The sequence below is a fragment of the Synchiropus splendidus genome, chromosome 13 (assembly GCF_027744825.2).
Source record: "Synchiropus splendidus isolate RoL2022-P1 chromosome 13, RoL_Sspl_1.0, whole genome shotgun sequence".
In the NCBI taxonomy this organism is placed as follows: Eukaryota; Metazoa; Chordata; class Actinopteri; order Syngnathiformes; family Callionymidae; genus Synchiropus; species Synchiropus splendidus.
In genome coordinates, this window is record NC_071346.1 from 18,933 (window position 1) to 91,021 (window position 72,089).

The window sequence follows — 72,089 nt, forward strand, 5'->3', positions numbered from 1 at the left end:
CAAATAGATTTTCTCGATACAACAGTTTTTTTCAATAACAACCATTCCAGTCCTGTTAAACGACCTCTCACCAAAGTTTACTTCAAGAACACAGACACCCACTCTCTCCTCCACAAATCCAGCTATCACCCCAAACACACATTTAAGGGCATCATCAAATCACAAATCATCCGTTTCCACAGAATATGTTCCACCACCACCGACAGAAACCAGGCAATAAAAACACTCTTCCACTCACTCCAAACCAAAAGACACTACAGTAAACGATACCTCCGGTCCATCAAAAACAGCACCTTAGCGGCCCTCTCTCCCCCTCACTCACCCACACCCTCTGGCTCCCAGGTGGGTCCCGTGGATCCCACCACCACCCCAATAACATCACCCACCCCCCCGCAACAAACACAAAACAAACCAACCTCCATAATCCCCTTGATCTCCACCTTCTCCCTTCAAAACGCATCCGTCTTACACCAAATCAAAACCAATTTTCACAATACCCAACAACAATACAATACATTACAAAATTCCCGTTTACTTTTAGCCTATAGAAAAAATACAAACCTACATAAACTGCTCATAAGATCCAAATTTTCAGAAAACAAACCCCCAACCAAAACACCACAACACAACAAATACAAACACCTCAAAACAATCCATAATATACATACCAAAAAATCTGCAGTCATCACACACCAATACAACATCCACTCCACCAACATGATTTATGCAATAACCTGTTCCACATGCAAACATATCTACATTGGCGAAACACAACACTCCATACTCACCCGCTTAAAACAACACATATACAGAGCTAGGGAAGGTGGACTGACCACCACCCTCTACACCCACCTCCGCAGCCACCAGACTCCAGACTTCACTATTACAGGCCTGGAGGGAAACAAAAACTGGACCAACAAAACAAGGAAATACCAAGAGATAAAATGGATAAACAGGCTACAATCAAGAACACCAGGGGGTCTCAACGAAAAATAAACTCTAAAAACCTTTGAGCACTGCTTTTTTCCAGCACCACCCCACATGGACAGCAGCCGATCCACCAGCGTCTCATCCTCCACCCCGCCATCCCTGCTCCATCACCGCCACCTGGACCTGGCCACTCCATATGTCTTCATCCATCTCTCTCTCTCCTCTCGCTCCATCATCCACCAGCTGCAATAAAACAAATATTTCTTAGGTGCTCGGGGACCAGTAGGCCCGTGCAACAAACGGAACCCCCGGAACCGAAACCCTAATCCTCACACTAACACTAACCCTAACCCTAACCCTAACCCTAACCCCTAACCCTAACCCTACCCTAACCCTAACCCTAACCCTTACCCTAACCCTAACCCTAACCCTACCCTAACCCTAACCCCTAACACTAACCCTAACCGTAACCCAAACCCTAACCCTTACCCTCTAACCCTAACCCTAACCCTAACCCCTAACACTAACCCTAACCCTAACCCTCTAACCCTAACCCTAAGCTAACCCTAACCCTAATCCTAACCCTCTAACCCTAACCCTAACCCAAACCTAACCTAACCCTAACCCCTAACCCTAACCCACTAACGTAACCCTAACCCTAACCCTAACCCCTAACCCTAACCCTAACCCTAACCCAAACCTAACCTAACCCTAACCCCTAACCCTAACCCACTAACGTAACCCTAACCCTAACCCCTAACCCTAACCCTAACCCTAACCCTAACCCTCTAACCCTAACCCCTAACCCACCTACCTCGCACGTTGGACCCACTGTCATGGTGGAAGAGATGTTCCCCAGTTTACAAACGGCTTTCTGTGGTGATGAAGGCCAGGTTGTGCATCATGGCCACATCTGTACCATCAGAAAGGATCTTTTCCAAGACTGGGCAGATCATCTGTGACCGGAGGAACAGGCTGAGTCCATCATGGGTCAGCCAACTTCTTTTTGTAAATGCCAGCCTGCCTTAAAGACGGATTTGTAAGTTCACATTTCAAGTTTATGACCCAATAAAACAGTTTTGCATTCACACAACTGTATGCTCTACTTGTATCAAATTTTAAAAATGCCATAGAAATACAAATGTGTATAATCATACTGTGATAAGTGTCAGTAACAATTGTGTCAATCTACATATCTACGTAGATAGATACGATTGTTACTCCATATATATATATATATATATATATATATATATATATATATATATATATAAAACTTTGTGTTCCATGCGTTACTTACAGTCTTCAGCCGCCACAATTGTTGGAGAAGCACAGCTCAACACCCGGAGTTGCTCGAGATGCCTTCCCGCAGAAAGTGCATCTTCCCCGGGCGGCTCACACAGCCACAGCACCGGGCCACCTCCAGGCAGACCACTTCAGTGACATAGTTCACTAAATGAGCTAAAACTCAGCCACCGAGCAAGTAAACTGAATGCAGCTGCTTTGATGATGTTCACAATGAAGACGGAGGACGGAGTGCAGTGAATGAAGTACGACACAAGTAGATCTGAGCGAAGAAATTATCGCTCCCTGTTTCGTTCAATACTGTTTCAAAGAACTGCGAACTACAAGCGATTAGTTCTTTGAACGGGAAACAGAACTGAACAAAACTCTACACCAGAAAGGGGAGGCAAAGAGAGAAGCAAACAATACAGCGCCTGTTACCTGGAAGATCTTCTTGCTCATGATTCATGCACTCATATTTAGGAACTATTCATCCAACAACAAAGCAGAGGAATCCAGCACTTCCTTTGGAGCTACAGCAGACGATTTGTTCAAAGAATATCTTGATGACATTTGGGGCACCTGGGCGGACACACAAGGGGAGTATGAGAAGTTCTTAGCTCTGTTAAATAGTCACAACCCCTCAATAAAAGTTAAGTCAGTTTCCAACATGGAGTCCATTGATTTTTTTTTAGACACAACAGTTTATAAAGGTAAACACTTTGCACATATGTTTGTTTTTTTCAAACGTACACACATAGTTTACTTCCTAAAAATAATTTCCACCCACTTATTTTGGAATAGTGAAGGCCCAATTATTGAGATTCCATCGGATTTGCACACAGAAAGATTTCCTCTCTGCGACAAGGGTGTTGTTCCGCGCATTGGTCACTAGAGGATGCTCTCGGTCTTTTTGAAGAAACAGTCTGAAGACCTTCCTCCAGGAAAAGACGCCTGCTGACGTCTCCCTTTTGTTTGCACCTTCTCAGCGTCATCATACATACTCATAAAAAGATTAGGAAATTGTTTTACAAAATTACAAAACAAAGAACAAATATTGAATAACCCAAACCTGCAAGATCTATTGGTCAGAGTCAAATTGGAAACAAAGAAACATTGGAATAGAAAAGATGACTTCTTTAAACAGATGAAATGGATTCGCAGCACAACTCACGGACAGGTCTTTGAGACACATGGGGGAAGTCATGTTACAATAACCAAGGTAGTCTACTTGATCACATGCAAAACATGTGGGAGAAACAAAAAATGACTTATTAACACCATTCACACAACACAGGTATATTATTAAACATAAGAAAAATAGGGGGAAACCAGTTAATGCACACTTCATACAACATGGGTGGTCAGCAATCACGACAGTTATTTAGCAACATGCGCTATAAGTAAAAATTGATTAAAAACAGATAAAGCATAAATATATAATAAATACACACACACACACACATATATGTATATATATATATAGAGAGAGAGAGATAATATAAATACATGAATGAATAAATACACATGATCATGAAAGATCTTATCAGACAACCATCCCAAACTTTTATCCTTGGGCTGAGGGTGGGAGCCAGCCACTACCTTTTCTTGATCCTAACCCAAACCCTAACCTTACCCCTGTTCTGGCTCTCAACCTAACCGGTCCCTTGCCCCGGCCCTAAACCTAAGCTGGGGCTTTAGTGTGGGCTCCTAAGGCAGCACCTCTTTTAAATCCCAACAAAACACATACTAATGTGTTCAACAGGTGGCCATGATAAACTCAAGATCAAACAAGGCTCAGAGGAGCATATTAGTTGCTGTTTCAGTGGTTTCCTGTCGGGACAGTCAATCATGAGATAATTTAGTACAAGAAATATGAAACGTGTTCCACAGTTGTATTACATTCAGAGTCAACAGAAAAACAGAATTGTCACAGATTTGCTCATTTTATTTTCCACCTTGCCAACAAAAATGAATGTTGTCATTTTACAAATGTAATTATCGAGCCAACATGTTGAAACATGCTATTTTTTAATAAAAGAGACAGGGAAGTGAATATAAGAGATGTATAATATAAGGTTCGGTGAGATTGTATGTTCTCTTATATTTATTGCTGAGGTTTATTAAAAACTAGTGGACAAAAGAACAACATCTCTGTGAGACCCTGCACAGTCCTTTCAGCATTAATACTCTGTACTAATACTGTATCACGAATAGTGCTCACAAAGAAAACACACAATGCTCTTTATTGCTATACGATGCCTCTTGGCTTCATAAAAAATGAATGGGAAAACCTTTATTTACACTGTGTACTGTATTTTTGTTAGTGTACGGGAAAATACTCACGTAATCTACATCACCAAGACAGTGGCAGTAGAAATGTATATTTTTTACTCCTGCATCATTTGATTCCTTTGACTCTCACAATCCCTCCTGCCTTTGTTGGTAACCAGGAAAAACATTATTTGGCATTTTATTTGACCTGAAATCTGACTTTGATGACTGTCAAGACTCTTACAATATTCACTGCACATTGGCAATGGTGTGGCCCAAAGGCAGCAGCATCTAGAGGCAGGTTAGTCCTCGTAACTTGGCAGTGTTATCACAAACACTTCCAATAGCTCTTGGCCAGCATGAGATTTACAATTAACGAAATAACACCTTGACATGTATACTAAAGACACATCAATAGGAATACACTTTTATGGACACTTCTTTCTAATGGCAATTGATCAGGATGTGTTGAATTACCTCTACGTTCACAAGATCTTCGAGGGCGTAACAAAGCCTTCCCATCGTACATCCTACCCGTCCCTCCCTCATCTCCCACCGCTTGAACATCTGGTGCACCAGCTCCTCAAGCCTATCATGTCGGTTGTCGTACTCAATTTTTTCAATATCCACTTTTGAGAAGCCCAAGCGCCGAGCGCAGCGTTTCCAGCTGTTCCCCATGTGTTCCACCAGATAATCAAAATGTTTGTCATACACGGGACAGTCCTCTGCAAAACACAGAACACACTACTTTGTCATTTCAAAACCATCGCAAATGCTATTGTGATCTACCTGGTGATCTCCCTTGCCAGAACAATTACAGTACATCATATATGCAAACCGATTCTGTCCTTGACAATCGTTATTTACAAGTAAAACAAGTTAAAGAATTTGGAACAACAATGACAATTCACCACAATTCAAGATACCCAGACGCCAGACCAATTGCAAATATATTCTAATAAAGTACATCTTTCATTCACCCCGAGTGTCCACTTAACCTAGTGAGCATGTCTTTAGGCTGTGGGAGTAAACCAGAGTATCCAGAGAAAACCCACAAAGGCACAGGGAGGACATGCAAACCCCACCCAGGAAAGCCCAGAGCTGGATTTGAACCTTAAACCTTCTTGCTGAAAGGCAGCGGCGCACGCACGCACGCACACACACACATATGTTTGAATACGCAGACACATTATAGATGAAACTACAGACTGATGAAGTCCATTACATATACAAACAGACGTCTCACCATGAATCTTGATGTCATCCTTGATGAGAGTGAAAGCCATACTGCTTGAGGGTCCACATGCTGAACTGAAGGGGGATCCAGAAGAATTCAAATGGAGGGTGTTGTTACTACCAATCTGGACTCCTCTGGCATGTTTAATGTACAGAGAGGGAACAGCTGAAGAGAAGTCAAACAAATAATTATCATTACTTCACAGATTGCTGCAAAATGCCAAGCTGACAGCTTACTAGACTCCTGCAGTGAGATGGACCTGGAGGACGATAACAGACGGCCGCAAGTGCCTTCTGGAGCTGCCGTTTCATTCACCGGGTGAGCTGTCCAAGACTTCTGACGATGGAACTGGGACTGTGGAAGTGGAGTTTGAGAGATGCTGCTGGCCGACATGGACACTTGGGACGGTGTACTGGAAGACGATGCAAATAAGTCATAATCGTCCTCCGCCTGAGGACACTTCATGCCCTCCTGACTCGACAGTCCCAGTGGCACTTTGCTCCATGTTTGGACAGACGACATTGAGCACGCTGTGTCTTGTTCTGTAGGCCTCACAGCATTGTTTGGAGTACTCATTTGTCTCTGCAGGGAATGATTGGAGCTGCTTCGTTGGAGACCATTAGCACATTCAAACTGATTCTCAGCCATGTAGCTGCCATGTCTGTGGTACTGCAGCTCCCGATTCAGCTTCTCCTCCAAGTCGTTTGTCGATCTAGTTGCACGAGCATCCGTCTGTATGCTGGACTCCAAGTCGTCAACACTCATCTCAGTCGGCATGGACACTGGTCTCTGAGTGCTCAACAATGGAGATGGAGAATCTGTCAAGTTTCAAATGATCATCAGACAGAAGAACCTTTTGTCAAAGTCATGCTTAATGTGCTGTGTACCTTGTGTGAGATATTCATTGCCAATGTGGAGAGACCTCAACTTCTGTACAAGTTCTTCAGGTCCTTCGTACAATTGCTGAAGAAACATCAAAACCCTTAATACAGATCAGACTTCTCTGAAGGCCTGAATTCACGTATAGCTACCTTGAGCAACTGGACATCCTTCTCTACACATGGTTCTAGGTTTACAGTGTAGTATGTGAAGAAGTCATCATAACTCTCTGTAGCGAGCAGATAAACATACAGGATTAACATGATAATAGTGAATTTTCAGTCTAACAAAAATGTATCTGCTAAATGTCTTGTATAACAAACCCTACTCTGAAATGTTGGTCTGTTCTCTGGCTTTGGGTCCCAACACTTCACCATCAGCTCCACAATCGCCTTGGGCGTGTCATATGGAACGGAGTCCTGGAGCGGACGGTCTCCATTCCGAACACACTGGACAATTTGATCTTCATTCCGCGCATCTGTAGAAACATGCTTTTGTAAAAGAAGTAGTGATATGTTGGGCACGATAAAGCACAATGAGTTCTATTCAGAGAGCGACAGCCAGAGGACAAGCGCGTCACGTTTGCTACTTTCATGTTCATCAGAAGAGAAGTACAGGGAGGAGATGGGCAGCTCACTCAGACCGCCATGTGCTGAAGAAGATAGCTGGCAGGTACACGGCAGGTGTTACAGTGTGTTACTTTTGGGTCACCACCTGCGATAGCTAAAAACAACAAAGTAGCATCCGCATGCCCCCATTTGCGTCAATACAGATGTTTCTGCAACGTTTCAGTGTTCCTCCCGGAGCAGGCGCCACAACACATTAACTGGGTTTGCCTATTTATTGCAATAAACATTGTGACGTCAAGTGTTGCAGTACTCCAGACATTTCCAATGTCGTGGCGAATGTGGCCATTCTGGACTGAATTCTCCTTTGACTCCGGACCCTAACCCACAAAGGATTTGCACAAAACGTCTGGAAAGCAAAAGCATTTTGCTGAGAATACCACCACTGAAGCTAAAGCTTTTACCATCAGCTAAAAATAAGTGTCGCGCTACCACAAATTTCACCAATAATGTCATAAACAATTAGTCCTCGTTCTTGGCGTTTGGCATCAAGCTCAAGCTTTTCAAGACTATATGAAGTTCAGTTTGTCAAAGACCTCAAACATCATCAACTCACTTGCATATGGTTCTTGGCCTGTCAGGATGACCCAAATCACAATGGCAAAGCTATACACATCAGACTTCTCAGTGGAGCGGTTGTGGATGCTCTCCAGATGCTCAGGGGCCATGTAGCTCAGCGTGCCAGCCCCTCTCACGCCAGCCGTCTTCCCCAGACGACTCCTCCGATGCGATTCCTCCTTGGTGAGTTTAGTCCATGTCTGACAGGTGGCAAGGCCCAGGTCTGCAATCTGGACACACACAGGAGATTGGGGTGAAATTCCAGGCTGATACACATTCACTGCATCACATAGACACCATTGCCACCACAGAGTTCCTGTGACATGACTTATCGTGGCGTGCCACCGCAGCTTAGATGAAAGCCGCTACGCCTTCAGAACAATGATCTCTTTTTAAAGATGAAATCTCACGTGATAAAACGTTTTAAAACAAATTACACGACATCGAAACAAGCTGCTCACACCTAACGCATCATGGAGATGTACATTCCAATCGCGTGTTTTTAATAGAAAAATCCCGAAAGAAACATCGCACTGCCTGAAGTTTGTTGCTCGCTGAACTCAAGACGCACATTCCAGCCGGACAAATGAAAAAACAGTTTTTTTAATTGCTGCAAACCCTGTACCATACCTTTATGTGGAAATCTTTGTCCACCAAAATGTTGTCTGGTTTGATGTCTTTATGCAGCACAAATTTCTGCGTGAGGTAAACCAAGCCCTCCAAAAGCTCGAGGATGATTCTTCCTTTAACTGACAATGGAACCCGCACCTGAAAAAGAGAATGTGATACACACACACACATATATATATATGTGTGTGTGTGTGGCATGCGTATTTCATTACACCACGATGGACTACCATTGACTGGCACCTCAGTGTCACTTCTGTGTTCAGCAGAGATTAAAGAAAAAAAGAAGCAGTTGCAAACAATCCAAGAAACACAATCCTTCACTTACTCGCTCCAGCATTACCCACAGGTTTCCCCTGGGCATTAGTTCCATGACCAGTGAGCAATTGTGGTCCTCTATGATGATTCCCAGCAACTTGACCACACGCTCATGGTTCAATTTGGCCATAATGTTGCCCTCCTCCATCAGCAACCGTGTTTTCTCACTGGGAAAAGAAATATGAAAATGAGCACAGAATCTTGGGGTATCAAGGTCATTTTACCTGAAATTCACATGCAGCATTTCCCTTTTTAGAGGTCTTGGTGAGTCCACTTCAAAGTTTGTTTTATCTCTGCAGTTCATCTGAACTAAAAAGGATGGTATGTGCTTTTACGGAATAATCACTGTCAAATCATTCATCCTACTGCTGCATTCATCACCATTTGCACTTAAAGCCCTCCAAAATAAATACACGCATTCCTGCCGTCAGCCAGCAGAGGGACATATTTCTACATGTTAATGAGTAATGCAGCCTTATATGTACAGGTACGTTGTTTCTATAACATGCAGAGCATGCAGTCTAACCATTCACCTAAAATCAGAAGAGACTTGCACAAAATACAGATAGATGCACATTAAAAATCTCCATAATGGATATATATATATATATAACGTTATCAAGAACATTTTTCACAACAACAATGACAAAACATCAGGAAATATACATAGAAAAAAAACGTGGTGGTTGATTGATTGACAAACTACATCACTATCGAAACACGTCAAAAAACGACAATATGCGTCACTGAGTAGTGAAGACGGGACAAACTCGGCCCTCAGAATGCAGTTTAGGTCTCATCACTTGCTTGTGCAACTTATTACGAGGGTCGTGTTTGACGTGATCTGGTCCCTCCTACTGTCCGTCTGTTTAAAATACAGTAAGTGTACGTCTGTTCAGCTCCAGTAACGCATTATGTGGTGAATGACAGTCAAAGCTTTCGGTGGCGAGCCTGACACGCGCCTTGCGTCTACATCGGGAGGAGGTTCCGTTTCGGGGAAGTCCAGCGAAGGTCCGAGCAGGGGGCTCAAATGAACCTACCTACTGCCGAGGTAGCCCGTGTACAGGGTCTTCATCACCACTTGGCCGAGGGTGACGTGGTAACACAGGTAGACGTCTCCGAACGCTCCACTACCCAAATGGTCCTTTTTGATCAGATCCGAGGGTCGCATACGAAGCGAGGACTCCGTCGCCACGGCCATCCCCTATATGAACAAGCGAGCACGATAGTATGTGATGACGTTGAAAGAAAATGAGCACAAGAGGAACTGATCGAGTTTGAGTAGTCGCCCTGCCCCCCACAAAACTTCTGACCACCGTGTTTACAAGGCGTCAAGCCTCTCTGAAGTTCACTTGAAAATGCTAAACATCACACTGTCTTCACAAAAGAAAAGAATGGTACAAAAAGAAGAATACGCGAAAGATATTCGACAACAAACCCCGCACTTCCTCGACGCGTCGAGTCCCAAACCGAAACAGGAAGACGAAAAGCAACTGTGAAATCAGACAATGCAGGCAGTTTCGTCACATGACACCTCCTTGTTCGAAAGCGTGTATGCCTGTATATACTGATTATAAAATGCAATTTTAGATTCTAAACACGACTTAACTATTTTTACGTGACATAAAATACCAATTTGGTCGTATTTTCTGACCGGATAAGTGATGCGTTTTCAAAATAAGTGTATCAGCGAGCCATCTTGCCGAGAAATTAAGGAGTGGTCGTTGTCATATCACTCAATCGTATCACCAATGTTTTCTTGATCGAGTGACTGAATTCACCCCACAGGTAAAACCCAACGACTGGGTTGTGTCATCATTTTTGCTCCCAAACTGTGGTGGCGCCATCTGCTGGTAATTTGTTGAATCGCATCGTAGTGACAAGGAGGAGATCCAATCGAACGCACGCAACAATAATCTACATATCTAAAAGTTGTTGCTTTGCGAATGTAAATATAGAAGTCCTAATACAAGAAGGGCTTAGAGCCCGTGAACCGTTTATATGTCGCTCTTCTATCCATGTCACTGGGAAGTCAGTGCCAAATAAAAATTCCTATGGTTCATCAAGGCAGTCTGGCTGTGAATGTGGCCAAATGCTCATTGACACAACAGCAATTTATCTACAACTTGACTGGGACACCACCAAATGCATCATTATCATATTATCATCATTAAGGTTAGAGGCGAGGGGGCACGCAATACATGGCTTCTTAACAACTTCACTTGGGTTGTATTTTATAACTAAATATAGACGAATAAATAAAAGAAACCTGAACTACAATGCCGAGATGGCGACGAGGTAGGAAATCGAACGCTTTACAGTTTATTTAGTCGCCAAGTGACGAATACAGTCGTTGGTGTCGCTACATGACCGGTGACAGCCACCATATGGGTTCTGCGCATGTGCGGGAGTGACGAGCTTGACGACGTCACTACAGTTACTCCACAGGGACAAAACACGCCTGGAGTTTCCGAAGCTGTATTAACGGTACGTGTTTTGAAGGTACAACTTTATTGACAATCCGTAGATCTTCAAAATAATCAATGTGGTGACTTAATCCACATGATTACATTTAATATTACAGTTAACACGTTACAAACAACACACTTGTGATTCATTTGTTAGTACTGTTATTTTATTGTGTATCGTAATTGAATTTTTCATTTTCATTTTGTGGAACATAACCGACTTCTAGTACTGATATATATATATAAATGAAATATATATATATATATATATATATATATATATATATATATATATATATATATATATATATATATATATATATATATATATATATATATATATATATATATATTCTTTTTTTTTTTTTTTTCCAAAACACATTTGATTATTTGTTTTAGAATGTGCATGTATTAAGTGTACTTCTTCAAACCAGACCCAAACCAGTGGAAATTACATCATCAAGTTTGCATTTGTGATTTTGTCGGCAGAGACAGCGCAGCTGGCCAGAAACATCATCGCACACATCCTGCCGGTCTATAACAGTGCCATTCCAATCTCAGATGCTGGTCTCAGACCAGTCGGGCAGGTTGTGCAAGATGAGGCTGCCTGTTAAGCGAACAGAGCTAGCTGAGTCAGCACAGTGTAATCTTCAGGTTGACATCCTAATAACTGTGCCACAATGCCTTGGGTTCTCAGAATATCCGTGCCATAGGCATGCAATCACTCATGTCACTGCTGAGTCTGGTACATTGTGCCCCATCACGAAATGACATATTTCTGCCCAGACAAAACCAGCGAGGACCCAAAAGTGTGGCAGTTAAATAACACTCATTCTTTTGTCCAAATAATGTTCTGTTACATATGCTGGCATTATAAAACACACGACACCCTCATTTTTGATATGTTCATAGACTAGTTGATGTCTGTCAAATGGTTTGACCAGTGGAACATTTTTGTCCTTGTTTTGATAAGAATCAGTCTGGGTGGCACAGAAAAGGACTGTGCATGTGGAGGCATAGAAATAGAATTTTGCTGATGGCTGAGGACTCCCACACCCACCCGTTTATCACAGTATTCTCAAATGATCTGAACCTCTGAAATACAGATGAGTTTGGATATTAACATTTTAACTTAAAAGGTGCGCTCAAATTTAACCTCCATAGGTGTTACTCCAGCTTTAACAATACGAGTGATCGATTAGTCTTCCTTTCACTTGGGGACTCTACAATGATTTGCCATGTGTTTGTTGTGATCTATGGTGATCTACGGTGTCAGCAACGTGAAATCTTAGCGCATACATTTCTTCATATTTTTACGAATCTTTGGTGACGGAAGATGTCCTGACAGAGGGATAAGAGACAAACCAGCTGAGAGCAGTATCTTCGATTCCCACTCAGGACTCGGGTGTAGAAAGCCTCACTGAGACAGGCAGCATCAGTGATGATGAAAAGAGAGTTGATAGCAAAGAGCGTAAGTTTGAGCTTGGTCTGACATTACTCAGACCACTAGAGTCGAGATTTGGTATCCACAGAGAGGTTGGATCAATACATCCTCAGAAGGTAAAGGAATGCACTTCAGAGTGAAACTGATTCTTGAATTGCTAAAATAGTGGACGCAACAATATCAAAAGCAGGGGAAACAATACTATTTTAGAAAGTGCCATAGTGGATGTAGTGTCTCAGTAACTCAGTGTAGTGTCAAAGAAACTCAGCGCACACAGACACACACAACACACATCTGGCGTGGTCTTAAACATGCAGCACCTGACTGAAAATCAAATCATTTCAATATTCAGACACCTAATTGGTGAAGTTGCGCTGGATGGGCTGGAACCAAATCACACACCCATCATGTCTGGTCATTTCTGTAACAGTTTGGTTACCCCTGATACAAAAACCTCTGCCACCAGCCTAAGAGAGAGAGTAGAACTGCAGCTTTCAAATCATAGATTTGCCTGGAATCGGCTGGTCAAGTTCATGGTGGAAAGACCAATAGTGCCGACTGAATTAGATAAAAATAACTCAATAAAAGATGGAATATAAATGACCGAAAAGTGGATGGTGATTATTAAATTGGTTTAAAATGGTTTGAATCCTACAGCTCGTAGACCATTAAGCATAACATTTGCTTTTGGTCTTATGCAATAAGAGCAATGTGCTTTTATTCAATAAGTCTATACAGGAGAATTATTTTACTGATCCAAACGGAATGAAAAGTATGTTCATGGAAACAGTTGGACATATACGTCTGCGTATCTGCGCGTTCCTGCCGTCATTTGCACGGCAGCTAGAGGGCGTTAAAAGCGAAATTAACCGCTGCATTGTGGACTGGGACTTTCACAAAAACAAGCCAGTTAACATCTTTACTGGAAATGACTCACTCCGTATGAGAAAATCAAGATTTGGCAGAAATGTACATGCGGATGGTTTCCACTCAAAGCTTTACCATTTTTTCCCTCTACCATCACTGGAGGGTTTCCCCACTTCGCGAGGTTTCAGTGAAACATTTAGGTCCCCTCCTACCTGTCAAAAGTCAAGGTCTAATCGAGTTCTCTGAGGAGAAGTTACCACAGGGGAAACTGGCCGGGTAAAAGGTAAGACTGCTCTTGACTTAAACTGAGCCTTTATATTGAGAGTAAGATGACAAAGAGAGAGTTATACTATACGTCTATTCATGAATGACAGAATAGTTAATGCAATCGCCTCTAATCACCATTTCTATCAATTTCAATATTTTTATGATTTCAACACCAGGCTCATTTTAAAAAGTCAGCATTTTACATTTTGCTGTACTGTGCGTCTTAGACACATTTATACAAGATAAGATATGTATTGTAACTATTAGCAGATGCTCCACTGATAGAACTTTAGAAGCCTAGTCCATGCGTGTCTACATAGTTGGGTAAGTCAATTCACAGTGTGGTATTTTATCCGTCCATGTTTTGTTGATAAAATTGTTTTCCTAAATAAAGACGACACCTATTTCCTGATAGATACACAAACAATCGCATATGGTCAACTCATGGCCAGGTGGCCAAATCCTTCCCGCCAAGTCAAGTGGCTTGTTCTTTGTTTTTTTGTCTAGAGTTAGTCAATCATCAATTCATCCTCAAATATCGGAGTGATTCAGAAATGTAATAAAATCATAGACTTGCATTTTCCTCAAGAAGTCATATCTCCTTGATAAAACTGATCAATGGATACTAGTTCAATATGGCTTCCTACTCAGCTTACACGTGTGATTGAGAGTGAAAACCCACCCAACAAGAAGAATAAGACAGTTATTCAACATTCAGAAAATAATATTCACTAATGAACGTAATTCATCAATATGTTGTATACAACACAAACTACCAACAAATTTTCACATAAAAAATGTGATCATCATCATTGTCATTATAGGTGGTTTCCTAATTATTTGGCCGCAGTTTATTGTATTTATTTTAAGTGTATTGGGTGAAACATGAATTCATTCAGAATAACAGACAGTGGAGATGGAGAGGAGTCGGGCAGTTTGTGACGGACAGTGAAAACTGTGTTGGACGGAGCCGTCGCAAATATTATGGCTGAAGTGGCTGAAGTCAATGAGGATCTGATTAGATTTCCATCTTTAATTCAATCTCTAAATAGATGAAATGCTTCTTGTTTTGCTTTTCAAAATCCTGATGATCAGATGAACTTGGACGAGGACAGCAGTCTGTCTGTCAGCTGTGGAAACGGAAAACTGAGACAGTGGCTGATTGAGCAGATTGACAGCGGCAGATATCCTGGCCTCGTGTGGGAGAATGAAGAAAAAAGTATCTTCCGGATCCCATGGAAACACGCAGGCAAGCAGGACTACAACAGAGAAGACGACGCTGCCCTCTTCAAGGTCAGGTCGAGGATAAAAAGGAAGTGTTGTATAGCCTACTCATAGTCTGTTTCAGGCCTGGGCCATGTTTAAAGGGAAGTACAAGGAAGGTGTGGACAAACCAGATCCTCCCACGTGGAAGACAAGACTTCGCTGTGCTCTGAACAAAAGTAATGACTTCGATGAGTTGGTGGAGAGAAGTCAGCTGGACATCTCAGAACCGTACAAGGTGTACAGAATCATCCCAGAAGGATCCAAGCGAGGTAAAGACCATCTGTACACCAATCATCAACCCGTCGTTTTCTCCAAACTGTTGTCCATACTTTTGTTCTCCGCACCAGCCTATCAAAACGACCTCCCTTCCATCCAGCCAATCTTTTCCACCATGTCTCCGCTCACCATTTCATCTGCTTGCCTCCCACGTGTTGAGATCAACAAATCTCTTCTTTCCCTCCATCACGTCATCTCTCCATTTCTCAATCTTGGGTGGACAGCCTCAAAATCCAGACAGCCATCCATTTGTTTTCTATTACAATCTAATAAGACAGTGTTTTGGGTCTTTTTCACATGCATCTGTTCCTCTGCACACAATTCAGCCCACCCATCACAGCATTCCACGGTTCATCCATCAGTTATAGGGTTAGGGGTGTACTGTCACCCATCATCCATCCATCCGTCTCCCTCCAATAAATGTGTCCTCTCACAAATGATTTTTTTTCTGTGTCCATATTAGTCAGTCTCTCATTCTCATTCAGTCACACTCCCTACGTCAGATGCTATGTTCCTCTCCTTACTGTACTTTTGACCATGCTGTACATCCATGACAATTTCGTCAGAATCTTCTATGATAAATCATTCAATTCAATGCGCAGCTCAAAAGTTTCTACATGGACACTCTGATTTCCTCTCAGTCCAAAACATATTTGAATACTTCCGTCAGCCGTAACTGGATTGCAACTTTAAGACTAGAGACGAATAGAGACACAGATTTTTTTTTTCCACAGTTTATTTTATATTTAACTTCCAGGTTTTTTTCTTTTAATTCACAGTAACCTCTCTCATCTGGTAGGACTTTGTAATAAACAACTAATTTTTCACAGATGCAAGACTGCAGTTGGTTGTCAACGCAGGAAATACAAAGGAAGCCAGCGCATATACCAAAAACACTGTTGTGCTTTTTTTAGCGGGCTTCGGTTGAGTGCAGGGTGCATTCGCTGTGAGCAGGCGACCGTCATCTGAGCACGATTGATATTCAGCGGCCTGTGTGATGCTTTGTTTTGTTTTACCTCAAGACCTGTGTATATCAGTCATTTCAGTTCATCCCACAATGTCTTAAGTGATGCAGTTGGGCAAATATGTAATTTAAATAATATGATAGAATTGCATCTTTTGTTTCATACTTCTTGATAAAACTGATCAATAGATATTAGTTAAATATTCACTGAAGTTAAACATGTGGGATTAACCCAAGGATAATTTAGCATTTAACAGTATATGAAAATCCTCTTTATGCAGCTATTGTTATTGTGGCCACAGTTAAGTTTCACAGAAACCCACAGACAATCAGACAATGCAGCTATTGATACTAACCATAGTAAGGCACATATCCTCATTTAAAAAAAAAGGTCAACCTTCCCAGCTTCACGTGTAATAATGTATTCCCTGTGTCATTGTGAAACATTTTCGACCAGGCGAGCGCTCAACCAATTAAATGTGATCTTTTTCAGCCAGTAGTTTCAGTAATATGGAAAAATTATTTGTTTTTTTTTAGGAATGAAGATGAACAGTTTGGAGGAGACAGCATCAGACAGTATGGGCTACGTCCCGTCTTCACTGCATGGGCAGGTCAGCAACAAAAAACAAACAAAAATGATAAACAATCAAAAGGGAATCAGCTCAATGCATTGCAGGATTTGATAAAAAAAACAAACATTCCCTCCCTCTGATCTAAGGTTCACAGCTACATGCTTTCTCAGGACAGACGAGAGTGGCGGGATTATAAACCACCAGAGCAAGCAAGCCTTCCACCTCCACACCATGCAGACCTGCATTATGGCCAGGGCCACTACCCTTCGCCATATGGCAGGGCCTGGCCTGGGCCTGAGAATGGTAGGTATGCACACCAAGCAGCTTCACTTTAGTCTTTCTTTTAACATTCACCGATCTGACCCAAACGTTCTGTTAAACATGTTACACATCAAGACTGACTCACATACATTTTCATGTAAGAAAGTACCTGTTAAAAGAAAATACAAAAATACAAAAATCAGTATTAGAATGTTTGTGTTCGAAAGCGTGCACATGGATGAATATAGACTGACATACAGGAAAATGCATTCCCACTGAGTTATACAAGAGAAAAATGAAAGGGATTGCAGCATATACCTCCAAATGTTATAATCATTTTATGCCTGGGTCCACACGTGGGCGATTAAAAGATGCAGAGACTGATGTAGAACATTGGCTTGCTTCTTTTTCTTTTGCAGGATTTCAACTCTCCTTCCACAGCTATTTTTCAGAGGCTCAACCTTTATATGCCATGGAGCACAACAATGCCATCACAGGTAAAGCATTTTCTTCTTGATCTCCTAACACTCTTTTCAACATCTCTTCTTGTCTATTCCGCAGATTTCAGCCTGCACGTCTCTCTCTTCTACAGAGAGTCTTTGGTCAAGGAGGTAACAACCACCAGCTTCGAAGGCTGTCGCATTACCTCCTCTTCGCACTCAGCCTCCTCACCGTCGTCCCCCGCCACTCACCCAGAAAACAAGTTCCACAGCGGGCCCGAGGTCATTCTTTTCCCATTCCCGTACCCTGAGTCTCAAAGACAGGGTGTGGATCTGCTTCCTAATGTGCTGGAGCGTGGGGTTTTGCTGTGGATGACTCCTGATGGGATGTATGCAAAGCGTCTCTGTCAAACCAGAGTTTACTGGGAGGGTCCTCTGGCCCCGCACACCGATAAACCAAACAAGCTGGAGAAGGAGCAGGCGTGCAAACTGTTTGACACACACCAGTTTCTTCTTGGTAAGCTTTTGTGTGTGTGTGTGTGTGTGTGCGTGTGTGAGTGCATATGTAACCAGGGGATTATATGATTGGTCGTACATTGGCAACATGTACATTTAGCTAGAAGATATGACTGCGACATATCAGCCTAACACTTGCATTATGAATGGGGTTACGGTCAGTATTTGAAGTCCATTATGGTTAGGCACTTTATGATTTCACTTACATTTCGTATAGCTGTTAATGCTGTTATTTTGCTGTCACCACTGGACTTGAGGGATACATTTCACTGCATTCATACTGAACTCAAATGAAAGGAGCGAATTCTTAGGTAACTAGGTGCCGGTGGTTCATTTGACTGAATAATGGCATTTCAGCTGGTTTTTACAAAACATTTGTATTTTATACCATAACTTCCTTTGAGTAGCACAAAAGAACAATGCGTTCGATTTTTGCCATCTGCTCCTGATAGATAAAAGTGACACGGAGCAGGAGCTTGTTGCACTCTTATGGTCTTGTAATAACACACCTGCAAATTAAAATCACTCACATCCAAAGTCTCACTCTCTCATCAGTCCAAACAGGAGCATTGTTTCTGTATGCTTTGCCCACTCACGGTTTATGATGATGTGGACCTAAGTGGAGCTTCTGATTTTCTGCCGCATGTGCAGTGTCTTGTGCTGTAAGTGAATGTTCTGCTGTCCTTAGGGCCTGCATTTACACGGTTTTGCTGCTATTTTCAGGGCTGTTGTCAATATTTTATGAAATATTGACATATATACACCTTATATGTCGTCAATTTATATATATTTAATGGGCATCAGTTTATGAAATGAGTGACAACAAAAACTGACATTTTTTTCTTTTTGATTCTTGGATGTCCCAGCATGGCTCTGGTGAGGAAAACCTAACTAATAGCAGTTCTGGAATGTAACACCCAGTCATCTGGGAATTAGTGTTAATTACTGTTAATTGTTGTAGGAGAAAGAATTGTTGTGACAGCAGGTAGGGTGAAACGGGTGCACACGAAGGACAGGGGTGATCTGTGACAGGAAGGGAAGCTGTATGAGATGGTAGCAGTCACACCCATGAAGTGTCAGAGATGAAGGTACGGAGGTTGTCGATGGGAATGAATACAAAGGACGAGATCAGAATCAAAGGGTCAGCGACGTTTGTATTAATATGTGTCTGTTCTGGAGGTGCTTTGTTGTTTTGTTTAGTTTCGTTGTGGTTGTTTTGATGTTGGCGTGGCGCATGACGCAGGGAACGATGAGAGCGCCTCAGCAGGTGCTACATTTGGGTAAATCCCAGGCCTTTGTAGCTGCAGGTCTCACTCTTATCAGGGGCTTACGGCGTGTGGAGTCCCCACCTACTTTTTGAGGTCAACCACATATCAAGATAAGAGAGTGTTTGTGTGCGTTTTTTCTCACCAACATTTCCATCATCATTGTAATTTCCAGAAACATGAATGTCATGATCTGAACTGTGACATTTGACAAAATCGTGCTCTCACGCAGAAATCCAAGAGTATGTCCACAATGGTCGCCATCTACCGAGATGCCAGGTAATCCTTTGTTTCGGGGAGGAGTACCCCGACCTCCACCGCCAGAGAAAGATGATCACTGCTCAGGTATGAAACATAATTTATAAATTTAGGTGTGTGTTGCTAAAATGGGCTCAAACTGTCTGTCTCTGTATCTTGACCTATCTTGCCTATCCATGATGCTCTGCAGTCCAGCCAAACAACCACACTGGTTGATAACTACAATGCAGGTTTTTATATGCAAACAAGGTTCACGCCGCAAAGATATTGAGCCGCGTCACATCGGACCAAAGAAGTAACAGGCCTTTTCTCATTTATAAAGCACTGAATGCACTGTTTGAAAATAAATGAAGAATACTCGGTATATTTATAATTCATTCATATGGCAGGTAGGTCATTGTAGCTTGTTCATTTATAAGTTGCTCGCAAGCTGAACAAGTGTGGGCACCCTTGATATAAAACATCTGAACCAAGCTGAACCAAGGAAGATGGTGTTCGTTGTTTCAGACGAATGTGTTATGATTGTGATTCAATCACGTGTCACACAAAATTGTTTCATGTCCGAAATAATCATGTGAATCCCGACTGCCACAGCAAAGCTCAGTGGTGTCTTCTGAAAAGTTCTTCCTCATGAAACGACTGGGTGGTTTCTGCTGTTGGCATTTCCTTGATATTTTTTTTTTTTTACCTACTTAGGTATAGTCAAACACACTGAAACTGGGGTCAACCTAGATCCAGTCCCTGGTGTGGGAGGTCTTTGTTTTTCCCAGTACTGAATGTATGATTCAATTTCACTTTAGGTGGAGCCAATGTTTGCCAGAAAATTGGTCTACTTCTACCAGCAGAACAACAGTCACTACCTACGTGCCTACGATCACATTCAAGAGCAAAACTCCTCCCCAACCATTGACTGTTCATCTCAGAGAGCCCTTCAGCAAATACAGGAGTGAGACACCAATTTACTGTTTGCATCAACAATTTTACTGTTAGTTTCAGTGCACTGAACGCTTTTTCACTCTGTAGTTTTTATTTACAAGTCGTGTGACAGTGTAAAGGATGCGGTTTGAGGGTGGGGGCTCGGTGGGGCGCCGCGGGGGGGGGGGGTTGACTGACTCAGGAAGCACAATCACAGGTGCACAGGAAGAATGGCCCCTCTGAAAAACACCGAGGGACAAAGTAGAGAATGAATGAATTCAGATTTACCAGGTTTCTATATACTGACTGAAGCACCAATGTACCTTCGTCTTTCAAACGCCACATGTTGGATTTTATTTGTATGTGCGCTTGTAACTGGTCCGCAACAATAAAGCAAGTTTGAAAAATGATTCTTCAGTGCAGTTCTTCCACGTAGCTTTTAGACAAACTCTATAAATGCATTCGGCATAACAGGCTGTTGGGTGACTGATATGATATTAACCTATTAACCTAACGTTCATTCATTATTGAGATAATGAATGTTCAAGCACCTGTGAAAACAAGTCAAACTTTGATCTATGACAACTATATGACTCATAACTGCAACATCGGTGCCAGTACTGGCACTCATTATTCTTAGTTTTTCAGAGCAGCAGCACAAAACCTAACTTGTCAAGGTTCTAGGAAAGTTTGGGTTTGACAAATAGGTAAACAGATAAACACAGACATTTTAATTGGATATGGGACAATGGCCATTGAAAAATTCATTAAGAAGGAGAGATGTAAAATCGAAAAAATTAAATAATATTGCAAACCAAAAATATGCAACTCATATTCCAGCAGCATAGGAACGGAATTGATCAATTTATTCAAAAAAAACATTTGCTCCAGCAGGATGAACAAAAGTCATATGAAATCATATATAAAAAAATCAGGCGTACATCATGTAAATTTACAAGGTGGAAGCTTGCATTTTAATAGGTGTCAAGAGGGAGAGAGTCTATGGAGTTCCTGCACGTGGTGCATGGAAATAGGATAGGTGTGACTAAATACAGATGTATTTAGTAGAATGTGATGGACACGTGCACCACAAAGTGGATACGATGACTATTTTTCAGTTGATGTGGACTCAGGTAGGAGCATGCTTGGGCTTAAAAAAATGAATGACTTAGACTTAGACTCAGTGTGAAAATACCCTGAACTTGTCCAAACTCAGGTTAGGAGCTCAGCCTATTTAACCCCAGGAGAGTTGGAACACAAGGGTCTGCATGCAGCCCCTGATTACTGAACACCAGAATCTGAGGTTTGACACCTGTTCCTCTGCAGCATCTCCTTGACTTTGCATATGAGGCTGAATACGTTAACGCTTCGGTGACTAGAACAAGACATATCATCCCCTTTTAGAAGAGGGGAACCACCATCCTGGTCAGCAACCTCATATATGACTGTGACAAGCTTTGATGGCCAGATCATCATCATCATTCCATCAGGCTTCGCTCACTGTCATTTATCTATGGACAATCATGTTGGACAACTTCTACATCCCATCGTGTGCTGGGACATGAGCATGACTTCAATTCCGACTTGGTGGTCGCCGGTGGATCGCGTCACGTCATCTGCTTACATATATGCTGAAATTCCACGTGGATATCACGCGCTCTTCTTCACTCACTTTCACCTGCCCGGCAATATCAGTTGAAAAGTGTAGTTTTCTACCAGTGAAGTCACAATGCTTGATGCTTTTGTGGGCTGTTTAAGGGAGTTTTGTTATGTGCAGATGCTGAGCACTTTGCTAGTTTTAGAATGGAGACTTGATATGACCTCTGGTCCCACTCCTCAGATGTTGTGGGGAACTCACCTGTTCCTGAGGATCTGAAAGTAGCACTCTCAATAAGGGAAGAAAAACCTTTGTGGTTTGTGTTTGTTGGGACTCTTGGTTTCCCCTGAGACTTAGAGAAATGCGTCTTCCATCTTCAACTAGATATGATCACGTTATTGCATTTCAAGTCTTTTCTGGAAACCCATGCAAAAAGAGAAAATGGAAGCCCCAAAACTCTGCTGGATGGATGATGGATGGATTGGATGATCAGAGAAGAAACATTCCTGTTGTTTGAGTCACCATGGAATCTTCAATTTGGGGTTAAACGTGTCCGATTTCTTTTGTGACTCTGCTGGATGATTCATGTGGGTGTTGGCGTGTTGGCATGGGTGCATGTTGCAGTTTTGACATGAGTGGCTCCTTGTGGATACGAGACACAGGTGCAACATCAGATCGCTCTTCAGAGCTAAATGAGAATGAAAATGAGGGAAACATTTGGAACAGAACCAAAATGTGTCAAAAATGGTGTCCTGTTGGGTGAACCTTGTTTATAAACCTGTCAGTTTACCACGGCTACATCCCCACACCACTGCCGGTGACCTCCGACCTCTAATGAAGAGAACAACAGTTACATTTTAAATGGGGGAACATCACCCCAAATAAACCACTTATTCACCTGTATTAGTCAGTCTAGTTAACCCTGGCATGATCACCAAAAGATCCCTCTAAATAACGCTAAAGCTGATCATTAACATGAAAGAGTTACTCTAACCCAGGTAACTAGTAAATTAATCATTCATATTTGTTCCCAAATCAAAAGTGTAACCAAAACAACACTAGACTTCAATTTGAAATGTCAAAGATTGAAAACCATCACCATGCACAGTGAGAGTGAGTACAAGTCATGTGCCGGAGCGCCGGGTCTCATCTAGAGTCACGAACTTGGGCCATGACTGGAAGAATCAAATCTGCATTAGAGTGTCTGGACTCTGCCTCCCAGACACAGTCAGCAACATCAGCCTGGGTAGCTCTGGGTGCTCTCCTGACCTGACCTCGGATAAGTAGCAGAGGGAGGGACGGACGAGGGAACTGGTCTGGAGCAGCACAACATCAGGAAACTTCTTTGCATGACAGATTTAGAATACTTGCTGCAATGCTGCATTTCAGTGGCGTTAAGCTAAAAATTCTACAATTCATGACACAAGCTGTGGATCTCTGAACATTTAGTCACGGGTGACAAATGACCACCGAGCCAAACTTTGTTTTTGAATGTTATAGTGAGAGGCAATGACCAACACATTTGGCTGGTGATTATTATAGTACACCAGACATTTTTCGTCTAACGGCACTAATGCAAAAACACGACGTGGGTCAGGATTTGGTGCCATGACATATGAAAGCGCCAAATGTATTCAGGCATGAGAGATCAATGACATCAATCACACAAAACTTTGAGGTGTTTCCCCACTCCCTCTCAGCAGGAAGCCACAAGTTGGGTCGTCTGGCCTCAGTTTTCCGCCCATATGACTCTTTACTTCAACTGTTATCGACACATTTGCTTCTGCCATCGGCAGTTTCCACCTGAAAGCTTCAGAGAAATGAAACACATTCCAAAACTTCAACCGCAAACAACAAACATCGGATGTGTTGTGATACATTGCATTGGAGTGGTTTTATTATGACAGGAAGAATCATAGAAACTGCAAATGGTTCATGTTTATGGTCATAAATGAAACTTGTTTTCATCCCCTGGGGGTCACCGCTCCTACAGCTCCTATTCCTCTGGACCTGCAGAGACCCAGCAGTACCATTACATGTTAAGCACCAGAAACACACTCAAGAAGACAGTAATGTCCACATTTTGGAAAAAGAAGACAGATGATTTGGAAGAAGCGGAAAAAAAACCTTTGACCAGGGGAAGCAGGGCTTAGACACCACCTTCAGGTGACCTTCCTTGTTACCCGTACAGTGCGACGCTGACATCTGAGTCGCCCCAGCTACTACCTGGACTACAGTCAGCAGCTTTGATAGCCCACTGAGACCATCTACAGTGGCCGAGGATCCGTAACACACCTCATTTGCATCATGCTGACCTGTCATTCACCACACTTGCAGATACTGGGTCATTGCCATCCTTGCCAATCCAAGTTGTCAGATATAAACCTGGACACGCAACAGAACAACCAAAGCCTTCTGGAGGACAGAAGGCAAAGCGAGCCTTCTGCTGACATCTGCTGCCCAAAAGTAGTACTTCAGTTGGCTATTTTTATCATAATAATGACGGCAATAATTCGCAGTCGTCACTGCTGATGTTTTACTCACCATCTCAGACAACAAATAAGTTTGAGGACAAAGAACAAAGTATTCAATTTTAAGAGTGATCCAGACACATTTTTTTAGCAGTCAATTCAGGCGTAAAGTACACAAGATATGCACTCTTTTAAAGTATCCATGCTCCCCAGGGGCCTCCGGATTAGGACTCGGCCACACCAAACTGAACGAGAGACAAGACATGTCCCGTGTCACGGGAGACAACTAAACCTCGCCATGATGTTTATTCATAAAACCTGTACAGTTGGGGGGGTGGAAGATTTAATCGTTTTATTGGGAGTGGAAGAAGAGGCTGAAATCATGGATTTACTGAAGATGGTTGGAAAAGAAGCAAGACAGGCGAGGAAAAGAAGCTGCTGCATACCTGGGAGCTAAGAAACCATCTTGTTCCCGTCCATGCCAGCGTACTGGAGGTCTGGGGCAAGTTCGTCGTAGATTGGTCACGAGGTCCAGATGTGTCGCCAGTGTCTGCTGTCATGTCTCGCAGGCCTGGAAGCATTTGCAGACACTGTCCAGAGCTGCTGTGCAAGGAGAAAACTTCCCGACGGTGCAAGGCGATGACCTGGAGAGAGGATACTGCTAGAAGAGAGAGCAGAGGAGAGAGCAGCGGGAGTAGGAGCACATGGAAGGGAAGAAGGAGAGGCACACCAGGATCTGAAAAAGAGCACCGAGAAGGAATTTTGAAAAGTTGGAGTCGATGATAAAGAAAGGATGGAGACGGGAGAAACAAAGAGAGAACTCGATGGAAAGCAGAGGCAGGCTGAGCAAAGGAGGAACGGCGGTGAAGGAGGATGCACCTTTAGAAGAATTAGAAGGAGATATTAGTCATATTAGAAGGAGTTGTCAGAATAGTGGTGAGAGAAATGAAGAAAGGGGAGGAGAAAGAAAAGAGAGCATTGGGTACAGAGTAATTGTTTTTTGTTGGTTTTATATGATGTATTTTTATTGATATGGCATCTATTATTTGATCTGAAGTTAATGTAGCGCAGCGTTTCGTACCTCCAAGAAACTCATATCCAGAAAAAAATTCTATTTTCAAAAAATAGGGAGGTGTTTTATGTTATGATAATGAGGGAGAAGACTCCAGAGAGGTAGCAATGTCACTTAGAAGGGAGCTGAAAAGGAATGTTAAAAGTGTCTTGTGTCTTGAATGTGATGATCTGAAAGATTTTTGTGACCCTCGAGGAATGTATATTAAAGAGCTGGACTGACGGAGAAATGGCAAATTTAAAAGAATGTGGTTCATATGACGTAAAAAGAGGAGGGAGGTTGAAGCAGTGAACATGATGACGAGCTATGCATGATATGCTGCAACGTTATGTTCACCATGAAGACAAGAAATCAATGTGTGGATTTTATTTAAGAGGTTATTCCGAGGCCATATCAGCGTTTTCTTTAATTTATTGGAGGGAAAGGAGTTTAATTTTATCTTTAGAGGTGGCGAGGAAAATGAATAGAAAACTCAACTTAAAAATTGATAGTCAGGATGATAGTTCAGTTTCCACTGACCGATGACAAATGAAACAAATGTTGAAGAAGGAAGTAAGATTTAGGATTAGGCTTCTTTAAAGAGATTTCTTATGGGTAGAGGTGAGTTCAATGAATAGTTTTCATTGAAACCGTTGAATAAAATATCAGTGACTCACTTTTGGGATTTGGGTTAGGGTTAGAACACACACTTTGTTTGGTATTTGAAACAACAACCACGTGTGAGTGACTGGCAGTTCTGGGACTCTGGGTGTGTGGTCTCCAACTGACCGGGCTGGAGGACCCTGAATATCTTTGTGTGTGTGTGTGGGTGTGTGGAGATGTGTGTGTGTGTGTGTGTGTGTGTGTGTGTGTGTGTGTGTGTGTGTGTGTGTGTGTGTGTGTGTGTGTGTTTGTGTGTGTTTACTTTGTGGAGTTAGATCCTCGCACCCTCAACTTCAGCTTTATTAGAAAGCCCTGTCATCCGCTCCTTAGCATTTATACACCATCTCACATAAATTTACATCATGTCCAGTTCTACAAATCCAATGACTATTCAATGTTGGTTTCATGTTTAAATGAACAAATGTCACTGATAGCAAATGTAGGACAATTCTGAGTCAAAACTAACATGCTCAGAGAGATCAAGCAGGTTTGAAGAGAACCTTCAACCCCACAAAGAAAAAAAACCCAGGTCCTCTCCGAATTGACCCAAGCCAGAACCAACCCTCTGTGAGGCTGAAGCACCGACCACTGCAACATCAACTAATGTCCTGATGATCAAGAGCCTGGGGGATCTTTTCAGAAGCCTTTCACAATTCTGCTAAAACCAGGTAAAGCTGGTCTTTGGACCCATCCTGAAATGATACCGGCGCGGCGGTCTGAAAAGGCCAGTAGGAAATTAGATTTGTCTTCTGTCCTTCTATTGAAATTGTTATTGCAAACTGTCGAGCATGAATATGACTTTCAACGTAACATCGCTCAGCCATGGTTGTCACACAGATTTCTGTCGCTTTCTTTTTGAGAGCTTACCAGAAGACTCTGACATTTGACATCAGCCACAGCCTCCTTCGTGCCCTTGTGCCGACATTGCGTGCCTGATGAGAGTCACCTGTGTCAACACCCATTCTTTCGACGCCATTTCTCTTCCATTGACGCATTAGTCATGGTTGTTTACTAGAGCTGATCTTTGTGTCATGACTTTGTGTCTTACTCATCACTTGCCTTATTAAGTAAGCTTTACAAATCCTTCACGTGGAATTCAGTGTGCTTTGTTTATGTACATCAGTGCTTTAGCATGGTCGCTCACGACATGCCTCACCCCAACGATTCAAGGGATGATGAGCTTTTGGAAAACGTGGCTGTCTTACGCTTAACGGTTACAAGTTTAATTCAAGTTTGGACAGATACATCTTTTATTAAGCCTATTGTTTTGCCTAAAAATATCAAAGTGATGCACATATGTAGTTGCTGTGAAAGTGTGTATTGTTTTCACCACAGAGGCTGATGCCCAAGACAAGACAGATCCTCTGCTTATAATAATAATAATAATAATAACAATATTAACAATACTAATATGGATGCAGAAATGATGTGATTTTTTAAAAACTTTATCTATTTATTTTTTGCTGGGCTATGTTTTTGGATGTTGTTGGTTGGTGAAGGAAAGACTAATATTTCTGTTCTTGGCTCGTTCAGCAGAAGGGCATTTTTTGATCTATTTAGTGACATCATTAAGACATTCTGGGACTGAAGCCACAACTCGAGAATTCTTTCGCATAGCAGTGGAAAGACACCTGGTGATGCTGGATGATTTGCCCAAGAGGTAGCATGATGGTAACATGTCGGTAACATGTCGGTAGCATGACGGAAGCATGCCAGGTGAAAATGGAATGGGACCTAAAATGGAACCTTGCAACACACCAGTGAATTTGGCTGTTGAAGAAGAGAAGATGTCCTGTCAGAGAGATATGTCTAGAACCAGCTCAGACCACTGTCTTTGAAATGAGGCAAATAAATTCTAATTTCAGTGAGGTGAGCAACAACTTCAAACTGTATGAAAATTAAACTTGTTTAAATTGTTTAACCTTGCCTCTTTTTTTTTTCCTCGCATACATCTCTAGTTACTAGGAAAACAAATACTGGCAACGTACCAAACACTTAAAATCCGCAGATTCACATTGCATTAAATCTTCATGACAAGATGGCATTTGCCCTCCTATTGACTTGAATCTGAGTAGGTGTAAATAAGGCGTGTGCCGGTAAACCTGTGCCGGTTTCGTGCAAAGGCAGCATTTTACAGGCACCTGAAGGGAGTTCCTGCTCCTCTCACTTGCACGCAGGGCCTTTGTTGTCTACACTCGCTCTTTCTTTCCTATCTGTGGTCTTTTCTTGCATGTGAATATAACCCAAACAGGTCCCATAGTAACAGTGATACGATCACAGCATTCCTGCAGTGGAGTAGATCCTTTTTTTTCCCCACTCTTCTGCTGTATGTTAAGTGGAGTCACCTGGGGGCACACGGAAAAGTCAGAAAAACAAAGAATGGATTTTTAAAAAGTCAATGTATCTGTAGTTTAGAAACACTGACATGACCAGCACATATTTGGAGTTTGTCCATCACACCGTCACTGTCACAAGAGAGACACCAGACACATCAATAACCCACAGCATGATCACAGTCGCTCTCTGATTTCATCACAAACCCACATGGTGATTCTAAATGCTTAGGTACATGTCAGCTGGACGCGGCCACACACAACGGTCTTAATTTTACGCTACAATGAAGTCTTGCACTTTGTTACAATAATCTGCACTAGTCAAAGCGCTGAATGAGTGCATACCTGCCCCACACTCTGATCGCTCTTTCACCCGACACTGTGAATTATTTTATTAATGTAGCAACATATTGCATTTGAAACATATTATTGACACCACTGTAGTCACATTCGACAACCGCAGATAGTAGTGCTGTGGAACGCTCTCACGAAGCCAAGTAGAGGATGAACGCCAGTCGAGCTTTGCCCCCATTTGTCTAAACAGCGTTGGATGTGTGGCGTGATCTGCGTGATTACGTTGTAATAGTACTCTTGAAATACCTTTTCATTGACATGTGCAGTACATATACCATTAGCAAAGTGACATAACACATAATAGAGGTGTCGAAAAAGAGTAGAGGACAGAACAGTGTACAACAGCAACCCTTCTTGTCATGGAACGAAAAGGTAATCTATGAGCATTACTCGGCTATATCTTGCTATATCAACGCTATTCTTCACAAGTTTGTTTACATTACAAAAACACCTTCCTGTTAGTTACTGATTTTCACTCTGCTACTTTTGACTGAATTACTGAATGTAATATAACAATCAAGAAGCCATGTGATATAATGGTTAAAAATGTCATACAACTTGTCATGTAAGGTACTTACAACACAGGAACTTGAAATGAATATTCATTCATTCATTTAACTTCTGTGGAAGTGTTTTGCTCTGGAAAATGTTTTTGCCATTGTTTTGGGGAGTTGCCACGGCAAGATAATCTCATACATTGGTTTACCAGAGTGACATGTCATCGCTTGTTCGCAACTTTTGCATGGTCCAGTTACAGTCACAGACTTGGCTGACTTGGACGAGTGGATACTTAACCTGGAGTTTCGCTGGAACAGCCAACAGGTCTGCTTTTAAAGTAGAGAGAGAGTTAGCAGGTTATGACATCAAACAGATTTGTTTGTTTTTTTGGAAAGTGTGAAGTAGCTATCATGAAAAGCATTCGTTGAAGAAGTTCAGTGCACTGTTTTCAGTTCTTTTATAAACTGATGAGGGAATGAGATTACCTGAATGATAAAGCACATGGCCATTTTAATCTGACAGGACAGGCTATTCTTCTTCTTTCAGAATCCCCCATCAGGAGCGCGATCACTTTCATGAACGTCAATCTCATTTGGCCCGCGTCCTCTGTTCCAGATGCTCTTCATCCAAGACTCTGTCTCTCTCTCTCCATGGGTCTGAGTCTGGCCTTCTCTCCAACCTCTGCCTCACACACACTGTGTCATCTCACAGCTCACCAGCGGCTCATGATTGAAACTGTTTTGCTAGTTGCAGGGGGTTCAGGTGCAAGGGCAAGCAGAGTTCAGTCCCTAATCTGTGCAGAACCATTTTGGGGAGTTCAAGGGCTTTTAAATCATATTCTTGGCTCATGCAACGGATCTGACTGAATAGATTTGGAGAGTGTGTGAGATAAGAGGGCGTTATCAACAACACAAGAAGAAACTTGCAGCAGTAACAGCACACGGGGGCACGACTATAAGCTGTGTGATGACTAAAACACACATGTTTGGGCAAAGCCAAAATGTGTCAGTTAAGTACGGAGACGGCGGTGAAGTGGTTTCAAAAACAGAGCTGTCAACATACTATAATTAGCAGCTGATGAAATATCTTCTGTGGGTTGTATTTGCACAATGATTCTGAGCACGCAGCAACCATAAATAGCATGAAGGAATGTTTGGACTCAACATCAATTTCTGTTGCTATTTTGGACTTGTGAATACACCCCTGGATTCTCTTTATGCCTTCAGCGGAATTATCTTTTGGAAAACATCGAAACTAAGTGGTGTCTCACACGCAAGACTTTTGTTTGCATACACCCAACCATTAAATGTGTGTCACAGCAACTGAACGCCTTGTCGTCATGGTTATTTTTAGAATCGCAACTGTTTACATTTTAAGAACATTGAGGACAGTTAGAATATGTTCACAGAAGACTTTTTATATTTGTTTTGTGCATGTTTTTTTTTTTTTTTGCCTAATCATTTTGATACGGTTTTTTTGTGAAAATATTTTCAATTCCGATTTTGCTCTGCTAATGTATCTGTGAAGACGATGTAAGACAATAGTTATTATTATTATTGTCGTCGTTGCTGTACTGTAATAATAATAAGACAAATAAGAAGAAGAAGAAGATTTTCAGGATTGTGGTAAGATGAAATGCCCACGAAGCGCTGTGACCAAGGCAGTTGCATGAAAAGATGGAGGAGAAGATAGGTCACTTACTGGATCATTATTTGATGCACACATCTATCTAAACACATTAGTTTGGTTCACAATTTTTGTGTTCTTGTTCACAGTTGTGTTTTGATAGTTTGCCTGTGTGTCTTATATATGTGTTCATGGTTGTACTAAGTCTTGCATATGTGTAAAATAAAATAACGACATACAGTGTTACATTTGCATTAGTACACATTTGTATAATATCGAACAAGTAAAATAATGAATATGAATGAATATCCTTCACTGTCACTTCTGCGTAGCATTCAGTCAGCAGCACTTAATGACTTATGAGGCTCAGTTACAGAGGAAAATGAACTGAAAATGAGTCAGTGATTGAGGAATAAAGTCATCCAACTGGATACAGAGTTTGTTAGAGATGTTTGTTTGTTTGTTTTTTAATTATTGTTTAGCTGTGCTTTACATTTTCCCACACATTTTGCTATTAACTATCGAAAGCAAACTGCAGTAAAGACCGTCATTCAGGGTGAAACCCTGCCCGCTGACACAGGTGGAGCATGTCCCCACGGATCTTCACCTTTCTAATTCCACCACACGCAGCAAATGTCGACAGAATTGCATGCGTGGTGGTGTGACTCCGCCTCGAAGGGCTGGCCCTGAACTGAGGTATAAACCAACGCTCACTCCTGCTCCAGGTGAGAAGACAACTCTGGCTGGTGCACGAGCGAGGAGCATGAAATTGGAGGTGCTGTGCGGGAAGATGAGCAGGACGTCCAGTGACGTGGGGTTCCGCTCTCCTCTCTCGGCTGAAGAGGAGTTGGGCTCCGACGGAGACTGCGTGGCGCATAGTTATCCACCTGTTTCTCCGTGCGTAAAGTCAAAGCCATACACAAGGAGACCCAAACCTCCGTTCTCCTATATCGCCCTGATCGCCATGGCCATCCGGGACTCATCCACAGGCCGCCTGACTCTGGCGGAGATCAACGACTATCTGGCGAAGAAGTTCCCTTTCTTCAGAGGAAGCTACAGCGGCTGGAGGAACTCCGTGCGCCACAACTTGTCCCTTAACGATTGCTTCATCAAAGTACTTCGCGATCCATCCAGACCCTGGGGGAAGGACAATTTTTGGATGTTGAACCCTCACAGTGAATACACGTTTGCGGACGGCGTGTTCCGGCGCCGGAGGAAGCGCATTCATCAAATATTCTCCGGACCATCGGAGGGGTCGCTGCGCAAGGACCAGCCTCTGATCACCTCCGAAACAGCCAGAACTGAAAACGGGACTAGATTCATCAGTTCGTTTTCTATCGACAGCATCCTCAGCAGGCCTTTTGACAGAGACTCATCGGCCCGGCCTACTTTCAAGAATCTGCGCGGCGTCGAACTGGCGCATCCTCCACCTGCCTATCTTCCGATGGCTCAAAACCCGTGGTCTCATGTGGACACTTGAAAGAGGATGTTGTTCACCAGAGGGTCAGAGTTCGACATTAAACAAGGACTTCATGGTTTGAATTATTATTATTATTATTATCATTATTATTATACTTGAATATATACACGATGTAAATGTTACCGAAATGAACTGTGATGCACTGTAGCTTTTAATCTGGTGTTTGAATAAAAGCTTTTGTCATGGTTCGTTTTCCCCAACTGTTGCGTGACAGAGAGCGAAAAAGAGTTCAAGTAAGGTACATATTCAATTTAATTAAAAATGTATTGTGTGCGTAAGAGTATGGCGTGGAACATTGTGTTCCACAAACAATAAGTAACTCAAAAATAATAATATAATAATCTTTATTATCGTTATTGTCATTATGATTAATATTATTATTGTTATTATTATTATTATTTCCAGTTGCTTTCATTCAGGTTAATATCAATTTCCTTTCCATGGATGTGGATGAGGACAGAGCGTCGTGGGAGGGGATTCGTTTTTGCTTGAGTGTCCTGCTTCAAGTCTGATTCAGGCCACATGGGGAAGGGGCAGTTTCTCCGAGGGAATATTAGGAGTACATCAGCAGAGACGAACTAAGATGCAAAAAGGTGGTCATGGTGAGCTCAGAGGGTTACTGGCTTCTCTCGGCCAAGGATAGAATAGAATAGAATAGAATAGAATAGAATAGCCTTTATTGTCCTTGTACAGTGTGCAACGAGATTTGAGCGCTACTCCCTTGGTGCAAACAATGTAAAAAAAGAATATATCAAAAACAATCAAGCATGCAGGAGGGCTGTAATACTCAAGTCTCGCTTTGAGTTTCAAAAAAATCAGAAGAATCATGTCTGAGGAGAACGCTCACGAACCTTGACGATGACGATTCAGAGCGCACCGAGCAAAAGACTCACACTGAGCGAGGTCGACCAGTTCCTGCAGGCTCCCTTCACTTTCTTCAGGGATGGAAGAACTCAGTCCGGCACAATTTGTCTTCGAATGGGTGTATTATTAAGTTGCCTAAAGGCCTGGGGAAACCGGTTTAGGGGCCACTATTGGACCATCGAACCCGGGAGCGAGTTCATGTTTGAGGAGCGGTCATTCCAGTGCAGACCTCATAGATTCCAAAGCTAATGTCAGGCGTTAAAGCCAATCTACCGGATGGTAAATGGGATTGAGTTTCGTGCGTCAATGTTGCTGTACAAGTTCGATTTACAGTGGTATTGCGGCTGCTATGAGGACAAGATAGAGGGTCTGACAACGGGGGGTTTTGCAGGTCCTGGGGCTCAGTGTTGACTTCTTCCACAGCCACAGTGAACCCCATATAGAGTGCACCTTCATATGCAAAACAGCCGCGAAAGGTTAAGACAGAATTAGTTTGTTTTTGTCACAACATCAATGAAATGATCCGGGACACTGGAAGTGACATGCACGTGTTTATTTTTTTGGATGTCATGCATGACTTTATATTTTTTATCCCAAGATAACAGTTATCTCAAGATAATTGGAGATACAATCGTAAATGTCCGCGCATGCGTAAGTGCCTCTCTGGCAAAGCATTTTCTATTCATCCTCCTGTAACCATTATGTCTCCCATGGCGTCGTAACTGTTCGTCAACGTTGTCATTCACTGTCTGCAAGTCAGTGCGTTTTTAACACTCTGATCAGGTGCCTTCGACTCATCACAATACTGTAATACCTGTTAAATAGTTAGTTTTATTGTTGATCTGCAATGTTCTGTTTGGCTATGTTGTTGCAGAAGTGTGTCAGAGAGGGGAGGGCCAGCGGGACGGAGTTGCTGGGTGTGAAGAAGTTCTCTTCGGTGTTGTGGTGAAATAAAGACCCGTTGGAATACATCCTACTCTCGTCTGTGTGGAATCCTTCTGGATACTGCAATACCACATGTGGCAGAGCTATACGTATTAGCTATACACATCCCTGGAAGTGACAAGCCTGACTTTATTTTCTTTATCTCGAGATACAAATTATCATGAGATAACTGTTATCTTGGGATAAAAAAAAAATAAACACATGCATGTCACATTCAAAAAAATAAACACATGCATGTCACATTCAAAAAAATAATGTCATGCATGTCACTTCCAGGGCTCCGTAAAATGATGTTTCTCATTAGAAGTTGCACAAATTATCTATTTTTATATGTTTCTGACTTTTTTAGCACGTATGATGCTAAAAAGGGCCTGCATTTAGTTTCGTCGCCTTATTGTGGATTTATAAGTTTCATGAGGTTTAAGGCATTTTTCAAGCTGGATCCAACAGAGTTTTTTTCCGTTATGAACATGCACATCAATTCACGAAAACCGTGGAAAACACTGCGCAACGCATTTTACTAATGGTAACGGTGATGTGTGTTTATTATAGCATTTAGTTCCTATTTTACTCATGGCCGCTTTGTCGCCATCTAGTGGTGAAGTCTGTGTTAAACGGAATCCATCCATTCTCTGTGTCAGGGATGTACACCAGTCAAACACAGTGGAGCCACAGAGTTGACAGCTGACAGTCAGCAGATTCAGAGGCCTGATTGGCGAAGCTGTGTGCGTGACATGAGTGGGTGGATGAGCTTGCACCACCCGGCTCTTTGAGGACGTGTTCGGACACCCCTGCTCTGTGACTATTTTCTTGTTTATCCACTTCATCGAGGATGATTTTCAAGCGACACCTTTGAGTCGGTTTCAAGTTTTACAGCTTATGGAAATGGAACAATTTAAAAATCCTTTCAACACACTACTACGACCTGATATCTTCCCTTTGATGTCGCTCTGCACCAGGGAGCGTGGCTACGAGCTAGAAGCATCCCTGTAGTCAAACACAGGAGAGTGCAAGCAGCCAACGTTGGTTTTCTTACATGGGTCAAACACAGCAAAACACCAAACCAAAACTCTGAGGAAAACGGTCGGTCCATGAAAAACATTTTGAAACTCACAACCATGTGGCGCAGCTACATAATGGTGCATCTATTTTTCAGTCGAGTCACGTAGAGCGTTTTGATTACAATTCCAGATCAAGGACAACTACTGTGAGAGTTACAAAGCTCTGACATGGCATTCTTTCTCAGAAGGAATCGGGAAACAGCATCACTGAGTGAAATGACAAAGAATGCAGTGGCTGTCCCAGTTCTACGTTGGCCAAGGGGAAGGACTCGGGAGGAGGGTGAACAGACCCCATGAAAAGAAGATTTTCAGGATGCACACAGAGTGACCAAGACACTGCCGGACAGTCTGTGTCCCCCCCAGGCATCTGGCCTCTCTCTTTACAGCCAACCATACCATGTACTAGTGAGTAATACCCCGTGGTGGGCCGTTTTTATGCCGTCAGAATCCAGCGAGCTTGTGTGGCCAGGCTGTATGACATCAGGCACCGCTGCACTCTGAGTGAATTTGCCCATTTACTTGACGGACAGTTGCGATAGCCAGGTCACGAGTCGGGGACCGCAAGGCCTCTTAGCTGGCCTCACGTTGAACATGACTTGCACGCGTCCTGTGATTGGATACTTATACATGCTTATACTGAATGTATATGGATTTTTATGAGCAAACAGGGTGTGAAATGCACGGCCTGCCGCTGACAATGCCATGTTTCTGATCTGTCCCATTTGATCAGAAATGTTAGGTATCTCACTAGCTTTTTCCTTAACAAGGTGCCACATACTGTAAGTGAGTTATGTGCCTCCTACACTGGTCTTGTATTCCCCCACACCAACACGACGCTGTATCCATGAGAGCTGCTATTTTACAATAAACACATTCTAAAAACCCAGACATTCACCTCTGATACCCAATCTAATCTCTTATTAAGTTACCATCCACATTTTGGTTTGGAAATGAATTTTTTTTTAAATACATTTGTCTATTCGTATTTACAACAAGTCATAAGAGAAAGAATATGACTATAACATGATCTTACCTGACATAACGACAAAACAAAAGTGAGTGAGATGAGAGATTGCGGGTCATTCAATTCAAAGGCAGCGTTACTGAAGAGATGGGAAAATACTGCATCAGATGGGACTTTTAGTAATGCAATTTTCCCAGATGTAGCGCCTTATCACTCCACAGGGTGGCAGCAGCTAATCAATAATGCGATCTTGTCGTTTTCTTTCTGTCCGCTTCTCTGTAAATATATATATATATATATATATATATATATATATATATATATATATATATATATATATATATATATATATATATATATATATATATATAAATAACGATCGGGTTTTCAGGAATAATAATAATAGTGATAATAATAATAATAATAATAATAATGACGATGGAGATGGGGCCGTGACACGAAGTCTCATAGCAACTTTCAGGGTTTTATATATATATATATATATATATATATATATATATATATATACAGAGGGAGAGAGAGAGAGAGAGAGAGAGAGAGAGAGAGCTCAACTGATTACAGAGTTAAAGGCCCCTGGTGAACTGTGTCAACAGCCCGGGGCGCAGGGAAAAGTTCATGCCCGGGTCCATGTAAGGGGAAACCGGGCCACTGCACGGACATTTAATTAAGACGACCTGCTGCGGATTACAGCGATATTTGACTGTAACTTTGCCTCACAATGACTCGCCATGATTTTCTGGTCCAAACACGGAGGCCCCTCTGACGCCCCCACTGACCACCAAAAGCGTTTTCACGCGGCAGCCGAATTCACAAACAGATTGATGTCAACTGAGGCGACGTGTCGTAACTGACCCATTTGGTCGTGTATCTTGAATAAACTCGCACACCTTTGATCCCGGCCAGGCCCAAAAGTTTCTTAATTCCCTTGTTAATGAGATCAGCCCACACCTCGCACGGCCCCTGATGCCACGCTGCGTTCACTTTGATCCTTTGACGCACACGCATCTACGGACACGCGGCCTTTTGGAAGACGAGCCATTTGGTGTGGTCACTTCATTTGAATGTGATTTGGTGACTTGGGTACTTCTGCGCAGGGCATCTCTTTTCTGTCGTTGGATGGTGGCAGTGAGTCCTCCTCACTGGGGATCTATGGTGAGAAGACCAACGCGCTGCCACTTGACGGGTGCAGCGGCAGTGGTAGTCGTAGGCACGCAATGTTCAGTGGTGTACTGACGTGAAACAACATTTCATGATATTGGCGCTCAGATGTCGATGACGCAGAAGCGACAGTACTCGCAGAACAGTACCGCTGGGACTCAGTGGAGCTGCAACGGGGTGCAATTCTACATGAAGCTTCTGTTGGTCAATGATTTAAGCATAGCATGCACGGCATCAGTAGCACTAGTCGTTGTAGGCCAGCGTTGAAAAAGCAACACCAGTATGAACAGAGAGTTAGTAGTAGGTTCGGTGCTGGACCAAAACGCATTATTTCCCCGGTGGTTTATTGGTACCGATGAAAATGAAAACGTTAAGCGGTTACAGCGATTAGAGAGTACTGCATACACTCCTATGGAAGAACATGAATTGCATTCGATATTTAGAGATTATTAATAGAATAAATGAGCAACGGTATTAAGTACTTCTAAATATTCCTGGGAAGCCATGACTATACAAAGAACTGTATTAGAAGTACAAATGTAGTTTTACAAGTTTGTACAAATAATGTAGTTTTAGTCTTGTTTCTGGTGCAACAGTGGCGTACTTTGGTTTTTGGTCTTATTTGATGATCGATTTTTGTTTTTCTCCCTATGTTCGAACAACGGATGCTGCTGTGAACGTGCTGTAAATTTCTCATTTGCGACGAATCAAGTATTTATCTAATTTATCGAGATAATCTATCGAGCTATATCCACTGCTGGTGGTGAAAGTTTTGGGAAAGTTTTTTTTTGTTTTTTTTAACATACGAATATCGCTTCAGTTTGAAATATATACGTTTATAGAAACGATACATCAAGTATCAACGGCATTGTGTTGGTTAGTTTTATAATTCACAGACTCGTCGTGTATTGAATGTTTAATGGTGAAGCAATACTAAATTAAATATAAACCTAGCATGAAATATGCATATGAAATGTGAACTTCATATTCTTATTTTACAGTGATGAATAATACCTTTTTGGGAAATAAATAAAATAAAATAAATCAATCAATATATCAAAGAAATAAAATGTCATTGCTGACTCCAAATCCCGTTTTAATGTCCATTATTCCACCACAGGTATCAATCAGTTTTAACCCTTCCTCAAAATGACAAAGACGGATTTATTATTATTAGAAGTAGTAGTAGTAGTATTGGGTCCATTTGAAGCGACTGTGTCCATGTGAGTGGTTCTGTCACGTCTGATTGTGGGTTGAAGTGGGCCGGGAGTTCCCGACACCTCCTCCCCTCCCTCCCCTTCACCGCGTCTCCTCCAGCGCCTCCGCATCTCATTGGTCATCTCCACTGGGTTTTTGGGGAGGAGCTGATTGGAGCAGCAAAAAAAGAAGGAAGGAATTTAACTCCGCAAAAGGTCCTGACGGATTTCCAAAAGTTCTGAACCTTTCCACAGCGCCAGCAGAGATGGGGACTGCTTAGACGCCGAGCCTTCTTGGGAACATTTCAGAGACTGACGTGCTGTGAGTTGTTTGTTTTGACGGAGGTGCGTTTGAAAAGAAGACATGCAGGCTCGGTACTCCGTGTCCAGCCCGAACTCTCTGGGTGTCGTACCGTACATCAGCGGCGACCCGAGCTACTACCGGGCCGCGGCTGGCGGAGGATACACTGGAATGGCCGCTCCGATGAACATGTATTCCCATCACGACCAGTACCCAGCCAGCATGGCCCGGGCTTACGGACCTTACACCCCGCAGCCTCAGCCCAAAGACATGGTGAAGCCTCCGTACAGCTACATCGCCCTCATCACCATGGCGATCCAGAACTCGCCGGACAAGAAGGTGACCCTGAACGGGATCTATCAGTTCATCATGGAGCGGTTCCCCTTCTACCGGGACAACAAGCAGGGCTGGCAAAACAGCATCCGACACAACTTGTCCCTCAACGAGTGCTTCGTCAAGGTCCCGCGCGACGACAAGAAACCCGGCAAAGGCAGCTACTGGACCTTGGACCCGGACTCGTACAACATGTTCGAAAACGGCAGCTTCCTGCGGAGAAGACGGAGGTTCAAGAAGAAGGACGTGCTGAAAGAGAAAGAGGAGCGTCTGCAGAAGGAGATACCGAGACAGCCGGCTCGGGACCAGGAGGTCCAGGGCTCCCAGCCGGTGCGGATCCAGGATATTAAGACGGAGAACGGGACGATGACGCCGCCGCAGGCCGACTCTCCTTCGCTGGTGCCAAAAATCGAGAGTCCAGACAGCAGCAGTATGTCCAGCGGGAGTCCGAACAGTATCCCGTCGAGCAGGTCCATTAACCTGGACAGCAACGAGCAGCACCAGCACCAGCACCACTCCTCGCAGGGCTTCAGCGTGGACAACATCATGACCTCTCTGCGTGGATCCCCGCAAGGAGGCACCGAGCTTCCCCCGAACCTCATCCCGTCCACCAGGTCTTTATCCTTGAACTATTCTCCAAGTCAGAACTCGGTGTACAGTTCCCCCTGCACCCAGAACTCCACTACCTCCACCTACCATTGCAACATGCAGGCCATGAGCTTGTACGCCGGGGACCGACCGAACCACCTGGCACCGACCACCACGGTGGACGAAACGTTGCCAGATTATTCCGTCACCACCACCTCGTCCTCATTGACCCACGCCAATCTGAACCAGGAGAGTCACCATCCACACCAAGGGAGGCTGACCTCGTGGTACCTGAACCAGGCGGGAGATCTGGGCCATCTTGGAGCGGCGTACCCCGCACAGCAGCAAAACTTCCACTCGGTTCGGGAGATGTTCGAGTCCCAGAGAATTGGCTTGAATAACTCGCCGGGCAATGGAAATAATAGCTGTCAAATGTCCTTTCCAGCGGGTCAGTCCATCTATCGCACTTCTGGAGCTTTCGTTTACGACTGTAGCAAGTTCTGACCCCAACCGAACTCTCCTCTTTACTCTTCTTAGTACAACATTTATCACCAGACAGACTCACAAACTGACTTTCTAAACAGCAGTGTTACCACAAATGACACGTAAGTCTCTTTTTTATATTGGTTTCTTCTTGTGTTAAAGGTCTGTCGCTTTTTCTGTCCTGAACTTTTTGCATATAGTAATTTATTTCTAAAACTGTAGCCGGATATTATGGACCAAACACCGACAAACAAGTGTTTCTAAATTTTAATTATCAAATTAAGAAAAGAAACGTTCCATTATAAAAGTGACTGACGGAACGTGTGTATCACATTTGAACCATTCATTTGTTGGAAAGTATTTTTGAAGGATTTTGTTTGTTTGTTTAATAAATTGACCTTTTTATGTGACTTAAATTTACGCCTGGTTTCTTGCAAGCGGTTACTTCAATAATTACCATTTAATTGACTTTCAAGAACAATTTGTTCGCATGAAAACCGGAAAAATAAATCAATATGATAAAAAAAAAAAAAAAAAAGAAACAGTTTATATTTGTTAAGGCTTCTGAAATAAAACAAGAAAAGAATATATAGAAATAGACATAGAAAAAAATAGACAGAAAATGTACGGTAACATCCGTGTCAAATATATTAGGTTCGATTAGATTGCCTTTGTTTCTCCACTATTATTCAATTTTTAAATATGAACTGGACAATTTGAAATTATGTCACAATATTTTTCATACTTGATTTTGTTGTCATATTGTATGCATGTAAAACTACATTTTTTTAATTAAATGAATAGGCTGCACATACTGATAGTTTTGGCTTCAAACTAGATTTTTAGTCATATAAGTCTAGAATTATTAAATGAACGCCTGTGTCATTAGTTGATGAACAAATTAAGTTCAATTTGACGAAACAGAAATCGCCAATCATTTTTCAAAACGATAAAGTTGATGGTGATCTTAATAGCAAAATTAGGAAAGCGGTTTCAAACCGTCAACCCGTTTCATTCATCAACGCACAATGTAAATAATGCCGTTTTCATCACATTATATCAAGAACTTTAATGTGGCTTTAGAGATTCAACCCCTCAGAAATGAAATATCTCAATAAGCGCATCGAACAAAGAGAACGAAAATTCAAGTGACGGTTGAATTCTGAAACGATTGACAAAATCCCTGTTATACTATATTTAAAAATAATGCTGGCACTAACCATGGCTTCGTTGGATTTTTGTGCGACCCCATGATTTTGTCACCTCAATCTAAAAGGGCCTGTAGATAAGTCATTAGTAACTTCTACTCGCATTATATCCTAAAAACTTCGTCATAAAAAGTGCTACATACATAACGATGTATTATTATTATTATGATGATGATTATCATTATTATTAATATTATTCTTACTATTATTCTTATTACCGCCCACTCGAACTGCTGATAGCAGCTTAAACTGTCATTTCACACTCCGGCCGTCCAGACTTTCGCTGTCTAACCAAATACTTAACAGACGAGCTCGCCGTTCACACTCGCTGCTGACTCCAGGCCTTCAGGGACACAGCGCAAGTCAGTGAATTTAGTTTTGGATGCTGCCGTTGTGTGTACTGACTCATTCCAGAGCTGACTTCTCTTCATAGCTCACATGCCGAAAATCGTTCTGCTGATGTTTCTGCTCTCAGCAGTGCGACTGGCGTGAACGCACCAGCACATTTTAACGTTTAAATATCAAGAAATAATGCTGAAAGATACGAACGGTACTGTCGCCTTGGTTCCGTAAAGAACATACAATAATAATAATAATAATTCAATTGCTACAACTTAAACCACAAAATGACCAGAAACAATAAATCCTTACTTAAGTTAGCTAAATAACATAGAAGCCGTCTTTTTATCTTCTTTTTTTGTCCCCTCGACCCAATATATGCTCCTTCTTCTTCAACACTGATTCGAATACTGCTTCTCCTCAAAGTACAGCTCTTACTACTCCTGCTAATGTATCTTCTTTGTACCGCTACAAGAGCTTTATATAGACTGTCCAAAACATAATCATAAGCTTTTAGGGCAAAACAAACAAACAAACACTACTAAAACTACTACTACTACTACGACTACCGCCGTCACCACCTAACCTACTTGTACACATTTCTCAGCATCATCATCAATATTAATACGAGGAGTATGAACTACTTATTTCTTATAATTGTAACACCATAAATATTTTTCTGGTACCACCGCCACCCACTAATGCCATTGTTATTATTATATATTATTATTATACTATTACTATTGCTATATTATTATTATTATCAACATGACAACAATGCAATAAAGGATCTTTCATAACTACGCATAACACCAGCTACTAATGCAAACTAATATTGTGCCGGTTTGATTGCAACCAATGTAATACACTAAGCATGGATAATAATAATAATCATAATCATAACAACAATAGTAATAATATTAATCTTATTATTATTATTATTATTATTATTATTATTAATATTATTATTATGTACTTTTTAAAATCTAACTTAACAGTAAGAACTCCGGATTTAAAAACGAACGTAGTAATAATAATTTGTCGTTGAACTTTATTTGGTAAACAGATGTGTACTGTGAACACTGGGGTGTTGGGGAGAGAATATTTCACCGAGTGTCGCGGTAAATTAACCAAACTATCGAGTTACAAGACAAATATGATTTTCCTGTGCAGCGCGGTGGTCTTGGGGCTCCTCTGATCTGCGCGCGCTGCTGGAGTCCAGAATCCGTATAGATCCACAAGAAAGCTGAGGAATCAAGGTCCACTTTGGGGAATGACTGGACTGTTCTGAGAGCCATCGCGGAGTCTCCAATTCCGCACACTTGAATCAGTCTGGTAAATGCCAGAAGATACTTTCTCTGCGTCCGATCAACAAACGTCGCGTTAGCCAAGATTGATGGGGTCCACGCAGAATCATCGAGTAGAACAGGAAGGAATAAAATTCAATCAGCGAGCTGGAATCGTTTTTCATCAGGCGGAAAAGGCCGAGAGGGAGCCGAAGGGTCATGAGGAGGATGTGGACCACCATCGGCACACCGTTGGCACACACGCAAATAGGGTGCGCGAGGCAATTGAACATTGGCATTGAACAGTTTTTACATTCAATTGTGGGTTTGTGGTCTTTACGGGGGCCGCAAGGAGACAAGCCCGTTCGGCTCTGACCCATTCCTGGAAACAGTCACTGCTGCGGGTCAGATGGCGACGACATAAGCGAGCGTTTTCAGCCTTTTCAAAAACAGAAGTGTTTGTACCTATCGGGCTTCTGCCGCAGTTCATAACACAACTTTCAGCGTTCCAGCCGATCAGTTGTTAAGGCGTCACCTGCTTGTCGTCTAAAGAGAAATCTGTAAAAATAAATTCACAATAACAATAAATTAACAAATGACGAAAAAAAATTACACAAAAAATTGTGTGTGTGTGTGTGTGTGTGTGTGTGTGTGTGTGTGTGTGTGTGTGTGTGTGTGTGCGTGTGTGTGTGTGTGTGTGTGTGTGTGTGTGTGTCACATTTTTATATCCCGCAGCTTTTAAAACGCAAATCTTCTGTTATCAACCGGCGATGACTGAATCAGCTCGCTAGAATGAATCTGCTCCACATGAACGAACAGCTCGGCTCAGTCGGATCATAAGGTTCGGCTGTGCAGCAGTGACCTGCCGCTGCTTCCGATTAAGAGCGCAAGATAAAGTCTCACAAAGAGCTGCTTGCTCGAACTTATTGACTTACCAATACTTTTTTGGAAACGTCAGAGCAGTTCAATGTGTCAGTTACACTCGTGCGCTGAGTGAAACTATTCATTTATGAATCTTTCATCAATACCTAAGAGTCTTGTCAAGAATATCTCTGATTAAACGGAATGGAAAAATGGTGGAATTGTTGAGATGCATTGTTTAATATCCATGACAAGTTTTTTATTCGCACAGTTTGGTTTTTCATCCATCGTTATTTAGTTAAATATAATTGTCCTATCGTTAATATCCGTATTGTATACCTTTTTATTGAATGAAAATTAGTTATAATAAATAAATAATTCCATTAACCAAGCAGTGTTGAAGACACGTTTTCTTTGATGCGATTTGCTGTCTGTTTGTTGGTGAAAGCAGTTTGATCAGACCCAGCGATCTGGATATTTGGATTTTGGATTCGGATTTTAAATGAATGAAACGTGACTTGCAAGCACCTTTCACAATGCGCCAGGTGCAGACTCATATTAAAAAAATTCTCTCACACCATGCACGCACACACACACATACAACACTAACATTCTTCGTCTTAAATACATGAATTAAAAAAACAAAAACAAATAGAAAACATGGATTCACAATTCCGTTGACAAAACTGGGTCAAAAGGTACCAGTGCCAATCTATGCTAATTCTTCAGTCAGGCGGGTTTAGTGTCATGGAAAAACAGGAGTTAACTCTGAATTGTCTATTATGCAGCTTCACATGTGGCCCATGGGAGGAAACCTGAGTGGCAAGAGGAACCCAGCTCAGTGAGCATGCAGGAACAAAGCTTCACCATATTGTGGACAATAATATACAAGGTGAAAAGGGTAAAACAGGTTCTGGTATTTTCTTCTATAAACTCCCATAACAACCAAGATGGCTTCTGACTGAAAGGAATATTATTCAGTGGACTGAACAAACTTGAACTGTGTGACTGGACGGGGCCTCTTCAAAGCCGCAGCTCCTGCTACTTGAGCCACAGTAGCAGTTGTCTGTGTCACTGGCTGCTCTGGTTTTACAGTTACCGCAGAGACAACATGAACACAACCAAGTGACAGGCATTCGGAGGAAGAAAATCCTTCTGCTCCAATTTATGCACTGAAACCATTTTATTGGATTTCAGTAGCAAACTACTTCAAACACACTTCACAAATTTGAAAATTGAAAAACACACTGCTCTATATTTCTGTTTTCATACATTTCCGTCATGGTATCAAAAATAATAATTGATTGATCAGAGTTCCAGCATTTGTAGTTAGAGTTAGCTGTTGTTAGTTCTCATGCTAGTGCGAGAAGTGGAAGCATTTGAGACTGTACCATTAGCTCAATGGTAATGAATGAAAAAGCATCGTCAGAGAGGCAGTAGTTGCACTACAGTAGTTGAACTACAGTAGTTGAACTACAGTAGTTGCACTACAGTACTTGAACTACAGTAGTTGAACTACAGTAGTTGAACTACAGTAGATGCACTACAGTAGTTGAACTACAGTAGTTGAACTACAGTAGATGCACTACAGTAGTTGCACTACAGTAGACGCACTACAGTAGACGCACTACAGTAGTTGCACTACAGTAGTTGCACTACAGTAGATTCACTACAGTAGATGCACTACAGTAGTTGAACTACAGTAGTTGCACTACAGTAGTTGCACTACAGTAGATTCACTACAGTGGATGAACTACAGTAGTTGCACTACAGTAGATTCACTACAGTGGATGAACTACAGTAGTTGAACTACAGTAGTTGAACTACAGTAGATGCACTACAGTAGTTGCACTACAGTAGTTGCACTACAGTAGATTCACTACAGTAGATGCACTACAGTAGTTGAACTACAGTAGTTGCACTACAGTAGTTGAACTACAGTAGACGCACTACAGTAGACGCACTACAGTAGTTGCACTACAGTAGTTGCACTACAGTAGATTCACTACAGTAGATGCACTACAGTAGTTGAACTACAGTAGTTGCACTACAGTAGTTGCACTACAGTAGATTCACTACAGTGGATGAACTACAGTAGTTGCACTACAGTAGTTGCACTACAGTAGATTCACTACAGTAGATGCACTACAGTAGTTGAACTACAGTAGATGCACTACAGTAGATGCACTACAGTAGTTGCACTACAGTAGATGCACTACAGTAGTTGCACTACAGTAGATGCACTACAGTAGATTCACTACAGTAGATGCACTACAGTAGTTGAACTACAGTAGATGCACTACAGTAGTTGAACTACAGTAGTTGAACTACAGTAGTTGAACTACAGTAGACGCACTACAGTAGATGCACTACAGTAGATGCACTACAGTAGATGCACTACAGTAGATTCACTACAGTAGATGCACTACAGTAGTTGAACTACAGTAGATGCACTACAGTAGTTGAACTACAGTAGATGCACTACAGTAGTTGAACTACAGTAGACGCACTACAGTAGATGCACTACAGTAGTTGCACTACAGTAGATGCACTACAGTAGTTGCACTACAGTAGTTGCACTACAGTAGATGCACTACAGTAGTTGCACTACAGTAGATGCACTACAGTAGTTGCACTACAGTAGATTCACTACAGTAGTTGAACTACAGTAGTTGAACTACAGTAGTTGCACTACAGTAGTTGCTGTAGGTGCTGCATTAATGAGGCATCAGCACTTCTAGGGTCAGGCTGGCTGCAGTGCCAGTACTAGAAGCCTGTATCATTCATTTGTATCACTGTAGTTAAATGTAGCATGAGGATTGAGGAACATTTTGTAGAAGCTGTAATATCAGTCCCTTTGTAGTAAATGTAGAGTCAGTGAGGTGCAATTATGACACGTGAGAATCAGAAATGGAGGCATTATAGGGTGATGCCTCAGCAGTGGTGAGTCATCTGAAGTGCGCACGTGCTTGTCTTTGCATTGCAGTCCTTTCTGAGAGTGCTACATTGCTTGGTCAGTGGTGTGTCAACTGTGTTCAGACTTCAGGCTCGCGTACTTTTTTAACCACTCCTGAAAGACTGTTGTCGTCGTGAGGAACGCAGTGTTGCAACAGTAAAAAGAGCAAGAGACCTTTTCCCTGCTGTTGCTGACTTGCTTTGGGGGGAGGAGTCAGACCGTAACCAGAGGATGAGACAGTGATCAATGTGCGGCTGAGCTAATGGACTCATTTCTTAAAATAGAAACAGGACAATGTGGTTGAAATGACAAACAAAGGAAAATCGTTCCCCAGTAGGATTGAGTGTGTAAATGTAAGAGCATGTGTCTGAAGTTGTTCGAGTGAATTGAAATTCCACACACAGTGATGGAAACAATGTAAACATCATGTAATGACAAATGTTTTTTTCATGACAGCCGGTCTTGTCGCACCAATGACTCAAGACGGCGCTCAGATGACTGGAGTGATTATGTCATAATGAGAAGCCAAATTCAGCCGAGAACTCCAGAGACGCTGATATTTTCAAAGACAAACACAGCGAGTCTTCAAAACCTAGATACATCTGGCAGTGTGCTGATCCACGTGTCGAACCAGAGAATGACATTTTGAATCTATCAGTCACACTTATGGGGAGTCAAAGGTATCTGATCTAAACGTGTTGAAATGAAAATAGGGAGCCATTACATCAAATCAGAGTGTCAACAATAACGCAGAGAGGGGAAAGGGTCCTTGTGGTCTTTTCGGCAGCGAGATGATGACAGATTTTTACAGGGGTGGTTGGAAGTGGACTTTCAGTACTGAATGAAAAACTGGATGCTTTTGTTTGAAATGATCTCGCATGCCTAACAATACACTGGTATGTAACCCTACACTAGTTAGGCTCGGGCTTTTTTCGATTCTTGGACTTTTCTTTCGATTCAAATTGGACACTTTGTTTCCACTAATACAGAACATCCTGTGTTTGAAGGTTAACACAACGAGTAGAGAGATGTTTAAGCTTGGTAGCTTACAACTTTGCCAACACTCTATATTGTTTTTTTTCCTTGAACATGTCTATTGCCTGAATGCATGACAGTACAACACAGTGGGGTATGTTAGCTTGCACTTTCATTTTTTGATGTGAAACAGTAAATTGTCCTTAAATCCGGACAAGTGTCTCCATCTGGAAATGCATCATAGATATCAGCTGGAGAGGCTTGTGTCAGTAGGCATTCTGACCTTTGGCACCCAGATGAAAAGCCTTCCTCTTCTTGTCTTTATTCCAGAGACTCGTTGGTTGCTCTTTATTCAGTCAACTTGTGTTCTTCTTGTTTTCCTATTCTGGCCTGACTGAACTGTGAAGGCCAATTGAGCCTTCTTTCAGTCTTCGACTCAAGTATTAATAAAGTACTTCAGTAAAGTACAATGCCTGCAAACAATATGAAGTAGTGACATTGTTGTTTCTATGCTGCAGGTATGAGGTGTTCTTCCTCTGAGAGGTGACCAGATGGTGTTTGTGTGTGTGTGATGGTGAGCAGCAGCAACGCAGCACCGGCTCCTTTCAGAGATCAACACTGCTATCGCTCTTCCATCTCCAGCCTCGTATAAACATCCCCAGTCCGCCAGCCTCTTGATGTTTCGGTCATTGTGTTTACAGTGAGAAGTCAGGCAAATATGTGAACTTGGAGGCAAAGACGACAGACAATTAACAAGCTGCGCTAAAATTAGTTGAGCCAGAACACATTCATTTTATCGGGACAATTTGAGCCAGAAAGGCAGCCAAAGGACATATTACTATTGATTATCATCCACCAGAGAACTGAAATTGGTTTGACCATTGAAACGGCCCTCATTGTCATGACTTCAGAAAATCCAGGCAGGTATGTGACGATGAATCCATGTTTCGCCGAGCTCACAGTGGAATCCTTTTGTCACATGTCCTTTGGCTAGAAATGCATGGGAAATGGGAAGTGTGGCATGACACCATAAGACAGGCCTCATTAGCGTGACTCTGACCACGACTGGCTGAGGGTTGGCAAGCCTGACTTGGTCATGTGACTAGTTTTTTTGCTTTTGCTCTTCATCTCAACTCACTTTTTGGGGTTACAATTCATTTAGGATATCGAAGCAGCGCCACCCGGGGCTGCAGCCCTCCAGCACCCTCACTTCCCGCAGTTATGGACGATTGACACTTGGATTTTGTCCAAACTGTCATTGTTGCTGTCGCATTACACTTCAAGTTCCAATAACCAGGGGAAAGAGAGAGAGAGAAAAAACAACTAATCTCAGCTTTCCCTGAAGAAGAGACACTATGAAGGGTATGTGATTTAATACACAACAGGATTTGATTCCTGTGGATTTGCAAATATTGACACAGAAATACTGACTTCAAGGGTGTGGGTGTGATGGCAATGAAAGCTTGGGCCTTCGGCTTCTCATTCAGTTGGGCTTCTTCTCGTCTGCCACATCAACATTGGGCATCATGAAGGATCAGCATCAACAGATGGAAGTTACGAGAAGAGTGTGTGCGGAACCAAGTTGGTGGAGCAGATGGAGATGACTGACATGGGTGGGCCGGTGATGTCAGAGAGTGACAGGGAAGTTTCAGAGGTCAGTAGGGAGACTTGCCACGCGGCATGTTTGCAGACTCAAGAGTCAGTGTTAGCAGAGCCGGGAGATGAAGATGCTGGGGCAGTCATTCGGAGTGACAAGGAAAGAGACAAATAGAAATGTCTATATCTGAGGGACATGAGGAGACAAAGTTAGGGAGGCCAGATGGTGGAGAGGAGCCACAGAGTCGGACCAAGAATGTCGGAGATGGAAAGAGCAGGAAAGGTAGCAAACAAAGACAAGTGTTGAAGAAAATAATCAAGTAGACGAGTTGAATCAGATGAAGTGGAAGGGGAGTTCATGTGAATCATGAGGAATTTGTCAGCCATACCACGTTCATACAGTGCACACGTGTATCCTGTGATTAAAGGTGTTACATTCAAGCGTGACAAGAGTTCGAGTTTCAGTGAATCCAGAAAAGGCAAACCACACAGGCAGCCAAGAGTTGAATTATCTCTACAACAAATGAGATGTAGCATTCACTTTTTTAAATGGAGCTTTGTTTGAAATTCATCTCACAAAAAGTAAATAGAAACCTTTCCCAATCAAACTCGTTGCAGACACATCAAAGCCTGTGCCGCCGTTTCAACTGCAGTGAAAAAAGAAATCCCCTCCACTTCAAAGTGGAGACAGAGAAAGTCATTTGACCTTATCTTAATTGGAGTGCAATTTTAATAATGGCCTTACACATTGGGACTGCGGCGGGTAGAAGGAGCTGCAGGCTGCTGTGCTCTGCAGCACATGTGCAGTCTGAGCCACAGACGTGTCACTGAATTGTGATTCATGATGACCTAATGTCTTGTTACTCTTTGTAACTCTATTTGTGTTCCGAAGAGACTGCGTGGGTCAAGCCATTCGCCACAGCATAAAAGTAGGAGGACGGAGTTGGCCAACTCTCGTGTGTCAATATAAATGTCATGAATCCATTTTCTGTGTGAGGGTGAAGGCTGGATTTCACCGCAGGAGGAACACAGTCAGCCTTTAGCTCATGCGCTTCCGTAATAATTGACTTTCCCTGACAAGAGGGAAGCGACAGAGCAAGCCTGACAACTGCTTGACAGTTAGGTCCAGTCAGTCATTGGGCTTGTTGTTGGCACAACTGGCTGCTTCTTCACTCACACAATACAATACATTTGTATTATGATTTTGTTCTCTTCACCTCGCTCTAATGCCCTGTGTATTTTCCTTTTCCATGCCAGCCAGCGTGGACTTGAGAACATCGCCCTTCCCTCCTTCTTTGTGTTCTCCCAGCAAGTGAAAGAACTTTTTAACTTGTCAAATGAGTGACTGCGTCTCTCGGCCTTTCGTCTCCAAACCCTGCAGTGGAACTGCATTAAATTCCTCAGCTGCTTCAAACTTGCTGCCAGTCAAAAGGTTTCAAAGCAGATGGGGATGGAGTGCTCCTCAGGGCCACGTGGAGTCCGGCAACTGTATTTGCTTGTCCTGTTTCATGTCAGAAAGTAAGATCATGTTGAAATGCATCTGACAGCTTGTTATTTATTTCGTTCTATTTTTATTTTTGTTTTATTTAGTTTAACCACCCATTACTCATCAAACTCTGAATATAACTTTTATATATTACTATTAATATAATTCGAGATTTCTTCTGGTCCCTCAATGTAAATTGAATTGACTAAAAAGTCTTTCACTTCTTTATAGATTAGATACATATAGAACAATACAATTACTGTACAATGAAACACCGATCCTACTAATAGCAATAATAATAGTAACAATAATCATAGTAATAAAGGTGTCACGGGGAAAGACATCATTATGCACGCCTACACCACAAGGATGAATTAACCACTTCACTGCAGAGATCATAACAATCCTGTCCAGCAAACACCAACAATGCGTTTTGACCAGTTGATGCCATGCCTATCAAAGGCCACTAGTTATTCTCGCTTATGACTTGCAAAATTCCAATGGCATCAGATGCTTTCGTAAGTTATCACCAATGTCCTGCGACATGGTCAAAAATATTTTCATGATGTTTGACTGCGCAGCGTCTTCACTCATCAGCTTGAGGTTGAATTTGGATATCTGTCAAGCAAAAGAGCATGAAGGAAAACCTCTGTTCTTCTGCTCTTAATACTCCCCCATTTTCCCCTGATCCCCCCACTTCTTCTTTTCTGACACACTTGATAAGGGCCAGGGCGTCAGTTCTGTCTGAGTCTGCATAGGAAGTGCAGGCAACATAAGATGTGCCGTCCCTCTGCTGAAAACAATGGACACTGTTGACCCGAGTGCTGCGAAAAGTCTGTGTCCCAAGACTGCTAGGCGGTAAACGTGTGTGATCAAGCTAACAGAGAACAGAACGGAGAACCAGGTGCAGCCCAGCAACAAAGGTGCACGGGCTCATGCTGACACTGTGGCAAGTCTTATGGACTCGCACTGTAGTTGAGGGGCTAAAGCTGCATGAGAGAAAGCAAATGAACCCATACCAAGATTCAAGAGTACCATGTGGTGTTTTGTTTGCCAATAAGTCATAAAATGTTGTGATGACACATAGTATGAACACTTTGATGAGACAAAATAGTAGCACTAACTGCTAAATGTTTGAAGTTGTTTCTCAACGTGATTATGAAGCGATCGATTGGCACAAACAGCCGACGTGTCAGAATACCGTCTTGGATCCGATTTATTCACCCACTTGTGCTCAGTACACAGAGAGAGTGGAACGCTCTCTCACACACGACGAGTGTATCCTTCACACTTGCTGCAGGGGAAGTTGAGACTTGAGGCTGCTGGATGACATCAGCTCAGTAAAAGCAAGATCATTCATCACCCACCACCGAACATGGAGACATTCATAACATCCTGACAGGAAAATCTTGTGGAAAATAATCACTTTGGCTTTGATAACAACTTGGCCCTCACTCTTTCGCTGTGTGCTTGAAACGTTCTATTGTGGTTTGTTGTTTTCTTATCTCAGTGACCTTTTGTTCGCAGGCTCTTTATTGAAACAGCAATACAATTTGGTAAACGTTTCTTCTGTGTTGTCCACATCCAACACCATACATGGACATATATGGAAGATGGCGACTCAATTTCTAAGGTCATTTATGACCTTTTGTTGTTGTTGACTCACCATTTTTATCACCTTTATTTTCCGTTGTTGCTGTTTGGCTGGTTTTCAATTACTAGCTTTTACTGTGTAATGCAGATTCAACAAAGACGTCACAGTTCTTAAAAGTATAATGAGTTATATTTAAAAATAAATTAATCAATCACAAAGATGATGTTATGTCAGGTGGGTATTTTTCATGAGTCACACTGAAAGTATGCTACACTTTGAATTTTATTGATTCACTCTGTCAGCTACGAATGCTAATTGTTAGATTGAATTCCTCAAAGATCCTTTTCTAATGATGGAATTAAGTAATCAAGAATTATTAATTTTTTTTTTTTTAATTTTTCTGTCTGTTTTTTATTGCAACTTGTTGGTACTGACAGACACACAGTACACAGTCCTCCACAGTCCATATATATACGTTTATATGTGTGTGTGTTGCAGTTGTTTTCATTATTATTATTATTATTATTATTATTATTATTATTATTATTATTATTATTATTCTTTTCGACATCAAACACGCAGAAGAGGACATATCAAATGAGGAAAGGTAATACGAGGTTGGTCTGGTCTGGTCTCTCCAGGAGAGTCATAAGCTCTCTTCGTCGGATCTTTGTCACGACCTGCTTTCTTCCCTAGTCTCTACTGCATTACTGAGACGCTGGAGTGGCGCTTTTGTCAAATGTCAGAAGAGCATGGACCAGGGCCAACCCTGTCTGTCGCTCTTCCTATTTTGACACTCCGATTCACCTGCGATCAGTCAAGCATGGCAGTGAACGTCACACGTGGAACAATGGAGAAGAGCTCTCTCTTAGTGGCCTTATCCGGCCCGTCACTCAAGTCCGTTAGAGGTCAGTGGAGCTTGCTGCACTGCAAAGGACACACCCCATGAACTAACCCCACCACAGTCACTTTTTCCTCTCCACCATCCCTCCTGTTCCCCTCAGAGGTCAGAAGAAGGGAATATCCCAGAAGGAAATGCCTGAGCCGTGAAGGAGGTGCTTGTGCACTTTTACCACAGTCCTGGGTGTTGTAGTTCTTATGTAATGGAGTGCTGATAACAGCATGTCAGAAGGAATTGCATACCTCCTCAAATATGCTACTCCTTTCTCTCTTAGCAAAACAGCCAATGCAAATGGAGCTGACCATTTACGATGAGGTGTTTTCCCTCTTCTATAGACAGATGATTTAATAACAGTTATTTTGCAGACATAGTTATATAGCAGTCTTTGTTTGCATTAGGGAGGGCGTCATTTTGAACAGATCGACTCTGTCCTTGTGGCTCTCCTTTGTTTGGAAGTGTGATTGCTGCATCAGTGGAAGGTTTCACACCTCACTTGTAATTTATTAGCAGCGGGTTCTCTCTGGAACTCTGAGCCAAAGTAGCAATTGTTAACATTTATGTGAAGAAGAATTACAGGACTTGTTTTTCTTCACATAAAAACCTCTATTGATGAAAAGGAAAAATAAATAAATAAATAAGTGCAAGTACTTTAACTAGAGTGGAGCAATGGTTCGCACCGCTGCCTTTCGGCAAGATGGTTCAGGGTTCGAATCCAGCTCTGGTTGAGTGTGGATGTTCTCCCTGCGCCTGCGTGGGTTTTCTCTGGTTTCCTCCCACAGCCTAAAGACATGCGCACTGGGTTAAGTGTGGGTTAGGTGTGTGTGAATGGTGTGTGTGGCCTGCGATGGAGTGGTGACCTGTCCAGGGTGTGTTCCTGCCTCTAGGCTCCAGCACTCCCCACAATCCTGACCAGGACTCAGTGGAGGTTCACTGAAGATGAATGCATGTGCTTAAAGTACTTGGCCAGGCTTTCAATGTCAACGACTGGTTTCATATGTGACTGGAATGTCATTGTTGCAGCACACATACGGACACATACATGTGCAACCATATCAGGAAAACTTGGCATCCAACCTCGTACCAGAAATGATATGAGTCTTGATGGATGCATATGGGGGGGTTAAACGGTGAAGGAGTGAAACCATGGAAACGGACGACCATGGTGATATTTCATGCAGCACCTCGTTCTTCTCTGTGGTTGGTGAGGACAGACAAATCTGCTTCTTTATGGCTGGTCCATCATCAAGTGCAGGAGATAGAGAAGGACTCGTCCCTATCTCACCAGAGGAGTTTTGTTTGACCGCCTGCCCTTCCAATCTATCAAGCACAGATATGAGAAGACTGCGAATGATAAGGACTTACACCATTTGGCTGAAACGGGGTGTTAGCCCGTGGGTTTCTGTAACACGCGGAGACGACACCAGGGAACATGAGGGTCATCTTTCATTCATGAAACATTTGCAGTGTGAATGTCAAACACTTCAAGTGGATAACAGTCTTTTTCACATGTGAGGTAACAATGTGAAACTTAGTGATGATGACACAGTGAACTAGTTCAGATGACTAACCATCCTCTTTAGAAGATCATGCAAGAATAATAATGGCAAAAACAATCATAATAACATTAATAAAATCCATTTCAGCATTGTTACTTCATGTAATTATCCTCCTACCTATAACAATAATAAATGGTTGATTTTAGCTACCTATAACAATAATAAATCATTGATTTTAGCTACCTATAACAATAATAAATGGTTGATTTTAGCTACCTATAACAATAATAAATGGTTGATTTTAGCTACCTATAACAATAATAAATGGTTGATTTTAGCCAACTATAACAATAATAAATGGTTGATTTTAGCTACCTATAACAATAATAAATCATTGATTTTAGCCACCTATAACAATAATAAATGGTTGATTTAAGCCACCTATAACAATAATAAATGGTTGATTTAAGCCACCTACAACAATAATAAATGGTTGATTTAAGCCACCTATAACAATAATAAATGGTTGATTTTAGCTACCTATAACAATAATAAATGGTTGATTTTAGCTACCTATAACAATAACAAATCATTGATTTTAGCTACCTATAACAATAATAAATGGTTGATTTTAGCTACCTATAACAATAACAAATCATTGATTTTAGCTACCTATAACAAAAATAAATCGTTGATTTTAGCCACCTATAACAATAATAAATGGTTGATTTAAGCCACCTATAACAAAAATAAATCGGTGATTTTAGCTACCTATAACAATAACAAATCATTGATTTTAGCTACCTATAAGAATAATAAATGGTTGATTTAAGCCACCTACAACAATAATAAATCATTGATTTTAGCTACCTATAACAATAATAAATGGTTGATTTTAGCTACCTATAACAATAATAAACTGTTGATTTTAGCTACCTATAACAATAATAAATGGTTGATTTAAGCCACCTATAACAATAATAAATCATTGATTTTAGCTACCTATAACAATAATAAATGGTTGATTTTAGCTACCTATAACAATAATAAACTGTTGATTTTAGCTACCTATAACAATAATAAATCATTGATTTTAGCTACCTATAACAATAATAAATGGTTGATTTTAGCTACCTATAACAATAATAAACTGTTGATTTTAGCCACCTATAACAATAATAAACGGTTGATTTTAGCTACCTATAACAATAATAAATGGTTGATTTAAGCCACCTATAACAATAATAAATGGTTGATTTTAGCCACCTATAACAATAATAAATCATTGATTTTAGCCACCTATAACAATAATAAATCATTGATTTTAGCTACCTATAACAATAATAAACTGTTGATTTTAGCCACCTATAACAATAATAAACGGTTGATTTTAGCTACCTATAACAATAATAAATGGTTGATTTAAGCTACCTATAACAATAATAAATCATTGATTTTAGCTACCTATAACAATAATAAATCATTGATTTTAGCTACCTATAACAATAATAAATGGTTGATTTTAGCTACCTATAACAATAATAAACTGTTGATTTTAGCCACCTATAACAATAATAAATGGTTGATTTTAGCCACCTATAACAATAATAAATCATTGATTTAAGCTACCTATAACAATAATAAATCATTGATTTTAGCTACCTATAACAATAATAAATGGTTGATTTTAGCTACCTATAACAATAATAAACTGTTGATTTTAGCCACCTATAACAATAATAAATGGTTGATTTTAGCCACCTATAACAATAATAAACGGTTGATTTTAGCTACCTATAACAATAATAAATGGTTGATTTAAGCCACCTATAACAATAATAAATGGTTGATTTTAGCTACCTATAACAATAATAAATCATTGATTTAAGCCACCTATAACAATAATAAATCATTGATTTTAGCTACCTATAACAATAATAAATGGTTGATTTTAGCTACCTATAACAATAATAAACTGTTGATTTTAGCTACCTATAACAATAATAAATCATTGATTTTAGCTACCTATAACAATAATAAATGGTTGATTTTAGCTACCTATAACAATAATAAACTGTTGATTTTAGCCACCTATAACAATAATAAACGGTTGATTTTAGCTACCTATAACAATAATAAATGGTTGATTTTAGCTACCTATAACAATAATAAACTGTTGATTTTAGCCACCTATAACAATAATAAATGGTTGATTTAAGCCACCTATAACAATAATAAATGGTTGATTTTAGCCACCTATAACAATAATAAATCATTGATTTTAGCTACCTATAACAATAATAAATGGTTGATTTTAGCCACCTATAACAATAATAAATCATTGATTTTAGCTACCTATAACAATAATAAATGGTTGATTTAAGCCACCTATAACAATAATAAATGGTTGATTTTAGCCACCTATAACAATAATAAATCATTGATTTTAGCCACCTATAACAATAATAAATGGTTGATTTAAGCCACCTATAACAATAATAAATGGTTGATTTTAGCCACCTATAACAATAATAAATCATTGATTTTAGCTACCTATAACAATAATAAATGGTTGATTGAAGAGGCGATCAATTCTGTCATTGCAGACTAGTTTTTATTTATAGCACATTAACATAATTGGTGTTTTGAATGTTATTAATGTCAGCAATGATAAATATAATGCATATTAAATGTAAAAAAAAAAAAAGGTTTGAATTGCAAGTTTCAAACGTGCTGTTGATGCAGTAGGTTCCACTGCAGACCGGAGGCAGCTTCCCAACGTGGCCCCAACTAGATTGGCTTCAACTTCAGGATGGAAGACTTCAAAATAAGCAGCTCAAAATTGGGTTAAGTTTGGTCAAGAGTCCTGGTTCACTTTAGCCATTTGTTTCGAATGGCTATAGGTGTAGGGTGAGAGGCTAGGAAAGCATTATGGCAACAAGATGTCCCCAAAAGTTAATGAAGCAAACATGTGTGTGTGTGTGCGCGTGTGTGTGTGCGTGTGTGTGAGTGCGTGTGTGTGTGTGAGTGTGTGTGAGTGTGTGTGAGTGCGTGTGTGTGAGCGTGCGTGTGTGTTCGTGAGTGTGTGTGTGTGTGAGTGTGTGTGAGTGTGAGTGTGTGAGTGTGAATCAGTGAGTGTGTGTGTGCATGCGTGTGTGTGAGTGTGTGTGTGTGTGCGTGTGTGTGTGTGAGTGTGTGTGAGTGTGTGTGAGTGCGTGTGTGTGAGTGTGTGTGTGTGTGCGCGTGTGTGTGTGCGTGTGTGTGAGTGCGTGTGTGTGTGTGAGTGTGTGTGAGTGTGTGTGAGTGCGTGTGTGTGAGCGTGCGTGTGTGTGAGCGTGCGTGTGTGTTCGTGAGTGTGTGTGTGTGTGAGTGTGTGTGAGTGTGAGTGTGTGAGTGTGAATCAGTGAGTGTGTGTGTGCATGCGTGTGTGTGCGTGTGAGTGTGTGTGCGAGTGTGTGTGTGTGCGTGTGTGTGTGTGTGCGTGTGTGTGTGAGTGTGTGTGTGTGAGTGTGTGCGTGTGTGTGTGAGTGTGTGTGTGTGAGTGTGTATCAGTGAGTGTGTGTGTGCGTGCGTGTGTGTGCGTGTGAGTGTGTGCGTGTGTGTGTGTGAGTGTGTGTGTGTGTGTGTGTGTGTGAGTGTGTGTGTGTGTGTGAGTGTGAGTGTGTGTGTGTGTGTGTGTGTGAGTGTGAGTGTGTGTGTGTGTGTGTGTGTGTGTGTGTGTGCGTGTGTGTGCGAGTGTGTGTGTGTGTGCGTTTTCCCCATAGAAATTGAGAGAACACATTCCACCAAGTCAACAGCTTGATCCTGGTCGTGATCATTTAAAATGTATTGCACCAGAAGGATGAAGTGTAATTGTGATACCTGCGCACTGAAATGCTAATCAGATTGTCTCTAAAAGGACTTGAACTAAACACCATCTCGACTTGAACAAAAGCCGCAGGCAGGTCTCTGCGAACAGGCCGTCCATCATGCGGCTCAGGCCCCGGCCTCAGGGTCGCTGGTGAACTTGTCAGATTGTTTACCAGCCGCACAGCCGATTCAGGAATTGAAGCTTGCTCCTAACCTCTGTTGGCAGCTTGCAGCAATAAAACTTCATGATGTTATGATAGAATGAAGTGAAACAAATCGAAGACAAATGTTGTGTCTGGAACTCAATTGCCTGATTTAAAAATAAAACACACAATAGCCACTTTATCGTGCAATTTCAGCAATATGAAAAGAGCATTTCCAACTTTCCATTTTCACGATCAAATCACCATTGATTTGAAGGTATGAAATGAAAAGGGTAGATTGTTTGGAGGGAAAATTGAAAAGTGTTTTGTTTTGTTTTGGACAAAGAAGATCTGTAATGTTCCAGGAAGGTCGTGAGTGAAGGAGATGATAGCAGGTTGCCTCTCATGTCCATGGCAGCTGTCATCCTTGGCTCGTGGTTCCCTTCTCTGGGTCAGAGGTCATCCAGCTGTGGCCCCTCCCCTCCTGGTCCTTCTCCCCCTGACACAGCAGATGTGGTCGGACCACCATGGCGAGGGCCTTACCACATCTGGCTCTGATTACAGCCAGACAATCCAGCTTTATCAGCTCCATCCACTTTGCTGAGCTCTGCTCGACTCGTTCTCCCAGAGGTGAAGTGTGACACATTCTCAACTCACCAATAGCCGCTTTACTGGGTGATTTATATCACATTTAACTCACTGAACTGCGGCGTATCCTGTTAAAGTTCTATTTAAACCTCCTGTGGCGGTGACCCTGGATGTCTGAGGACAGCTGAAGTGACGTTACATGTTGCAAAGGTACAAAAGAGTATTTGGGTATCTTTCAAAAACACAACAGTATTTATTACTTCTAACTGTCGGTTGCGATACTGTATTACTTGAACTACTGTAATGTAAGGCATGACCCTAACTTTTGCACAGAGAGGCCCCTGTTCCTTTCTTCCCCTTTGGATGGAACGTAATTTTAAATTCTTCAAAAAGAGTTCTGCCTGGATTTGGATGTGATTTTCTGTCGGAATCCTTCCCTGCTCAGCAGCCTGGGCCATGGACTCTTCCTCATGCTGCACAAAGCAGCTCCTCCGACCTGCAGCATCATACAGGTAGACGGCTGTGTTTGTGCAGCACATCGCACAGAAATCCAGTATCCATAAAGGTGGGAGTTTGAGAGTGGATTATTGGGCGTTTGGATGACTCCTTGCAGTTTATTTTCCCAGGGTGGCGTTCCCGCCCTTCATCCACACCCTCAACTCCCAGTTCCCACCGACACCTCTAATCACTTCATACAAACAAGTGACAAGCGGGTGAAATTCTACACTTGATTCACAGGCAGGCATTTAACAGGAGTGCGTTAGGTGGTAATGAAAATGCCGTTATCCTTCCAGATATCATCACCCACTTTAACCTCACTCACCCTGAACAGCAGCAGAGATTTGGGCCGCTCTGGGCAGACTTCCACGTGTCATGGGTCTTGGTGCAGGACCCTTACAGGGGGCAGCCGTGTGCACTAAAGCTGTCACCACCTCTGCTGCTGTCAGTTATCTTCACCTCTCATGTTCTGAAGGGTGAAGCAGAGCTGCACGATCTTAGGGGATACAGGATTTTGGTTCGTAACCCTATTGACACTCATGAGAGAACTACATGAGAAAAACCTACATTATTTCCTGTGAAGTGATAATCTGTTCAGATGTAAAAACGATTATTAAATGAATGATTATTTGAAGGGACGTGTTTAGACGTTTTAGCACAGCACATCAGTGTTTTGTTGTGGAAATGGAAAACTGAACTGCGTGTGAAATACTGATAGTTGCGGTACTTGGCTTTGCTCTTATTCTGATGATCGGCAGATGAAAAATGCATAACCACAACTAAACATGAGACGGTCAGTAGCCAGTGTTTAACCTGTTAAAGCTCATGACAAATATGAATGAGTTATACGAGACACTCATTGTTGTCATTGTCTTGCTCTTTGGAAGACAGAGCGTAGCCTGAGTTCCATCTGAAGGAAGTGATAAAGGTGTGTTCAATGCCGAGCGTGAATAAACAAACATTAAACCCAGAAGGTAAGAACCGAATCATGTCATGCTGAGAGAGACTGAAAACGTGCCGTGTTTTGATCAGCTGCAAGGTGGTGTTGACCCCCCAAAGTCATTTAGGATATTTGTCATTTCATTCACAATTTCTAAATAAACAAATAGCATTGAATGATTTCATTGTTGTTTTTCAAAGCAAATAAAATGCTTAAACATTTAAAAGACAGAAAATAAGTCAAATAAAATTGTCATTGCTTCTATGTTATAACAATTTAAATCCATTAAGACACTTCAGATGAAACATACATACAAGTACAATAAGTAAACAAGAATGTAAGTAAGATTCTTGCTTGCTACTCTTGAACATAGTCATCATGATACATCTTACACACGGACATTACACAGAGAGAGTCCGATTGCGTCATGTCCTCCCGGTTCACATGCAGTGCATTTGAACTCTAATTATAATCAACTAAGAGAAATTCAAGTTTCTCTCCAGCAGTCGGACTAAGCTGTTTACATGTATTTTAAAAGTCCAAACTTAGCCGGACTATCGCAACACCTTGGTTTTCGGGGTGGCAAATGAGGGTAGCCAGCATTATCCACGGACCATGATGTAGTGAGATCTGTAGTGAGAGTGAAGATGAGTTGGAGGAGAAGCTGAAGAGGTGGAGATACAAGCTGGAGACAGGAGGCATGGAGCTGAAGAGGTGAGCGATAGAATGCGTGTGTGAAAGAGGACAACAGATGAGTATTTGGGATGGTTCAAACAGAGTAATGGGCACAGACAGAAAGAGGTGAAGAGGAGAGAGCAGGCTGGGGGAATGGGAGAAGATGACTGTGAAGATGACAGAAGAGGACAGTAGTGAGACCTGTCATTAAGGATGCTTTACGGACAGTAGCTCTTGCACTAAGAGAGGAAGCCGAGTTCCAAGTGGCAAAGCAGCAGATGCTCAGATTATCATTGGGTCGAGGAAATGAAATGAGTGTGTCAGAGGACAAGCCAAAGGAACACCTCAGGCAGTTTGGACATATGGAGTGGCGAAACGGGGAACACGTTGGACGAAGAATGTTAGAAATGAACAAATCTTCTCCATAGAATTCTTGCTAATTAAGAAAGTAGCTTTTATTCTGCACTGTACTACAAGGCTGGTGCCGACTACTGTCACATTCTTTTTTAACGCGGTTGTGCTCATCGTGTTGTTGGCCAGTTCAAGTGCAGATTAAAATGCTAAATGGGGTGGCGCTGCCTTGCTAGTAAAGTCACTGGCGACCTTAGGTTCAGAGGAAACACATACAAACATTGTTGATTCGGGAATTCCATCTGAATATTATTATATTATGGTGTTCAAATCAAAATAGCCATCTTGCAACGGGGACGTTAGGAAGAGGCATATTGGATTATAATTGCATCAGACAATACAATGATGGGGCATTTACTGAACTATTTAAATGGACGAATGTTGATTTCAATCCTCTGTTACATTGCAAACATTGTAAGCGTATTACTTGACATGCTGTATGACTTTGATGTGTATTAAATAAGAATGGCGTCTTTGTTTTGGGAGACTATCGGCACACCTGCAAAAGCAAGGCAGATGTTGGACAAGCCTGTCTGTCTCCAGTGGGTTTGCAACGGAATCATATTGATAGAAGCTGCGCGACCTCTGGCTCCCGCTCACCTCTGTCATCTGAGAGGGGTCACTGGCTGAGGGGATATTTAGAAATGCCTGGTACCAATCTTGACGCCACTAATGAAATTTTCAATCAGCGCTGGTGCAGGACGAGAGCGGGCCTCCCCTGTCCTCCCACGATCACATGCCTGGTCACACATGCTTGCACCGGGCTGAGGGAACATCTCCTCAGTCACTGTGGGGGTCCCTCCTCCATTGCTCTCTATCTGCAAGTGAGGTAAGCAGTCAGTTGAGAGAATAGTCCTCCACATGACCCTGGCATGAGATGAGCTCTTGGCACCCAGCATGCTAGGTGTGACACCCCTGGGAGGCGCTGGGTTTATCTGGTAACAGACAAATGTGTTGGGTGTGGGGGGGTTTTTGAGCATGAGCATGAGCAAGCGCAGCTTAAGATATTTCTGCACACTGGTGGGGTCACATCCGTGCGGTCTAGAAGTTGTTCCATATATTCTTGTATTATATCAATTCCAGTATTCGGCATCATTTTCATTTTGCGCTCCCTGCCCAGTAGCAGTCTGACAGTCAGTAAACAGTGATACGGTGGTACGATGTCTGCCTTATGATTCATGTTAGCTTCATTCTCGATTTAGGGACGCTGCCCTCACCATCTCCACCATGATGCAACAGTGCCATTTCACTGAGGATTAAAATGGAAAGAATGCAAACGTACACAAAAACACACGACCTGGAAGGAAACTGAACTGGATGGAACATTCTATTCGGATTTTGAGAATGAATCCTGTGTACATGCAGCAATGTCTCCAGCTTGATATGACATGGGTATATTTTCAGGTACTAAATCATTAGAAAAAAGACTGATACATATCAGCAAAAAGTAAGTTCATAAAGTTCCAAACATTAACATTTTACGATAGTTTTCAGTGCCCAGGAGAACATTGTCTAAAGTTCACATATAATAAAAGTATAAGAACAAATTTCCAAACAACAACATCACTGAACACTGAACCACAGCACCCGTTATTTCTTGTCTCAGATAACTAAACAAATGAAATGATCCATCAACCACAGTCCAGCGAGTAAACGAATCATGAGTAAAACGCTAAATCATCGCAAAATAAAGCATTATAATGATCACAACAAATCACTGTGTAGCTGCCGCATGGTTCATCCATATGTGAAGACACAATGGTCTCACGGGTGCGCCATCATGTGACTCAGCCCAGCAAAAGCATAAACGTCCACCACTTGTTTTTTCAGAACAAAATCCATTGCTGACTCTGTGAGAGTGTGCAGCCCTGCACACCAGCCGCTTTAGCCTGGTCACATTCTACTGCAAAGGCCTGCTTAAATGCTGCGCTGCGCAGTGGTGGCATAAAAAGAGGACTTCTGCACTGTGGACCTGCTGGATGCCCGAGGTGGCTGCAAGAGCTCGGCCCATCTTGGTGAAGTCTTGAAGTTGGAGGTTCTCAAGGCAGCACGGCAGACTTGAAATGTCACCGGCAAATTTCTATTGGTATTGAATCCAATTGCAGGTCAACTAAAGGTACTTGAGCTGTTGTGGACCACATAAATATACGGTGGTCTGGATGTGGCCCCAGGCCTTGAGTTTGACACGAGATGACCTGCACATTTGTGTCTCACTGAGGTTGGCAAAACAGGCCACTTACGCATAATACCAATGAGTAAGATTTCAAAACGGATGAAATAGTATTTCCAGAAGGCTGGGCCCTTTGAAACAGCTGCGTATATTTAATATTGATGTTCTGTGTACTTGTGAATTTTGTTAAAGGGCAAATTCTGCGTAGCAAGAAGTAAGGCAGGCCATATGTTACCTGATGCCCTGAGTAACAAATCTTTCGTGGCCTGGCCCCCAAAGCCTCCCCTCCTCATGATTTGGGTCCACGGCAGTAGCTCCTTCAACTGACTTTCCAGACCTGTGTGTTGCTCAGCTGCTCAGACCATCAGTGCTTGGAAGGAGAATTTATGACCAAGGGTGTGCGACTGCGCAGACACGTGCTTGTTTGTTCACTGTGAGGTTTAGAGCCGCTCGCTATACATCAGTGTATCAGAGCATAATAAATGTATCATTTTAGCTGGACATAAATCCCAGCACACATCTTAAGTGTCACCAACAGGAGAAAATAAATAAAGGTGCACACTGACTGACAAGGCTTCCTCCGTTTGACTTCTGTATGTGTGTTCTGGCCACATTTATAGATTTATTCCACTGTAGTTTGATTGGTGCCACCGATGGAGGAAGACGGATGCCGAGGCTTTTCAGGGTTGAGTTCCATGTATGTGTTTGCACAGGCAGTTCCACTAATGTGAATTATAAAAAACAACAACAAGGATTATGTCTGGGAGAATTTTATTTAAATTTCTTTGCGCAAATCCGTTTTTTATTTTTAATTTTAGTTTCTTTCTTTCTTTTTCAGTGAGGCCATCCTCACTGTACCTTCCTGATGGAGCCCGTCCCAACAAATCACATTCGGTGTTGAAAATGATCAAAGTTCAGCTGGGAGGACACATCATTTAATTCTATATGGTGCACAGCAATGGTTTAAAATAGCTTTCATGAAATGTCTACTGCAGAAAAAGCCTAATCAGGCACTGGAGCCAAAAGGCAGGCAGTGCATATGGCTGGTTCCATTAAAACCGCTGCTCACCGTGACCAGGTGCGGCGTGCAACTGTAGTCACCATCACAGTGGGTTTGGCGTAAAACAGTCTGGACAATAACAGTGTTGCAATTGTTCCCATTCATGTGCAACACTTCTGCAGTTTTCCTTTTTCTTGCTCATCTTCTCCTTTACTCTGCACTTTGTCACTCACTATTGTGTCATGAATATACTTTGTGGTTGTTTATCATATTTATAATTTTTTTGTCATGATAGGTTTCATATTGAGCAAAATAAACCACAGAGTTTAGTGCCCTAGTTATTAGTACAACAGGCAACATCACTTTCTCCTGGCGGCCTTCCAGTCCTTGGATTGTCCTTACTGCGGCCCACACTACCCCTACACGGCATATGGAGGCGCTGCTGCTTTGATTCATTTCACCGTGAATGATCTTTCTGAAGAACAACGAACAAGAGCCCAGACCGGAGTTGTATTCAGACCCCGTCGTCTCCGATTGAAATAGGAAACATTTCCAGATATCTGCAAAGTGTCACGGAGTCAAGACGCGGGGCGGGACCCAAGTGCAGTGTTGAAAGAGTCACAGGAGGCAGGAGCGAGTCAATACAATAATTTAATCACAAGATACAAAATATAACAAAAGGCGTCACCGAGCGTCACCAAAACCGGGAAGAGTCCACGACGGAATGAGTTCAAACGAAAAGCGTCACCGAACTGGGAGAAAGAATGCAAGAAGAGTCTGTAATAAGAGAGCAAACACACAATGAGCAATAAAACAAAGTCAACTATTGAGGCCGTCAAAACCAACGCACCAGTAGAGAGTAACAGAAAACAGAGAGAAAGCCAAGAAGCCACACGGAGCAGGGAGAACACAGGGAGTCAAACACCAGGGTTTAGAAGTAGCTAAACAGAAGATCATTCTTAACGACGGATAAATGTACGCGGGTAGAGAGGGACGAACGCAGATTACCAGTTGGAGCAAAAGAAGCAGACCATCTGGCACCCGTCGCTGGAGTCCAGGTGCTTGTGTACTCAGGTGATCAGGGGTTGACTGGCTCCAGCCGTGCGCCACAGCAACAGGAAGACAGGGAGGAGAAAACAAAACAGGACTCACGTGACTAAAATAAAAGCGAAATCATGACACAAAGGCTGCTTCAATCTGAATGACAAACCTACTTCTGAAGGAAATAAATCAGAAAAAGGAAAAGCAATTGTCTTGACTGAAGGAAAAAGGTTATTAAAATAAAAATACATTACGCGCCATATTTCTGTACTTGTTTTTTTAAGGTGTGAAACAGCGAATGAGGTGGGCATAATCTTTTTGTTGGCTTTCACCAAAGGATCCACAGGATGAAGGTATGTGCTATGCTAGTTTGTATTGTTGAATGAGTCGCCAAGCTGTTGCCAAACTCTGAGGGCTGAACCCCCGGAGCCGGACTGGGAGTCCCAGTAACTTGTGAACTCAACCTGCAAGCTGAAGGAAAGGATGGGAGAGTCTGTATTACTTCCACGGTAATAACAGCGCTTCTATTCCTGCCTCATTTTCATATGCCAACCTTGTTTGGAATTACGTCAAGATTACACTAACTGAAACAGTAATTAGCGCACATTGGATTGGCACAGCCGAGGAGCCACTTGGTCTGCTACTAACCCTTGTTTCAACAATTTTACGACAAGACGGGGTAGACCTTTAATTGTTCGATGTTTCCGAAAGCAGTTCCTCCGTTTGAATCCCTCTGAACAGGTAAGATTGCAAGCGTGAGTCTGAATAAAAGCTCCGGATCAGGAGTGCCTACAAAGGTGCCCAAGCAGATCCAGACCCCGGCTCCTTTTCTCCACATGAACTCATTTCCTTGGGTTCTTGGGTTAAGGCTAATGTAACCTGAGGAGGTCCTGGGCCGAAGGCCTCCAGGGGCTGAAAGCATCCAAAAGCCTTAGAATTAACCCCATGGGTCAACTGCATTATCCACCTCTATTTATAGTTAAACTTTAATTTTTCCCGGGTGAAAAAAAGAAAGAAAGAAAAACAGGATTACTGAGGTCACAGGCAGAGATTTGCAGTTAATTAAATCAATCGGGGAGACTGACAAAATCTCAGCCTTTTCACTTCAATATTCTCTCTTTATTTGATTAGATTTCATTTCACGGGCCACTCTTTGAACTTCTTCAGGGCACAAGCTCTTTCAGGTGTTAGGGTCCCCACACTGCGTACTGTACTGGATTAGAAGGCAAGTGAGATCATGTTCACACTGTTCCTGCTGTTGTGCTGTTAGCTATACTCGGACACACAGATCTGCAGCTCAAACAAACAACAAAATTAAATGAGCCAAATCAGATGAAAAATAGACCAAACAACAGATGGAACAAAAGAGCTGTAACCACAGACTGACAGTGAGAAAGGTGTCTTTGGTGAAATGAGCAACAGGAAAGCATGCTCACATAAGGACTTACGCCTCACACAGTGGTACTTTTGGCTTGAAAACTAACGCTGCTGAGGTGTGATCCAAGTTTGTAGCAGTGACACAGACTCTATCAACGTAATACAAAAAACCCTCTCCCAGCTGAACTGACGGAGAGAGGCCTTGATGGAGTTCAGCCCCCGTGCTGAAAGAAAGTCTTTTCAGCCACTTTTATCTGAAATCTTCCAGTACTGACAAAGACTTATGGAATGGAAGGAATGCATATAAAATCTCCGGCTTCCCCTTTTGGCTGAGCTCTTCTGTAGCAGGTCAGACCTATTCATCGTCATCACCTTAACTTAACACTTGTCTGACGTTTCTTTACAGACCCGAACATTATTTTGACAGAGATTTATATTTGATCTTGAGTCTAATTTGTAAGAAAAGAATCACAAGCTAATCATATTATTGTTTTTTATTTTTTATTATCTATGAGTGTAACAAACCTCTAGACAGCGTCATTTTCCCTGGGCGACCCGACAATGGGCGTGTCCTGAGAGTGATGCCACGGCCACCCATGTGACCACCAGTGCACGGCAGCTAGGCAGGCTCAGCGCCAATCAATCAATGCAGGGTCAATGAGGAGAAAACAGGAACCCGACCGACCAAGAGTCAAGCTGGTGAACACCGAAGAGCTCAGATGCTGAAATGATGAAGTAACGCCAGACAAGGAAAAAAGCTGCACTTTTGTACTAGTATTCTATGTTCACCTTCTTTTGCTTGTGAAGTAATTTGTATTTTGAGAGAGGTTGGGTGATAGACCACATGCAGTGGTGAGAAAGCTGACCTGTAGTAAGGCGACTTCTCACATGACTTAACCACAGCATCAAACAATACACATGCCCAGCCATCAGCGGTGACCAGTGTCTGCCGTGTAGCGTGTGTGGCACTTTTTCAAATTCAGACTCACTGACAGCCAGTGAACACAATCTCTTCGATCCATGATCCTCCTCCCTCTGCCACTGGGCAAACATTCCACCCATCACCAGCCTTTTTTCGAATGATAAAAATGAGCCCAAAGGTCTCCACTGCTTCCTTTTCATTTCTGATAACTAGCTTAGCAAAACGAATCATGCCCATAACAATCATGTTGGATTTGAACACATCACAGAAAACAGCTTGAAGGCCATGACGCAGACAAGTGGGCCAGCATCTAAGTAACAGTAAAACAAACAAACACAGCAAGACAGAACCACGGACAACATTTGAGAGGAAACGACACCCCATCATCAGCTCCAACATGATAATGACCGGCTACTAATTGCTCCAACACGTTTTGCTCTTCTGCTCCATCCCACCCATCTCACAACAGATGCCTCCAGCCATACTTCAGCCCTCGTAATGCACACCCCTGCTCTGAGCACAAAGGGAGTCTGTGTGAGGTGTTCATGTTCCCCCGCCCCGCCTTCCTCACCCCAGCCGGGGTCTCTACTCCCTGCCTGATCTGCTCCATTTGCTGGATGATGGACTGAGCAGGACGAGGCAAAAGTTCACACACCTTTCCTGTTCACATGGCAGGGAGGCCTTCATGACCCCTACAATGGGCTGCTGAGGGGCCACCTCCCTAGTGCCAATGCTTGGCGGCGAGCCCTCCTCCCTGCACTTCAATTTGTCCCTTCATTTAAGAGCAGTACCGCCTCTCCTGTCACAATGCCATAACTGCTCTCAAGCGGCAGTTTCCTGGCCAGACCTGCAAGGAGATGGTGGTAATAGGGTTGTCGGGAGAGAAAGGAGTCCCTTTGTGCGGAGTCATGAAACTACCCCCAAATAAAAGCACAATGAAAATATGAAAGCATGTAAATAGAACTATTCAGGAGATTCAAATCCCCGTCCCCCTCAGGAACCTGTTCGTCCGCACGTGAACCCAGGCACATCACTGTGTTGCTGTGTCTCTCCTACGGCAACCACTTTTATGTCTAGCAGGTTTTCGCCTTCATAATTAGCATCAACCGGGAATTTCAGATTTGATTTAAGGCTGAAATGTTGTTTTTTGTGGGAAGAATAAAGCAGTCTAATCCAGTATAGGTTCAAAAATTGGAATTAAAAGCTCAGTCAGTGCACCAAACAACAGTCACTTGACCTACAACAGAGTATGTCAATGAGCCAAAATCCTCATCGAAAACCAAAGTGAGCTCATCCCTCTCTGACACAGTTTTGATGACAACTTCATGCTCTAATAGCAAAAACATCCAAAGTCAGCCGAGATTTTTCTTGTTTAACAGACAAGGGTTTGGGGGCAGGCTGAGTCAGGCAGTTGTTGGAAAGTGTTATTTGAAAAGGCTCATCTCATGGTACATCATTGCATTTTCAGTCGGCATGTACAGCAGCTTGAGCTGGGAGGTTGTAACAAGCAAAACAAATGGCAGAGCTGCTGACTTTCCTCTTGTGCCACAGTTCAGCTGTCTCAGTGGAAACGACCTCTCAGTGACGAAGCACAATTTGGCATCGCAGCACCCCCACAAGCACCACACCTGCCGTCAACACCTTCCCTCCACACACAGACACCCAGCCAGCCACCCTCTGACCCCACACACCAGTGCCCAACCCAACAGCCCAGAGGTATCATTCCTTCTCTAAAATATAGCCCGAACATTGCTGACTCTCTTATGCCCTAAAATGAGCAGTAATTACATGAATTACACAATTTCCCTTGGGATGAATCAAGTTTTCTCATTCTGAATTGTCCCTACAGGCAAAAACGCTGCTTTAGGAAGCATCGTCAATACAATAACAACTGTACCTCAGCAAAACATGCTAATCTAATTGTGTCTTGAGAAATACAGAGAAATGTACAGATGGACAAACTGTACATCGTATCTCCCCTGGCTGAACTTCATTTAACCCTATTAAAGATCAATAAGGTATGTGCACATCATCTTTTAGTTTGGTTTTCCACATCAGACTACACTGACATCACTTTTCTCCTCTTTTTTCTAAAATATGAGAACATTCACCTTGACATGAAATAGATTTCCTTTTTAGAATTGTCATATTAATGCAAAGCATGTCATACGAAGCTCCATATTAATATGACAAAAAACGTTTTTTTTGGTCGAGAAAAATCTCTCTTGAAATCAATTCCAATGATTCAATAAAACTGGCATGAGACCAATATCATTGAAAAATCCAATTTTAAAAACAAGAAAAGATTATGATGAAGCGTTCATGATTATATCAGAGCGTCAGCATAAGTATGGCAAAGTACAGGAAGGCCAACAAAATGTTCCAGCTATTTCAGTTTCAGAGCTACGGCTCCCATGATGAGTCATTGACAGCACTCATTAACCACTTTGTTTCCCATGAACACCTCTGTCCGCTTTACAGGCTAATAGTTAGCCAAGTTAACAACCACTCTCCCAGCAAGGTGGTTAATGGAAACTCACAGTATTGCACCTGTCATTCTGAGACAGGGTGGTTGTTATGAGAACTTCCTCTTTGCTTTGTACTTGTACTTAAACAACCAAACAAAATAAAAAAGGATTGTGGTTTGTTGATGAATTTTCTTTCTCTCATTCCCCTGTCAGACAAGCACTCACACCTGCGTTTGGGAGAATAGACCGACGCCACTGAACAAAACCTTGCAGCGTTCTCCTTCAGTTTATGCTTTAGTTGAGAACTCACACAGCTGTTGGGCCATGAAGCACCAACATTTATATTAGTGCACTAAAACACCAGGCATATTTGTCTGACTGGCAAAGACTGAATACTCATTCGAGGTGAACTTGAAGTGTGAAGGACAAGTCTGGATTTCATTTTTCAGCCAAGTCATGTGCATGTCAGTCAGTCTCGCCACGATGAGTGAAATAAGACTCCCTTCTGTACTTCCAATAATGACACCATAACCTTGTTTTTTTGGCCCGATTGTGTCCACCGTTCTTTATTAGCGATCATTAAATCAACTCTTTTTCTGGCACGCCGGTGACTGCAGCCAGCAGGAATAACAAGTCCAATTCTGGAGATTCTAGGTTTGCGATCCACACAACACCAAAAAAGAGCCTTTTAAATGATTCCCATGGTTCTTATTCTGGGCAGCAAGCGGGTGTCTACAGTTTCCCAGGCCCCTCCTGAAAAATGACACATTCTCAGACCAGATGCTTTAGACAGAGCTGTGATTATTAGCA

General features: G+C 42.1%; 4 protein-coding genes across 6 annotated transcripts; 3 read left to right on the forward strand and 1 right to left on the reverse strand.

Moving 5' to 3' along the window:
- Nucleotides 1-2,809: 2,809 nt before the first annotated feature.
- Nucleotides 2,810-10,234, reverse strand: ripk1l (receptor (TNFRSF)-interacting serine-threonine kinase 1, like). Of its 2 annotated transcripts, XM_053883551.1 has the most exons (11): nt 10,172-10,234; nt 9,774-9,937; nt 8,744-8,900; nt 8,419-8,556; nt 7,787-8,018; nt 6,933-7,082; nt 6,757-6,833; nt 6,613-6,688; nt 5,962-6,543; nt 5,735-5,890; nt 2,810-5,213 (listed from the first exon to the last, which is right to left on the reverse strand). In XM_053883551.1, exons 2-11 carry the CDS (start codon nt 9,932-9,934, stop codon nt 4,933-4,935), a joined length of 2,010 nt encoding a protein of 669 aa, XP_053739526.1. In that variant the 5' UTR covers nt 9,935-9,937; nt 10,172-10,234; the 3' UTR covers nt 2,810-4,932. The 2 variants fall into 2 exon arrangements, with proteins under 2 accessions (XP_053739526.1, XP_053739525.1); XM_053883550.1 differs by having other exon boundaries at nt 2,816-5,213; nt 9,774-10,231.
- A 3,530-nt stretch (nt 10,235-13,764) lies between these two features.
- On the forward strand, nt 13,765-20,653 carry irf4a (interferon regulatory factor 4a). Of its 2 annotated transcripts, none has more exons than XM_053883552.1 (9): nt 13,765-13,795; nt 14,875-15,072; nt 15,128-15,314; nt 16,823-16,896; nt 17,004-17,160; nt 17,538-17,615; nt 17,680-18,075; nt 19,572-19,684; nt 20,398-20,653. In XM_053883552.1, the coding sequence occupies exons 2-9, from the start codon at nt 14,875-14,877 to the stop codon at nt 20,545-20,547; spliced, it is 1,353 nt and encodes a 450-aa protein (XP_053739527.1). In that variant the 5' UTR covers nt 13,765-13,795; the 3' UTR covers nt 20,548-20,653. The 2 variants fall into 2 exon arrangements, with proteins under 2 accessions (XP_053739527.1, XP_053739528.1); XM_053883553.1 differs by having other exon boundaries at nt 17,028-17,160.
- Nucleotides 20,654-31,859: 11,206 nt separating this feature from the next.
- Nucleotides 31,860-33,162, forward strand: foxq1a (forkhead box Q1a). The gene has a single exon (XM_053883960.1). It carries the CDS (start codon nt 31,869-31,871, stop codon nt 32,583-32,585), a length of 717 nt encoding a protein of 238 aa, XP_053739935.1. The 5' UTR covers nt 31,860-31,868; the 3' UTR covers nt 32,586-33,162.
- Nucleotides 33,163-39,021: 5,859 nt separating this feature from the next.
- Nucleotides 39,022-41,193, forward strand: foxc1a (forkhead box C1a). Its single transcript, XM_053883369.1, has one exon. The coding sequence runs from the start codon at nt 39,159-39,161 to the stop codon at nt 40,518-40,520; it is 1,362 nt and encodes a 453-aa protein (XP_053739344.1). The 5' UTR covers nt 39,022-39,158; the 3' UTR covers nt 40,521-41,193.
- The last annotated feature ends 30,896 nt before the right edge of the window (nt 41,194-72,089 follow it).

Coding starts and splice junctions, on each gene's coding strand:
- ripk1l (XM_053883551.1), bottom strand. CDS start 9,934: ATGGCCGTGGCGACGGAGTCCTCGCTTCGTATGCGACCCTCGGATCTG. Junction 8,557..8,743: donor TGTGGGTAATGCTGGAGCGA/GTAAGTGAAGGA, acceptor TCTCTTTTTCAG/GTGCGGGTTCCATTGTCAGT. Junction 5,891..5,961: donor CATCTCACTGCAGGAGTCTA/GTAAGCTGTCAG, acceptor ACTTCTCTTCAG/CTGTTCCCTCTCTGTACATT.
- irf4a (XM_053883552.1), top strand. CDS start 14,875: ATGAACTTGGACGAGGACAGCAGTCTGTCTGTCAGCTGTGGAAACGGA. Junction 15,315..16,822: donor CCCAGAAGGATCCAAGCGAG/GTAAAGACCATC, acceptor GTTTTTTTTTAG/GAATGAAGATGAACAGTTTG. Junction 16,897..17,003: donor CGTCTTCACTGCATGGGCAG/GTCAGCAACAAA, acceptor CTCTGATCTAAG/GTTCACAGCTACATGCTTTC.
- foxq1a (XM_053883960.1), top strand. CDS start 31,869: ATGAAATTGGAGGTGCTGTGCGGGAAGATGAGCAGGACGTCCAGTGAC.
- foxc1a (XM_053883369.1), top strand. CDS start 39,159: ATGCAGGCTCGGTACTCCGTGTCCAGCCCGAACTCTCTGGGTGTCGTA.